General features: G+C 37.3%; 6 protein-coding genes across 8 annotated transcripts; 1 reads left to right on the top strand and 5 right to left on the bottom strand.

Moving 5' to 3' along the window:
* The first annotated feature begins 12,031 nt into the window (after positions 1-12,031).
* Positions 12,032-36,028, top strand: LOC144360551 (uncharacterized). Of its 2 annotated transcripts, none has more exons than XM_078013224.2 (6): positions 12,032-12,060; positions 20,599-20,729; positions 25,531-25,653; positions 28,755-28,843; positions 29,229-29,394; positions 30,672-36,028. In XM_078013224.2, the coding sequence occupies exons 1-6, from the start codon at positions 12,034-12,036 to the stop codon at positions 33,505-33,507; spliced, it is 3,372 nt and encodes a 1,123-aa protein (XP_077869350.2). In that variant the 5' UTR covers positions 12,032-12,033; the 3' UTR covers positions 33,508-36,028. The 2 variants fall into 2 exon arrangements, with proteins under 2 accessions (XP_077869350.2, XP_085359307.1); XM_085503181.1 differs by lacking the exon at positions 12,032-12,060 and adding an exon at positions 19,958-20,031.
* Positions 36,029-36,704: 676 nt separating this feature from the next.
* Positions 36,705-40,178, bottom strand: LOC102802943 (thioredoxin-like). The gene is made up of 5 exons (XM_078013222.2): positions 40,024-40,178; positions 38,012-38,116; positions 37,849-37,908; positions 37,671-37,736; positions 36,705-36,878 (listed from the first exon to the last, which is right to left on the bottom strand). Exons 1-5 carry the CDS (start codon positions 40,075-40,077, stop codon positions 36,816-36,818), a joined length of 348 nt encoding a protein of 115 aa, XP_077869348.1. The 5' UTR covers positions 40,078-40,178; the 3' UTR covers positions 36,705-36,815.
* Positions 40,179-44,359: 4,181 nt separating this feature from the next.
* LOC144360553 (thioredoxin-like) lies at positions 44,360-47,197 on the bottom strand. Of its 2 annotated transcripts, XM_078013227.2 has the most exons (5): positions 47,159-47,197; positions 45,685-45,728; positions 45,043-45,102; positions 44,861-44,926; positions 44,360-44,624 (listed from the first exon to the last, which is right to left on the bottom strand). In XM_078013227.2, the coding sequence occupies exons 2-5, from the start codon at positions 45,703-45,705 to the stop codon at positions 44,562-44,564; spliced, it is 210 nt and encodes a 69-aa protein (XP_077869353.1). In that variant the 5' UTR covers positions 45,706-45,728; positions 47,159-47,197; the 3' UTR covers positions 44,360-44,561. The 2 variants fall into 2 exon arrangements, with proteins under 2 accessions (XP_077869353.1, XP_077869352.1); XM_078013226.2 differs by lacking the exon at positions 47,159-47,197 and having other exon boundaries at positions 45,685-45,893.
* Positions 47,198-51,672: 4,475 nt separating this feature from the next.
* On the bottom strand, positions 51,673-54,542 carry LOC146738346 (thioredoxin-like). Its single transcript, XM_085503738.1, has 6 exons — positions 54,483-54,542; positions 53,775-54,041; positions 52,980-53,084; positions 52,346-52,405; positions 52,166-52,231; positions 51,673-51,926 (listed from the first exon to the last, which is right to left on the bottom strand). The coding sequence occupies exons 2-6, from the start codon at positions 53,802-53,804 to the stop codon at positions 51,864-51,866; spliced, it is 324 nt and encodes a 107-aa protein (XP_085359864.1). The 5' UTR covers positions 53,805-54,041; positions 54,483-54,542; the 3' UTR covers positions 51,673-51,863.
* A 3,449-nt stretch (positions 54,543-57,991) lies between these two features.
* LOC102802241 (thioredoxin-like) lies at positions 57,992-60,856 on the bottom strand. Its single transcript, XM_006822314.2, has 6 exons — positions 60,802-60,856; positions 60,094-60,360; positions 59,299-59,403; positions 58,665-58,724; positions 58,485-58,550; positions 57,992-58,245 (listed from the first exon to the last, which is right to left on the bottom strand). Exons 2-6 carry the CDS (start codon positions 60,121-60,123, stop codon positions 58,183-58,185), a joined length of 324 nt encoding a protein of 107 aa, XP_006822377.1. The 5' UTR covers positions 60,124-60,360; positions 60,802-60,856; the 3' UTR covers positions 57,992-58,182.
* A 3,453-nt stretch (positions 60,857-64,309) lies between these two features.
* On the bottom strand, positions 64,310-67,174 carry LOC146738345 (thioredoxin-like). Its single transcript, XM_085503737.1, has 6 exons — positions 67,120-67,174; positions 66,412-66,678; positions 65,617-65,721; positions 64,983-65,042; positions 64,803-64,868; positions 64,310-64,563 (listed from the first exon to the last, which is right to left on the bottom strand). Exons 2-6 carry the CDS (start codon positions 66,439-66,441, stop codon positions 64,501-64,503), a joined length of 324 nt encoding a protein of 107 aa, XP_085359863.1. The 5' UTR covers positions 66,442-66,678; positions 67,120-67,174; the 3' UTR covers positions 64,310-64,500.
* Between the last annotated feature and the right edge of the window lie 4,915 nt (positions 67,175-72,089).

Raw genomic sequence — 72,089 nt, 5'->3', positions numbered from 1 at the left:
ACATGGGTCTCCACATTTCATGACGACGATTACAGCGACATCATATTTTCAAATCGAATGGCTGGCGTCAATAGTATGTTCATTGAGATCTTCAAACAATCATTCTTCCTGTGTCGTTTAGAGTAATTCTCGTCGGTTGAATTTGAATAGTCTTATTATAATAGGAAATACAAACAGTTAATGATGTAGGGAGTTTAGATTGAGATTCATCAGTACGCAGTAAACGAACTGTGTCGCCGGAAATAGACTGGCGATAAGGTGAAGTCGGTAATAGCGTTAACCAACGGCTGGGATAATAGCAATGTCGTGTTCTACAATCCATAATTCAACATTATGTTGCTCATTCCACGTATTACAGTAGCATTCCTATTTTGGTGGCACAGTTTCCCAGTCTACGAACACTTTTCACAGCGTTTTTTTTTTTTTTTCGTTCCTCGGAGGAATAATTGACACCCACGTAGCGGCGTGTGATTGAGGGTGGATCGGCATTTGTCCGTCGGTAATCCCACCAAATCTATTAGACAGATTAGCCCTTGAAAAAAAAGTCGAGCAATAGCGTCTGATTAGATTGCTTGCTCGATTCAAATTAGGCTTAACGAGTAATGATTCTGATTTCAATTTGAAAGACGCGGTCGTATGTAAGTGTGCTGACATGCTATCCATTGCAAGGGAATTTGATTCCGTACTCCCTCGCCCACGCGTATTTGGTATTTTTCTGTCACTTATTTTTTTAAACAGTTTGACGGTATTTATCCATCGTTGTGTGTATTTACGCCATGTGTTAATTCCATCTACGTTATTTATAATATTTGCAAATGTAAAACGAATGGCATTCACACAGGAATTAATTTAAAAATACCAGTCTGAGAATTTAGTCATTTTGCCATACAAGGCAATACAAGGATATTGACCTAAAAAATCGGGGGTCCACCAGCCTTTGTTTTCGAGAATTTTGACACTATTATAACACTTTTACCATAGGTTCCTTTGGCATGGATATAATGCAATATCTCAAAATCTAGCCTGGTGACATAGGCTGAAAAAAAACATATATTGTTAAGGACGGAGTACGTTTTGTTGTTTTGAATTATTTAAAAAATCTGAGTTTTAAAAAGTTTCAACAAATACATTTTTTCTTTAACACTGTGTTCTATGGAATTGTTCTAAAAATAGCAAATTTTCAAGAAATATAAGGACACGTTTCTCATAAAGCTTAACTGCCTAACACACAAAATAATGATATTTCATTGTACCATGGGACATTAGCTTATTGATTGTACATACTAAATCAGTGAACATTGTCATGCGATTTATGACAAACTTTGTCAACAATTATGACATTTAAACACGTTGTAACTATTGTATTTGGAACAGTGGGCGTGATGGCGGGAAAGAGTGGAACAATAGTTAAATGTCAGACAGAAATCCGGTCACGGTTGATATCTCGCTTTTAACGAGATCTCCGTCGGCAGCCATTTTCGTCTAAAACAAATAGTACAATATGCCTTCACGATGAAAGTTCTATTCAAATATCCTGCTTGTATTGGATATATTAGCGAAGTGGACACAACTCAAGCTGTCATTCTGAAAACACGTTGTTCTTTGCTTAAATTTCCAGTCTCAAATACAATAGAATAGGCCATCGCTTTCAATTAATTATTTGTTGTTTTGTTTTTGTTTGTTTTTCTCAAAATAGAAGCGATTACATTCAGGCTTTCACGTGACCCTGCGATTGGAAAATAAATTTAAATTGTGGCGTTCATCGTCGTAAAACCCTACACTTGATTGCGGCACCAGATAGTTACCGCAAGAAAGCCATGATAAATGCGTCTACATTGTAGTGCTAGTATTGTGTAGCTCCTTCCCATTACAGAGAGCCAATCCGAATCTACTTGTAAAAGAAGACGATTCCAGCGTTAATTGGCCATTTACTTAATATGAGTGTCCAAATCATAGTTATAGGCATTTTCGGTGTATTATGGCAGGAGTATGCTAGATATGTAGCAACAAATTCTACGGATGGCGGACGAGAACGTGGAAGTTCTGCGTATGAACAGATACCCCCCCCCCCCCCATCGATATAGTCGTCGCGTGCATCGCAAGTTAATTCATCTAACTCCGTATTATATTTATAATTGTCTCCATCAGTTCTCACCTTTCTTGCCATAATTAACAGACACACTCAGGAAATTGAAACGTGACTAAAAATGATAAATTTCGAAAGTGAACGTGATCAGCCTAAGGGGTGGTCATTATGAGTTCCAACACTCGCTGCTGACATGCGCAGTCTAATGAGTTATAGTTCTGATCACAAATTTTCTCAAAATAGCCTCATTTTTCTTCCATTTTAGACACCTTTCTGGTTGATAATCACTTTTCTTTTAATATGATAATTGCAATGCGATGCGATACATTTAAATGGGAGAAATTGGGATCAACAGTTGCGCCCTCTAGTGTTGAAACATTTTTGTGACGTCAAAAGACGTGGATGGGTGTAGGCGATGTATGTTTAGTTGTTGTGTCGCAAATATAGGATCTCAAATACAGTGTAGTTTGAATTAATTGGCAGAGCAAAATAATATCGAGGATGTGAACGACTTTACTGATACCCACAAGCACACAACGAGGCTTATAACACGACTAATAACACGACTTTCTGAAAGCGTTCAGGCTAAACAAAATTAGTGAAACTGCGGTGGTCGTCGCGCCACGCATGCGCGAGATATGGGAAGAGATATGAACAAAGATGGCGACTTTGACTGTTGCGCGGACCAAGGAGTAAACACTGAGATGTTACTAAGCATTAACTATGTAATATCTTTGGTGATTGGAAGGTATCGAGGGAGTCACCGGCCATAATTAGTGTACGTTGCGTCCAGGCCAAAACTCATACTCGTGACTTCCATTAAAAGAGCGCATTGGATTGTGGGAAAACACAAATGTCGCACATGCGAGGCGCGACGACTACCGTCCTTAAAACTTGTTTTCCACTGCTTATATCTTTTTCTCAACTTTTTGAAGAGTTGGCATAGTATGGAGGTTGATCGACACTCGGCGTTGAACATGATTACAGTGATGTTTGCGCCTCCTATCTTGACAGCATCAGAAAATACACGAATGATGGAATACCTACGTAGTCGCAACGGCGTTAAAGACGTCTTCACCGTCAATACATCATCGCCTCCTGCCATCCTACACATGATGGTATCATCTGAACTTATGGGATCTATCTGATTATGATCTCAAGTTCATGATATGGGAGATGTAATGGGTCTTATAAAAGCTAATACTGCATGCCACAGACGTGTGCGAGTGTCTATATACTGCTGTTGCTACACGCCCCCAACTTTTGACGCCGCCATATTACGTGGCTCGGTATGGGAATATGAACCCCTAACCCGCTATTGATTGATGTCTCGCACGTTTTTTTGTTGTTGATTCTCTCACACTAGTATACATTTTTGTATGCTTCATCATTCATGCTATGTCATCTAAACAGCGATGAAATACTCAAAAAGTTGACAGGGCTTAGAAGATTAAATGTATACTTCTGTCCTGAAGGGAATCTAGTAGCCATACTTTGGATATATAATCAATTATTAAACATGGAAACAAACTACAACAGTTAGTGAGAAAATTACGCCACGTCCATATGCATCTTCAAAGCTTCCTATACTGTTTTAAAATGCTCTACACCTAATGTTATATATCTCTTACAGGTGGAAAATAACAACTGATACGTTTTAAGGCTGAACATATAACGTCGAATTCTCGCGAGATGACACCAATCACGTGGATTAACCTCTGTTTTACCATTGGTGGATATTAACGCAATCTATCATTACGTCACCGAGAACCCCAAGATGGCTGCCTTTAGAGTATCATTTATTTTTTATTTGCAATGAGGTAAGTTACTGTGCGTATTTTTTTCGTTCATTTCCAACATGGTGTTTTCTTTCAACGTGGTCGGTACAATAACCCGTCGCACTGTAACGTCATTTGTTTATATGTTTGCCAGCCAGCATGCCGATAACAAATGTGATCAGCTCGTACAGCAACGTTCAACGCCGTTGTGTTATCTTCGACTGATTCTTGCCAACTAGCTACTGCACAAGCGCGCGCGCAAAACGCAAACAAGTGCGACGGCCTATACATCAATGTCTGCATGCAACACGACCACGTCATAAAATGTTTTCGTTTTTTTCTATCGATTAGTTCTGTGACTGTTCTTGTAAACAAGGCTCAATTATATTATCACTTGGTTGCCATGGCTACATCATCGATTGGCAAAAAATGACCTCTCGACTTATAACAAAACAAGAGCGATGGGGAAACTTTGTATTTACATATTTTTTATAATAAAGTGTAGTAAAATATGACCATAGTTTCCTGCAGTTCTTAACTTTGAAAAGGCATCATATTTCTTAGAACCCGTCCACGGTTTCGAAGTTTTTTTCAGACAATGTCGCGTGGTTTAATAACCAGGAGCACAGTTCCTAATATTAAATTTCGGTTTTTTCAACTAGTATATCTTTAATAGCTCCGTAGGATTATTTACTGGTCGATTTTGATTTTTGTTGTGCCGTACTTACATTTACGACTTTTTCGAATAGATAGTTTGTGTTACATCATATCGAGAACTTGAATAATTCAGAATATTTTAGACAGGACAGTTATACAAATTAACGTCTGTTTATTATCATCTGACAGCAAGCCGAGTTTGAGCGCGTGCATTGAATGTCTGAACCTACCACACGTGTGTTATCTTGATCTAGGAAAGTAGAATTTGTTCGTTCGCCACGTTCACGATCATCCGGCATCGTGTCAGGTCGCAAACCGATCACCCGTCTTAGTTGGTACATCATACATGAACATTTCAAGATACAATTTATCCCGCTACGCCATGCGATACACTGGAATGAATTCATGATCACATAATATATACATGCAGCTAGAAGTTAGAAGTTCAACAAATATATTCCCAGATTCTGCGATGTAATTCAAACTCTGTGATTTTACCAGATTGTGTGATCGTACAGCCAGACACCATGTGTTTTAACCGTCAATTCTGTCATCATAACACGTACATACATCTTCTCAGTGACGATCATTATATATTTAATAGATTATTGTGACGACATATGTGCATCAACGGTTTCTATGGTAACGGAGAATTTAATTTTAATTTAACTTATAGTTATGCTCATTTGTTTAAAAAAAATCGTACACACTGCCCAAACGTCGGTAAATAGATACATACATAAACAGTATGTTAAAACAGACGTGTTTTCTCCTGATTGAAACTAAGGCAAGTAGCTTCCGTGATTCCAATTCAATTATTTATCTTATTGCAATTACTCCGAATATAATAAATCATATCAAAGGTAGTTAACAGATTCAAGTTGGCTGATACATGAGACGACCAGCAAAATCCAGATGTGTTTTTTTAAAAGAAAGAGTTAATTGAAAAAAAAAATCCTATCGATATATTTGAACTGAAATAGCAATTGCTCTATGCCCACGTGTACAATGTCACGGTGTCTTGTGTGTTTATAGGGAATTTCCTCTCGTCCTTGTCTTGCTAGATATATAGTGTGTGATTAGATCTCATATTTCAGAGTTCAATTAAGTATCATTTGATGGATTTGTGTAGTAATTGTGCATTGAATTGTGCAATGACATTTCACCATGCCAACCGCCAATCGTATCTCATTAAGGCGTATAAGCCATCACGACATACCCCGGGCCGTCTTATTGAAGTCGGTTCCTAGAAAAGTCATGCGTACGAAATCTCACTTTCAAGAACAACTCTCCGCCCTCTTCCCGCTGACGTCCCATCCGCGGGGTACGTATGTACGCCGCATTGTTTATATAATACTTCCAACTACGTGATCTTTTCCCTTTCATAGTGTGCCAGAGATTTTGAAATAAATAACAGTCGACTGCGACACCCCCTCGCTGCCCATGAGATGTGCCCGGGAGGATAATAGCGGAAGTCGATTTAGTAATATCATTAAAAGATAATATTAAGCATTTACTCAAAGCTTTACCAAGCTTGACCTTCTAACACGTGTTGCGTTTATCAGGTGGCTTTGCATTATATGCATTAAATGCAAATACGACTGTTGACCGTTTTTATACATTGCGCCCTCTACGTCTGCGGTAATGTCAACGCAATTTCAATGTGCGCTCATACATGACATTTCTCGTCCTCGGCTAATGGAACACCTATGGGCCAGTGCACATCAACACCTGGGAGTGTACTCAATGAATATTGACCTGACTCAAATAATTGACTTTTTTTTGTTTTTTTGGAAAACCTGATTGACTAAGTTCAATACGCCACATATGTCTGTAAATTGGTGTAAGGCTGCATGCATCGTTTCGTATCTACTGCGTTATCATCAGGGATCCCAATTTAATAAATTGAGATTTCGCCCTCTTTACAAACATTATTATCCAGCGTATAAATATAAAACCAACAGATGCCGGCCACAAATCGTTATATCTGATAGTTATGGAAATTAACCATGACGTCACGCCAAACAGATTGTACGTGACTTTTCTGTACAGCTGGAGGGGCGGGGTATCGTGTATATCCCTTCAGCGTTGTTTGTCGTTGGCATTTACCTGTCAGTGTCTTATCTGCCTAGACGACGTTATCGACTACTCGATTTCTCTTCTCGTTACAGTCTATATCGCTCAGTTCCGATCGCCCTTATTTAAAAAGGTAGAAACTAGAAATAGACAAAACAAGATATTGATGTTCTCCCGTGGGCATACTTAGTTCTCTCATGATATCGAGATGAGCTCCAAGCAAATCCGACTTTCCCGGTCACGCATGAGACGTTACGAGGCACCCTAAGCAGGTGTTTTAAACACTCGTGATGTAATTGATGAATAATTGAATGTTTCTATATAGTCCACGAAATTAATCGCCGATACCGACAAAAATATATCTTTATCATTTTGGTTTTATGAATCATTCAGTTTATTAATAGAAATGAAGAAAATTCAAATTTTCAAAACCGTGGGGGATTATAAATAAAGAGCAAATATTATTATTGTTCTTTACACATGTAAATGTTACGAAACGAGTTCAAGTAACGTTCACGTACGCGTGTAAGAGATTTATTTATGTAGTTAGAGGTGCTCGTCTTCAGTGCGGCGCGTACGTATAGCTGCAAGAATGTTTGCTTCACCCGTGGCGCCCTTTCCGTACGCCCACCTTAACTTCTGAACATTATGGCTCCACTCTACACAGAGGATTCGTCATCGTCGTTCACCACATCGCCCTGGACGATCACCATGGTAAATATACTATCACCGTCAATTTCTTTTGCATTTCTTCACTCAGCCACATCCGACAGAGCCGATGTATTGTGTTTATCGGCGTGTCACAACTACGTGCGTAAAATCAAAATGAACCGGGCCCATTATACAATTTCATGAATGGTAAATTACGTACGTACGAGCGCAACAATATCGATGATCCGACAAATGTGTCACACGCAACATCCCCGGGACTGTCTCGACAGAGGGTTACACAAACCACACACAGGATAGTATTACATTATCTCGGGGTCAATTTCCCGATTATACGTGTTATAATTAATATAATTAATATCCAACGTCGTCGTATTGTGAAGTAGAGACGAGTCAGCGACAGAGACGTTATAGTTGGCCTGTGAACACTTGATGACGTCATAATTTTAAAACGCAGTAGCTATACTTTTATATTTTTTTTAAGTTACACGACCGATAACAATCGAGTGTTCCAGTCATGCCGTCAGTGGGTGTGCTTTCGTTTCGCCGTGCCAGCTTTCTTCGCCGTCATCGTGACAGAGGCCGGCGAAAGGCATTTCTGTGTTACCTACACCTTATAGATATACCTGCGTAGTTCGTCACGCATTATCGAGTTGCCACCTTTTACGTTGCTTCCGTTGTGGATTGTATATAGTCTTGGAAAATAAACAACACAAAACAGATCTATTATATTTTACGGCCAGGACATCAATTATGTTTTAAAAGGTACAGTGAACGTAGCAATTGTAAATTTACTATACGTTAAATAAAATATCGAGTGCCGACTACAGCTGTACACCAATATTTTTTTTTAATTTAATTTTCAATACCGTATAATTTGACTTAATATGAACGGAAGATGCTCATTTCAAACAGAGCATAACTATTTACCAGTCATAGTACAGTCTTCGCGAAATTAAAAATCACACTGTTGATAAACTTCCGACTTACACAATTTCACAGACAGTTCAATCTCTTGTCATTATGCTGACGTCACGTGCATATTCCAAAGACGTCATGTTCCTAGTGAGATTGCAAGACGATGGGCGGTCTGCATATGTCGTAATCATGCAGTTACATGTTTGTCGTGGCTGGCAAGACCTGGGCGCTAGCCTACCCCCTTCTCTTCCAAGTTCTCCTCGGTATACAGAGGACGGCCCGGATGTCTCCCATGCATCTAACTTTACTCTTTTTTTTTCTCGCCTTCAGCAATAGTCACGTCAAAAAAGTAAACTAAACACTTTTGTGAATGTGCGCTAGATGGGGCCAAAAAAATATATTTTATGTTACACTAACAGTTTGTTTATTCTTCATAAAACTGTGAAACCGTTTTATCCCTCTCGTCACGTTCTTGTGTTGCCGATTTATTTCTTAAAGCGGAGGGGTCGTCACCTGCGCACGCGCGGGAATTGAGTCCCAAGCGACGATAACAACGCACGCTAAAACGCAAAAGTTCATGTGTAGACGCGTGTTTGTAAACAACGACACGCTATGGCCGTCTGTCGCATGCGCAAGTGACGACACTTTTTAACTCGAACAGATTTTAGATGATTTTCAGGCTGTTGTCTGACTAATGCCACTGAATAACGAGTCCCGGCTCTGACAGAAAGAAGGGTCGGACCTCGCTTTCCATGACGTCATCAATAGGGGAATCACAGCGGCGGTATACAACCCGGATGTTGATTTGTTCTGTTTGGGTGGTTTGATTTGCCGCGTTACCAGGGGGGCAGACTACCTGTTCCTACTGAATTATTCAATGCGCGGATGATTCTTATCGGTCCAGGAAGTAGTTATCATTCGTTTCCAAGGCAACCAGGAAGTTATGTGATTGAATTGTGTCGTGTACATGATTGGCACAAATACGCTTCTCTTGGGGCTATTTCGGTACCTTTTGTTCGTTCATTTTGTGCTATTTGTAAGTGTGACGTCACGATTTATTAACACTTGCAATGTACTATAAACACAGACAATCTTATCGTGTTGAGGTTTTGTCACGTGATACGTACACAATGGAGCGAAAGATTTGGTTATCATCGTCCTTACCAGTTCAGAACAACAGACGAGTTCCGGAATATTCACGAGTAAACTAACCATGCATTCAAATAATCTTTTTGAAGTTCTTAAGAGCGACATTTCATCAATTTTACCCCTATATTGATATTATTGTGTAATGTTTATTTGAATGCTAAGTACATTTTACTCCCTAAGTAGATTGTAATATTTATTGAATCTTGGCAATCACTGATTACTCTTTGTTTTATTTCAATGTATTATCGATATCAGCTCGTTGAACAGTTTATGACACTAATGTTAACTTGAACTTTGACCTGTGATTGAAGAGTTTCAGATGTGCGTAATACTAGTACATCATCATTCGAAATGGCGTTCCACACAACGTTGTGTGTAGTTTGTTGTCCTAATTTCCACGCTTGTGATCCGTTTGTGTTATCGTTTTTTTTTACGTTTATATGAGCTCAAGAGCCTTGTAAATTTGGTGTTTCAACATTGAATTCTACACCCCTTGTAGTGGCTGGTATGAGGTCTAGATGTGGCGATGTCGGACAATTTCCTCCGATAAAGTGCAGCGAACACACGTACACGCCCATGCTCGGCTAAGCGCCCATCCCCTTCAAAATGCCTATAATCTCACTGTCTAATCATAAAGCTTATCGAATCGAATACTGGTAATCGTTGTTGCCGATGAAAATCACTAGGTGCTGTATAATCTATTTAATTATATTATATATATTTGCGCAAATATCTAATTGTTTCACCACTGCCAAATCCTTATATTAAAAACCCAATGGATTTGCTAAAAAATTTCGTAAAATAGTGACATTAAATGCCAGTGAAAATGAATGATTTTACGGTAAGTCTGAGTAGTATATTTATCAGTTATTGAAGTTTAGAGAGCATTCTAAACACAGAAAACCATTGTATGTCGTGTATTTAACCACGGCTTGCTTAATTAAAATCACGCTCCCATAATCATAATTAAAATCTCGACTAATTAAAACGACTTATTCGGGCAATTGGAATGTGAAACAGCTGAAAAATCGTGCATGTGATAAAGAGGATATCGTGATCGTGTAATACGGTCTTGGCCAAAGGCTCTGAACACTCGTTTAATAAATACGATATTACATTGATCACTCATTGGATTTTCTCTATAAATGATTCAAATTTTTGATTATCATGTCATATTTCGGAAAGTGTTGAAAACAAATTAGCAGCAGCTGCTTCCGTCATGGTTTGTGGCCGCTAACACAATTAGAACATGCACCCTCACCATTACATTCAACTTCACGTGGTCCGTCTTTCTATGAATACACCTCGTTACGTTCCTAAAAGGCGATATTACGTTTCGTAACCTTCCCTTAATCACCGTCCCTGTTGGGGGACTGTGCCTTAATCAACAATTTAAAGCTTCCTCTCCGGAGGTAGTTATATCGCCCACTTTCCGATTCTGAACTAGGTACTCACGCATGCACTTCACGCATGTGCAGTCAACGAAACTGCTCATACACCGTGCAATACACATTTCGGGCGAAATTTATTGAGGTCAGGGTAATATTTCCCCGAAAAAAATAGTGTGGCGGCTGGGTACTAGGTTTTTAAATTCTTGGTGTTAGGTAAACTTGTTTTTATTATTTTAGGAGACTTTTTACCTGCCCAAATATCCAACGTATGAGAAATTTTGAAGGTGCCTTCAGTGAAATGAAACCTAGAGCATATATCTTTTATTCCCACTCCTGGACTTTAAATTTAACACTGGGAAAACGAAGTTTTAGTATGATTCGCACGTGCCCCTCCCCCTCAAACACCGACAGCCGACAATTTATTGTGGTTACTTGGGGCTGTGTTCGTACCAGCGTTTGAATTTCAAGTGTTGTATGTAACGTTGTAAGCGTCGTATTGGACCCCTCGTCGAACACAATGCGGCGCGACTAACAGTTCCGCTTCAATAATAGTGTTTCAGTCGCCTGATCGATGTGCAGTCTATTAATGTCAATAGTGAAGAGTACTCACATCTACGCCAACACACACAACACACTCTTTTACTACTAATAAAGCATGTCATTTCACCTGTATACGGGTGCGAGCCGCGCCACATATTCAAATTATAAACAAAAGTACATGTAATAATAATTCCAATCAACTGATATTATACACTCTCTTACGCCCATACACGCACGTACCTGCCTTACAGAATAACACGCATCTCCGAGAAAATACCTGCACCGAAGTTCCGTTCACACTATGAAAACTAAAGCGCAAAATATTTAGTTCGTCCGTCGCATTTCCAATGTAGCCACTAGTATGTTTCACTAGTCGGTAAATGTGTGCAATCTATAATAACATTCACTTTGTGTGAATGATGATAATATTGGAGACCTCTTAAAAAATCGTGAAACAAAAATAAAAATTGACTCAAGTTTGTTTAAGAGAAAAATTAGTTCAAGCTGTGACTATTTTCAGATTCAAAATGGCCGCCAGAATCGGGTACATGGCCGTGAGGAAATCACAAAATCACTGTTTTTAGATTCAAAATGGCCGTCAGAGTCAGGTATATGGCCGTGAGGAAATCACAAAATTACTGTTTTTAATGGGAGTCTAGATAACAGCAGACTTTGAATTTTTCTAAATAAGCATATGCCGATTGTTTCGATACTGACATACATGTCTTTATGTGTTTTTTTCCAGGATTATAACATTACTACGCAACCTATGGCCAATGGAAACGGACAAGCTGTGGTAGGTCTTTTTTATTTCTAAAATCGCTACAGTGGTCGCACCGCGTTGTTTTCGAAGTATACAACGCGTGTAAAACACACTGTTCGTTTACGCGAAATTCGAACACACGCTGCGCGACGACTGTAGCGCTTTAAGGAGAACTCTGCTATGCTTTGTTTATAGTTCATGTGTGTGGGTGTGATATAATTTAAAGTGGGAGGGTCGTCACCTGCACACGCGCGGGAATTGAGTCCCAAGCGACGGTAACAACGCTTGTTTGTAAACAATGACACGCTATGGCCATCTGACGCATGCGCAGGTGACGACTCCCCGCTTTAAATCACAACAACTTCAGAATTCATCGCGACAAGATGATGACAGCATCAACTGTTTTGAAACACAAAGAATGGTGACATCACTTACACTAAAGGCAAAGAATGATGACATCACTTGTGCATTGAAAATGCATAACGACAGTTGATAACAAGCAGGTAATCGATCGCGTGCCTGACATGCACCACGAAAATACCGCAATATACATATGCACAGTCACATTAATCTTATATAGGTTTCACACCACAATTATGATTTGTATCAAGGCATATGCTTACATGGACACGAATGTAATCTAAAGTTGTCGTAAGATTTGAAATACTTGTATTTAAAGTGAATTATTGAATATACACCGGCTAGCTGATTGACAGCGCGAGTGGCCATTTGGCGTTAGCGTCATATGTAGTGATTTTATGCAGTAGTAAAAGATAAGCCACAATGATACATATCACAATTCCCCGCTGTAATCAGTGAGTTATTTTAACCAGTGAAGTCGTAAAGCCGGCGTGTGTCTGGCTTCTGCGTGGTCAGTGTCGATGTAGGGTGGGAATTGGAGAACACGTAGATAACAACAGGACGAGATGTCTCACATTATCCCCTCTGTCCTGCTGTATTACCTGTACATACATTACCAGACCAATAGAGATTGGCGAGTTGATTCATTAGCGAAAACGAGGTGGTTTGGTGATGGCGTACTGACGCATTGAAATATTGGCTGGGTGAATTTGAACTTGAACTTTTCCAAAATTCACTGGCGGGAGGAGCTCGACGGATCACTCTGTCTTATATCAGTGACGGGTAACTTGACTCACATGGTACATGTGTAAATAACACTGCTTTTCAAGTGAAATAGCAAAATTTCATGAAAAGAACAACAACATTCGAGTGAACCGATAATCATCTTACCGTTACCAAAAAAAAAGTTAGTCTTCTTCTCGGAATAGCGAGAGGTCGTCTTTCGTTATTAGGGTTACTTGTCATTTAAGTAGTCAACATACGTTCTCAATAAAGTTATATTTAATATTATATACTGGAAATAAATTGAATTTGTTATTGAAGTTGGAGAATAGGCGTACAATCTCACCACGAATGGCAACATCGTCATCTCTGTCTGCACTACCTTCACGCTGGTGTCATTGAAAATAGACTGTCTATCAGTCCCAGTGAAAAACACTTCAGGGGTGAGTCATTATTTCTACTGGGGTGGTAAGACGTGAGTAGAAACACAACAAAAAAAGAAAATGAGTAATAATGTCCGTAAAGATAATTCAGAGCCTACCTATATATGTCCGTTTAAGGAAAGACAAAATAATTAGCCAAACATTCACGTTTTAAGGCCCCCCCATTTGAAAATGGTACATCCTTTATATGCGTAGTTGCACAGCGAGGATCAGTGTTATATTTAACGAACTACATGTGTTGTATCAAGTTACCAACATCAATTTACGAACCTCGCAACATCCATTGTCATTGAGACTACGACCAATTAATTAGAAAAGTTAAAAGTTGTAATAGAAACCGACTTTAAAAATATTTAATTTGTTAACCGTGACGGCAATAATGCAACTGACGTTTCAAAACGGGGGGGGGGGGTCCCAAGCGATGATAACAACGCACGCTAAAAACGCAAAATATCATGGGTAGACGCGTGTTTGTAAACAACAACGCGCTATGGCAGAGTGCCGCATGCGCATGTGACGACTCCCGCTTTAAGGAAAACAAAATATTTCCTAGACAATGCTAGTTTAAAAATGATATTCCATGTTGAAGATACACAGACCAACAAAAGCAAATACTACTATTAGAGTTAATGATGTCAGATGTCAAAATTATACATATAACAGCGGTCCCCAGGGTAAACATCCCTTTTTTGATTTTTGTATTTCAAAACAGTGATGCGTCAAAATCGTGACCGAGACATGTACCAAATTGGATGATGTAATTTAATTTTAATAATTTTAAGAACGAACATTTAATCAATATTTTCATTCGACCGATTATAGGCACCCCCCCCCCCGCTAAATATCGCTTAATACATTCCAGTGTTTATATCATGTGACACATTGCCATGAAATCCAGAGAGAGTGAAAAAAAAGCATGATTCGGCGGGGATATTTGAAATTCTGACAACTCGGCTTGCAATAAGCCAGGCAGGTCACGCAACTTTTATTCTCCCCTTGTCAATAAACATTAGCGATGACGACATAAAACCAGCCTCTGCGCGTTTCATCCAGCAGTGAGCATTGTAGCCAGTTCGCTTTACGCAGTCGTCACTTTAAGTTGTTGCTACGAGGTGTTCCAGGTCCCGAACGTTAACAATATACCGCTTTGTGGCTTTTTAACCCGGTAAGTGTTTTTTTTCCTTCCCTTTTCTTCTTCTTCGATCTGACTGACGTAACAGCGCTTCGCTTTCGTCACAGTGTGTTGTAAGGGAAATCGCATACACAGTCGCGATATACTGCGTATATCTATGGGGCCCTATCACGTTGCAACCGAACTTATAAAAATTGTCGTCGCTAATACCATGATACGTCGTTCAAGTTCAAGTTCATGTCGCCTATTCTTACTCGGTTTTTAGAAGAATTAACGCCGATCCAAAGTCACTCCAGTGGTACACGCTGCGTTCAAGATCCTTGATGTATTTAACGTAATTTCGCCCATGTTCGATCATTCATAGCGACTGAATATTAACATTCAGGAATGTAAATTAAATTATGTTGAACTTGTCGATCATTGCATGTTTTTGTCTGAATAATTGTGTAAATGTAACCCCTCTAGTCCTCTTAACACGGACAAGATTTATCGCTTGATGTCGTGAAAAAGTCAAAAGGTTATTTATACGGGAATGTACAGTCATCAAGATAGTTTCAAATCTAGAAAGACAATCCACTTAGACAAATTCTGATACTGGTGCGTTAAGTGTTAAGTTCTCAAATAGTCTGACTATTTGCACTCGCATTCCAAAGAACCTTAAAGGGCCCGTCTAATGATAAAGCACATACAGCGATGCGTAGATAGTTATCATTCTAGCTGCGTCTCCGACTATGACGTCACGGGTCCATACGGCGGCGCCTCACTCACGTCGGCCTCATTGTCAGCACTTTGTCGCATTTATGTATGTGTTTCTTCAAATAGTCACAATTTTAATATTTCAAATCACGATGAATGACATTTTTTTTTATTTTTATTATTCTGCGGTTGAATCATGTGTCACACTGACAGCGGAATGTGTCTCCGTTATAACACGTATCCCCGCGTAGAAAACGATAACATGAACCCAACATCTCATTTTTAAACGCCCCTCCCCCTGAAGGCGGGCTCGTATATTACTGAATATTATATGTAATTAAGAAATACGGTTCAAAGCGTATCCTAGAATTTAATTATCTCAACACCTCGTTATCACCTTTCGAATAAGTACACTCTTTTATTTCTTTTTTCCGTTCTTTTTATTTCGTAAATTTAGTGGCAGAATTGGAATTTATGAAAGGTGCGTTATCCCATTTTAGAGAAAAGTATTTATAGCTCAACGACGTCATTTTCGTGACTGCTATATAATATAACCTTTAACCCCTACTGTATTGTTTGACACATTTCTGTTTTATAGCAGATAACGCGCCCATCTTGAACAGAATGGCCATTATCAAACTCCGCGGTGATTATCCTCTTTGTCATACCACCCTCCTGCTTTCGTCTCCTTCCTTTAGTATCTAAGTGACGCTATATAGTGAGTTCATTACGAATGAGCAGTAGGAAACAAACCATCGCTTGCCCCCAAGTGCGTGCGTTGAATTTTAATAGACTGACGAGGTGTGTTAATATTCCTCTCCATTCGTGTCTAAAAATAGCCAAGCGACCGCGTCGATCGTAGATCCCCGGTGGCCCCCAGTAGCGAACACTGTGTTACTTATGAACGTATGTATTTAGCTGCACGTCCACGAAGGGAATTCCGGCGAGCGTCTATACAAATGGTTTATATTTGTAGAAAAAAAAAATGCGCCATATTGAGCTGTATGCCCCAACCCCCTTCTCCCACGTTGTGCAAAGCAAAGTCATAGTGACGTGATCTGATTTCTAATTATCTAATTTGCACTAAGATTGGTTATGTCAGGCAAATTGTGTAACTGATTGGTTTAGCTGAGTTGACGACGCCCTATATGTGACCAATCAAAATGACGCATCAGTTTGATTGTAGCGACGTTCGCTTTCCAATTAACTCAGTAATTCAATTGAACGTTGGCGTATTCTGAATCGTGTCTGTCTGACTCGGCAGGTACTGGGCATTACAATTACTGTCATTCTTCCAGCGCTTGCGTGTTGATACGGAATCTCTCTTACCGAAAAAGGATGACTGAGTTGCCAAAGACGCTCTTATCACGTTCCACGTCGGCGCCTGGAAATATGCAGGAAATCATATTTGTCAATAATGTACGAACAGTCAATTATCTTGTAGGAAATTAAAAACAATCGCATTTTGTAACAAATCATATTCAACATTTGAAACTACGTGACATAACTGTACGACAACTTTCCTGTCACGTAAACGCGCTAAATCGGGGGCCACAGGTCCAGGGCGACACACGAGCACCTGTGGACTTTAACTAAGGTTATCCGAAAGTCCAACCCGTGAGTGAATGAATCTAAGCCAGTGAATTTACCACCCAACCTTCTCACAGTGTCTCCAAAATAAAAGTTACGCAAGTTGTCGGCGAGTGCCTAAAAAAATTCAAAGATGAACACGCGATCTTTCAAAAAATCATGTTTCATGAACGGTTGTGAGCGCGGGGTGAACAATAAATCAGTCCTTCAATCTCACGGTGCGTTGGCATGACGTCCCAGTCAACATAGTAATTGCTTGTAGATCGTAATTAATAATGAAATGCAGTTCAAGTTCGATTGTAGATCTCATAGTGATTTCCTATTACAATAGAGAGAAAACACGCATTGAACACTGTGACTAATTTACTGGGACATTTTAATCTCATCATCATTATTTAATAAATAAGTTACGTAGACTTGCCATTATTATACTACTATACAAGTAACATTCAACACAAACCTAAAAATAATGATAAATTAAACAAATGCACTACGTTCTCTAATTTCGCCTTGTTACTAAATATATTCACATTAGTATGATTGTCACGGGACTTTTCAATGAATGTTATCGATTATATTTTAACGTCGTCGACTTTTCGAACACCATTACCTAAATCATCTTTCCAGTTAACTGTTTTTTATGAAATTCAATAAACTTGAGAAAGTTTTCCACGACAGGATTTTTAATATAAATCTCCCAGCTTATGGTTCTTGTTTGGAATTTTGTTTGTGCCCGAATCAAACGCCCACGTGAACAATCATTAATTTATTACGATATACGTTATTATTTGTGACGTCATTAGTAGTATGTTGCCTAGATAGCCCATGTGATTGGCTTTTCGAAAGTCCGGAAACAAAATTAAACTAGTTTTTTTTTAATTACCACTAAAGTAGGGCCTAATGATGTTATGAGGAAATTTCATTGTCAATGTTTTCATGAAAACAAGTTCGAACACGTCACGGTCCATATTTTATATTTGCTTCTTTCATTTAATTAATGACACATTTCTTCAAAAACAATATCAAAACTTAACGCCAAAATGGGTTGAAAATATTAGTTCAAGTATTATAACGACCATCATTAAAAATAAGCCGACACTAACCCACATGTTATTTTCTCAGTTATTTTTTTCCGAAAAATTAGACATTGTTTGATGATTTTTACAACATTTTACAGTAATGTTTGTTTGTTGTGGTGCAATGCAGTTTATTGCAGTTATCGAATATATATTTTTGTCATAGAACGCCTACGAAGAGTGGTTTTCCAAGAACCCCCAGAATAAAAATAAATTCTTCATGAATGTGCCCCTTGGTTATCCAAACTACCACACTACTCGAAATAAAACTATATACAGATGTGACATTTTGCATGTTACTAAACACTTGAACTGGAGCGGGGGCGCTGTTCGGTGCTATAACACATCACCGGCTCTGAAGGTGGTGCATGTCGGGGATAATTGTCAGACTCGCTCAGTACATTACGCTCCAAGTGCAACCTGATATTATCGGTTCGTTGACTGGGTAATTGCGTACTAATTTATTTCTCATTAAAGCTCTAAATGCATTAGAGAAGTGCAATCATACGATTGTCACGCAAGCTTATACTTCTCAACTTTCAAGGTGTATTCGTTGAATTTATTTACGGTATAGCGATTTTATATGTCATTTTTTTTTAACATTTTGACCGATTTAATTTATTTATTATGTCCACTCTGTCGAAAATTTCAATATTTGACTTAATCATCATAATACCCAAAACAACATGTTGAATTCAACTTCGCAACAAAGAAATCCGATAGCGCATTTCCAATAACGAGAAATCTACGTAAACATTAGGCAACTTGATATTGTATGTTATCAACTCTAAAACTAAAACTACACACAAGATAAGATTAAACAATAAAAAAAAAACTGTAGTCACAGCCACGCACGTAAGATCACGAGCGACCTTGAACACAGCCTCGTACGAGTGAGTGTGCTTCTATTCTAGGATATACATATATCACGTGGACGTATGCCCCTTGCATCTCCCTACAGAGATAAGCGTACGAGTTTAGTTTAGGGCCAGTCTTAAATATTTTCCGCGTCCAGGGAAAGTAAGAGAGTTGTCATTGTAGAGTAGTGTGATATTTTAACTATTCTGAAGCCACACATTTATTGTTGACTCTTAGTCGCGGAAATTAAATATGAAACTCGTTGTATCCTTTGTATGGACGATGTGAATTCAACGCTTTACGTAATTGCTTCTTATGCTTTTCTAAAAACTGTTGACCCAGAAAATTGTGTGGAAGTCGAGGGTTGCTGCGGTAGTGAAGACGAACATGGATGATCTCTTGGCAGATCGGCATCGTACTCATTCAATTATTCAATATTGACGTCATCGATGTATTGTAGTGTGAACAGGAAAATGAGAATTACCTGGGCTACCTAGGCTTCTTGGAAATATCACATTATGTTAACGCCGGAAAAATGGTAGAATGAGAACATTGTTAGCGTTCGACACGTATGCCCCTCGTTGTAGGACTGGGTGTGTCTAGTTTACCATGCGTACTTTGCCGTCGCTTGCTGATTATACACGTTGGGAATGGACCAACAACGTGTTGGCCGTCGGTTTTGTCGTGATGTTTTCATAATGACGGAAAGTGTAACTGGGCATGTTTCTCGTGCACAGAGAACACGTGACAGGAGGGAAAATAGGAAGATTTAACAATGTGCTTTCACTCGTCATCGGAGATGGACGGTAGTTACCATGGAAACCAGCGATTCATCCTTTGAGCCGCATTTCCATGAATTATGTTCGTGGAGAAATCAAACACCAGTTCTCCGACACTCTATAGTCTGATTGGGATATCGGATATAGCAGCAGGGAGCTCCGGGCAAGGAACTAAAAAAACGACACTAGGCGGCGGGACGTATGAACGTACCCCCTCGATTCCACCCACGATCCGTGTTAGACATAATCCGGCTATGTAAGCTGGCGAAAGTCAGTCATGATGTCGATTGTATAGCGTGTGCTATGCCAATTATTGTGCCGGGGAGCTATTGTAATAATTTCTCATGGTATGTAGCCTTATCCCTGTCAGCGGCGTTACGAGATATACACACAGTTTTTGCTTTGTCTTGGACTGGTTTCTTTTTACTATTAACTAGTCACCCATGCTACGTTTTATTGTTACATTATCTTTTATTTTAACATACGCCTATCACATAATTAATCGATTCGTGTGGTTTACTCTATTGTATATATACATAACACAATTCACGTTATTACTTTAATAGGTATCACGGTTGTGATGTGCGTGGCAGGTCACAATCATTTTTAAGCAAAAATGTAAAACACATTCTCGGTTTGAGGTATTTTGATCGTAATTATCATGTCGAATTACAGATACTACGACACTTATTTGAACGTTCATTAGTCAGTTCAAGACAGCCATTGTACAATGTATGGCATCTTTCCAACAGGTGTTGAGGTTGTTGTTGTTTTTTTGTTTGTTTTTTTGTGGTCAAGTTTTCTTGGCGTTCTCGATGTTTTTCTCTGCTTTCGTTAATCATGGAATAAAATATATATATATCATCATTTTGAAATCGTTCCGGGAACAATTATTTTTTTTTTCTTATTTTCAGGAAAATTCCTCGATACCAAAGTATCTTCCAATTGTCATCCTCGTTACTGGGGTGGTGGGAGGTCTTATTCTTGTCATCTGCGTCATCGTCTTTTGCAAGTACTGTATCAAAAAGAAAAAGCCACTTCGAAGGTAAGTGACGTGGTCGTATTCCCGAGTAGCGCTGTCTCGACGGACCTCGCGTCTGTTCACGTGACGATTAAATTTATCTGACATTAAAATTGTATGATAATAATTACTCATATTGAAAAAAATGTTCGACCTCCGGACTGTGTTTCGTGCGATTAAGAAAAATATATCCCGTTACGGCTATAATTATATAAAAAAGTGACGATGAAACTATAGGTTTTCGCATAGACGTTTACCCTATTGAAAAAATATAAATATATATATATAATTTTCTTCTCCCTTCTTGAATAATTTAAATATCCGCCAGTTAGTCGGTCTTCTTCAGGTTTTTTATGTAAAGAAAAAAAAATTCTGTAATATTCATTATGTTAGTATGCCAAGTACAGGATGTAATGCTTATTCTTTTTAATTTCATAGTAATTAACGTAACGGAGCGCAGAACAGAACGGTTATAATATATTTTTTTAATTATCCATCCTTTATATGGATGTGGGTGAATTTAAAAAAAAAGAACGTTTATTTTTTACCAAATAAATCTCCAGTAAGTGAATTTCAGGTGTATTTAGGTTATAGATATGATAGCAATATACTTGAACGGGAATGAATTGTGTACACGTTTTGGAGAAATAACACAAAACGACCTCATTAGGTTTTTACACGGGAGGTAATTTAAACCTCTGCCTGTAGGTACTGTTGTATTCATGATTACTAGAAAATGGTCGCTGTTCATTTCATTGTGCTCTTCTTTGATTGGGTGATACCACATGATATTCAGCAATATAAGAGGTAGCTGAAATAAGGCTCCGGGTTGTCTTCCCGACATGCACCATTCACAGTGGATGATGCGTCGGAGAACATCACTGGCGGATCTAGGAATTTGTTAACGCGCTACTTCTTGACGTCCCCCAGCAGACCTCCGATGGCCTAGGTTTTTCAATTGATCAATTTGTTTGATTTGTTACCTCGGTGGATATAAACAGGATCATTATTGCAAGTCGTCGTGTTCACTGTTTACCTGTTCTCGCTAACCCTATATCGAACGCAGGTAGTCGCGTCGACCACCGCCAAAAAAACATTACACTTTATTCAGCGGCAGCGTTAACACTCGCGAGAAAAAAAAAACATCATTAAAAGCCTATTTCCCCCTGGCGGCGGCTAATTCTACCGGAGTATGATACTTAAGTAAAGTCAGATTAAGCTTATCGTTCTTGTATATGCCGAAAATTTGGCTAATTTTAAGGTGGATTTATTCGGGCTGAAATTTTATATTTTAGATACAAAGTTACTTGAAAAGTTACGCTGTGCGTATATGATGTTTTTATACAATGCCCTGATTAAAGGACACGGCGCGTTGTGTATGATATGTGGGTCCTATGTGATGACTTATACAACGAGTGCAAACGAGTTCGACCGCGGGCTGCGTGACGGCCACCGCTGGGTTGGTGGTCGTCGCGCGACGTCCTGTTCGATTATACACTAATAGCGAGCGTACATAACGCCTGTATAATACATTGTTTGTTTGCATGAAATTCGAACACGTGCTGCCCTTTAAGTTACTATCAGTTCAACATATGCAAACATCAAAACTATTTTTAATGCTTGCACGTGATTTTTGTTGTTGTTTTATCGTGTTATTACACGTAAGGGTAATCGAACACGGTAGCCGATTTACACACTTAAATGGTAAGCTGAGCTTCACATCACGGGGTGATACTCTGACATTTAGGTACGTATCCTACCGTTAAAGGCCATTAAGGTCTGAAAGATTGCACACAAATAATGACTCTTTCCGGCTTTTGAACTCACCGGGAACCTAACTTTACTGCACCTTTCCCCGGTAAAAAACACGTTGATGTTATAGTTTGTTGAACAAATAGTTACTTGATAATATTTATAACACAGGGACCATATTCGCATTGCATTCTGGGGCTTACACTGGGAATGATAATGCTTGTTCATTTGTTTCTGAGATTCTGTAAATATCCAAATCCTGATCCAAATTATGTTTATAAAAAAATACTAAATGTTTGTGGAAGTTCAACACTTAAAGTAGAGTAAAGAGTACAGAAAGCATACCCACATGTTTGACTAATATATACGCAAAAAAATGAATCCATACCCCTGTTCTAGTTCAAATGCCTGAAAATACCTGTCCGAAGGGCGACACGTCCCCATATCTGTTTTTAAGTGTCCCACTCGGGGGGGGGGGGCGTCACGCAGACCGCATACGAATTACGCTTAAAAACAAATGTATTTTATTTGCGCGGTATACGCCACATATGGCCCGTATTGATCACGATGCATCGCGATGACCGCTGATATTAAGCACCTTCCATACCCAATCGCCAATTAAATCACGTAGTTGGAGATAAAGTAGAAGCACGCCAATATATCGCAAAAACCAAACTCTTTTGAATATTCACTTAGTTTGGCATTAGATAAAAATCCACGCTTCGGCTTGACTACCGGTAACAGTAAATATTCTGAGTCGCATAACGGGATGCAATAAAAATGCCTTAAACTAAAATATTATAAATCAATACTTAATATTGTCTAGAGAATCACGAGGAGCGTAATTGGATGCGCAGTACGACACAGTTAGCATGATCAGAACTGATGGTTGTCATGGAAACCATCGATTAAGATATACGAGTGTCAACATGTTTATACAGTTAATTTTATTTTTTGAATGTATGCCGAAAAGATGATTTGGGAGTGAGAATGACTGTTGTTGTGGAATCATTATATCGCCAACTTGAATCTTCGGAATTCACATCAACAATCTAAAAATAATATTCCAAGACAATATAATATTTATTTTTTTCGCTATGGCATGGTTTGGTTCACGCATTTCCGTGGAATTACACACAACTTAACTAAATTTATTACGTAAACTTGGATTATTTAACGTTTTTAGTCCGCCCCGTCTCGCCGTCCTGTCGAAACTAGTTGACAAACAGTGGCCACCCTTTCAAAAGAGCAAATCTTTAGCCTGCTTAAAGGCCTGATATAAGCGGAAATGTCATCGTCGGCTTCCCTCCCAGAAGACTATTTTTTTCCGCCTACGACGTTGATTCGCTAAGCGGGAAAACAATCTTTAGTAGAATGGCACGCCGGTAAATGGAGATAGTGCCATTAAATGTCAATTTTGGTAAGGATGATTCACGACACATGCACTCAGGAAATCTCTGACAATCAATTAAGTAATAGATCCTTATCGTTGATGTTTCCAAAACACACACTGTCACTGAAATACTACTCCTAGAATTGCCCAAAACATTACGCGAGTGGGCGACGTAATTTCCAAATGTTATCGTCCACGTTCACTCATTTTAATCAACTGCAATAATGCTTTGTTGTGATGTACCGACTTGCTGAAAGTCGGTTAGTGTTTTCAACAACAAAATAGCGTTGTCCCGTTCCTGTTTAAAAACTCCTCGTGGATAGAGACGATCTGGTCGTACGAACTAATTTAAGCATTTGACATATATAGTAATATATTTAACGTGGCAGATGTCAAGGTTTATATGCATCACTTTTGTTTGTATGAATTTTAGAGCTATTGAAGCCTGAGCATACTGACAACACACCTAGAAAAAAAGGCACATTTGTTATTTTTAGTTACATGGTTTCCATCTTGGAGCGCGTGGTAATAATTATAACATCCATCCAACTGTTTAATATGGTGCTGGCATTAGTACTGGTTTCAATACATAAACCTTCAAATGAGAATATGGTCATCTTCATAATGTGTAAATGGAATAGTCCAAATCGAAATCACTGAATATACGAAATTTAATCATATTTAGTGTGAAAGACCGCGACCTTGCAAAGTAGTTAGATGCATTTATCTCTAATAATGTAGATTTCGAATTGGCTAATTTTGTAATTCGTATCATAGCTTTTTTTCACATGGTAACGACGATGGAAGTTTTCATTTCACTTGAAATTCATGTAGTATATCTTTCCTCCCAATTTGTGAGTGATCGAGGAATACAATCAAAGCGTGTTTCAAACGTTTGCTTCGTTATTATTCAGTTCCCATCATTACATTATACACAATGATACTTATTTAACTTGATCAAATTTGGCGCGTGCAATTTTAACAGTAGCGGTGTTTGTTAGTATGGCGTGAAATGGTACATGATAAGTTCGATAACATGCCAGGAACCTCTCTTATTTTGAATGAAATCAAACAAATTGTACGATCTTGAAAATAAAACGTCGATGAAATTGAAGTCATAAGCTGGTCTGTGACGGTAATGAATGTCGTGCACAACAATATTGTTTTCAATAAAAATAATATTTTGACGTATTTGCAATATAATTGACTACACAATCAAACGCAGTTGTCGCTTTTACCGACAAAGCTTTCATCCATCTACGTCATTTTATTTCACGTAGTGCTCTGTCGCTAGCGGGCGCGATTACAACCCGGTGACTGACTAATCTTGGTCCGAGTCACGCCGCGGCGTTTGTATCAATTTCCTCGTGTAAACCGGCTTTTATAGTGAATTGTTACAGTCAAAGGACGAACAACGAAATAATCAGGTGTCCACAGATAACTCAATAATAAGAATCGTATCAGTACAATGCCAAAATGACACGGGGCCTTTAGTGGTGTGCCATTTGTTACTCCCCATCCGTCCCCGCAACCCCTCTTCTCTCCGTGCACGTGACAAAAAAAATGACTAATTACACCATACGGTTCGTTATCTGCCAAGGTAATCCTGATTGCTTCTAAATCCGTGTCGTGTTACTCTCGATTTTTGTTTTAAATTACGTCTTTCATTTCCACCCACAGACAACAGGCTTTTTTTAAGAAATTTCCCGCCGATTATCAGAGGCCGCAATATAGGCCAGCACCCAAGGAAGCAGACGATCTCCAGTTGGGAAGGCAGCTACTGAATGATGGACTGTGTGGCAGGTGAGACCAACTACGCAGCGTGAACATTTAAAAAAAAATGTTTGTTTTTTTTACTATTTTCAGATTAAATAATGCTGTATACGTGTTTGTAACTTCCTGTCTGAAAAAATAGATTTTGTGTCGAAATTGGCGCTATATGGTTGTTTTCTTGAAAATTACAATTGTTGCATCTCAATTCAAAGAAATTCGCAGTAATCCGAGAACGCCACCCGACTATGCACAGGAAATGAGCATGTCTGAAACGCGAAACCATTGTGTAAACATCTCACCGTTATCCGACGTTTCTGTCAAACATGCAATTCTTTAAAGGTCAGCGCATACTTTAGTAGTTGCTACGTTTACGGACAAGAAGTGGCGTAGGATGAGCTAAAATTTGCTTAAAATTAAATACAAATTATAATATACGATAATCCACATTTGAATCCACATTGTGTGACGTCTCTTGTTCACTTTCTCGGGCGATCGGAAGTTACGTAACCTGAAAAGTGTGATTACGCACTCGCTAACGAATAAACGATACATACAACTAAGCAGGTTTCAGTAAAACGTGGACTGTTTGAAGAACAGTGGTGGTCGTCGTAACACGCCGCTGTTTAGGCCAGATGGGTTGAAACAAAATTCGGCAATCACTCATGCCTGCTGTCAACCTAAAGAAAATAATATCGTGGGTTTATATATAAATATGATGTATGTGTTAAAATTGTGGCTTAAGATACAAGACGTTGAGAATCAAATTGGGGTATAATTTATCATAAACTAAAAAAAAAGATTTGGAGCATACTAAACAGTGTTCGTACGATGGTAAAGGAGACACACGTATGAGCATGTGCAGTGGTTGTTACGAGTACTGTACAAACCAAACAATCAGCGCATATAGGTATTAGAGAAGGGTATTCAGTTAATTATTCATAAAGTATCCATTAATTCGTGATAAATAATATGTGTAATGTATAGAACATTATACAGGGCCGAACAGTCATATTAAAATAACCCAAAGTGAATTCGAAGTTACGCTACATAGTTCACTTTCTCGTATAATCAACTCCCCGTCTAATAGGGCGCTATGGGAAATTCGTTATTCTTGCAACAACAGCATTTACAACCGTTTTACTCGAGGGACATGATTATTGTCCAACTATCTTTAGTGCTAGGCACTCCTTAGAGACAGAAAAAAAGGTATGCAGTCTCTGAATGACTTCGATTTACGTTTGTCAAAAAAAAAGATAATCATTTATATAACGGGGTCACATGGCATATTATAATTTAGTGATATGTCGAGCCTGAAACTTTGCCGAAATAATTATATTAGTAAAATGATTTCTCAAAATGTCGTCCTCTAAACCGATTTAGACAAACTGAAAAAATACTCATAATGGATTTTATTACATTTAATAATATCTAACATCGAGCCACTATCCGCTACTTTACTAGTTTAGTGTATCGTGGTACATACTATATCTATATACCACTGCATTCATTTTCTGGCGTTGGTGGCGCACCGCACCATAAAATGTTTTTAAATCTCTTGCATACATTTTTGCTCCGATTATTGATATTCTGCATTTAATCAGTTATGAAATCCCCTTCGATACAAAATTGAATTAACTAATATTAAATTAAACCGGTATTTATTTAATACATCGCTATAAGTCGGCCCTCTAGTGGGGACGACCTTCTGTGACGTAATTTGGGATAGTAGTCGATACTGTCAATAAAGTATTATTTTTTTTAGATGCGTTCTAAATTACAAATAAATACACAACCAAATAAAGTGTTCTATTTGAACGACATTGCTAACGTACATCTCCGGGACGTATCTACGTCGTGTTGACGTCGGGGACTCGATTCACCGCGTGACGTATCGGGAAGATTCAATGCAAATAGTGAACCCATCGTAGAACTGTTTTCCCTGTTGTTATTCCAGTCAATATTGAGTTGGATTCATGACCGCGTTGACAAAACGTTCGCCCCTTCTTCACAAATAATAATACATCACTGATTAGCGAACTAGAGATGGGTCAACTATTGAACCATTGAGCAATCAGTCAGTTTATGCAACACCTATATTACGACTCGGCCATTGACGTGTCAGCGTGTCGTGCTCGATATGGCGCCCATGTGACCTTAAAGGGCGACAGTCGTCGCGCCGCGTCCTGTTCGATATGGGACTCATGGCGACGTATACAACGCGTGTAATATACATTGTTTATTTACATGAAATTCGAACACGCGCTGCGCGACGACCACCACGCTTATAAATCGCGTCTAAAACACAACAAGACTTATTTCTGAGATAGCTAATAATATGTTAATAATGTTTATGAATGAATTCATCAGTTAAATATGAGATATGCATTTCATTTGATGCATGTTCAATCACCATCTTGAAAGCCGCCACGCCGTCCTTTCATAATCAAATTATTGACGAGTTATGCTAGATTTTTTTGCTGGCGTCAATACTGTTTATCAAGGCTGGTTTATCAATACTGTAAAATGACTAATTTTCACTGGGTTTTAATTTCGCGGATTTACCTTTACAGGCATATTCAGTGGGTTTTAAATTCACGTTTTTATCATTTAGATAATGTGTTCTATGCTAAATTTTACATATTCACTGAGTTTTAATTTAGCACATTTTCCAGTCAGCGATATAAGCAAAATTAAAACCCAGTGAATAATTAATTCTTTTCACAGTATACAGGGAATAACGAATTCTTGTAATTTACACGTTATTGCGTGCTTTTAGTTGTGGTTGGTTGCCCCGATGTTCAGTTTCAGCCGCGTGATACTGGCATTACACAATATTTATGGCTCTACTTCAAAACAAGTGGAGTAATTGTATCTACATTGCCCGAAAACGACGCCAGGTTATATTGAATAATTACGATTACCTAATACCCTTATATATATTATAGTTATCGGTCTATTAACTTTCTCAATGTTATTTGTTTGTGTTTACGACCTCGCGTCCGTGGAAATACAATGACTGATTAAAGCGTAAATTGTAACTGCTAGGCAGTATATTCTTGGTTTTATAGTTTCGAACGCTGAACACAATACGTGAATTGTTGATGTATAATTTATTACCCTTTCTCCCACAGTGAGAAGGCCGTTCGCGAGAGCCTTGCTGATAATGGAGTTGATCGTTATGCACGGAATCTGAACGGCAATTCATATTCACATTTACAAGGTGGGCATATACTAATAATACATCACTGATTAGCGAACTAGAGAAATGAAATTGACGAATACAACGTCAAATGCTATTTCAATTACTGCGCTTATTGTTATAAAATTGAATTTAACAATTTTTATAATTTTACTATTATACACTTTTCATAGATTACAAAGCTTGATAGACGCCTCCAATGATGAGTCAGTAACATTATCGGTACAGCAGTGTACACTCCCCGTTTCGCTTTTGGTTCCGCCTGGGCTTCCGACCGGGGTTCCGCCTGGGGCATCCAACGTCATTCCCCCGGCGTGCGTAAGCCAATTAGTAGTCCCTCGTTTTTTATGTTATTAAATCACAAGAAATACCCGAAACAAAACAGTCTCTATTGTTTTTTAAACAGAACCTGTCGAAGAAGACATTGGTTTGCCCACGACACATTTCGGACTGACTGAACAAGACATTGACATTGGTGTACAGGACATTGACGCCTCACCATCAACGCCACGCAGAGTCTCATTTCAAGTGAAGTTAACGGCAAAAGATCCGCACTATTCTTCCTCAAGCAGGTACGTGTCTGGTACGACGGACGTACGTGTGCACGCATATCTCCTATGTGAGAATGTATAAATAGAACCACCATCGTAAAGTAAAGGGTAATTCAAGACCATGAAAATTAAGTTTTCTCAATTTATACAAGACATACAGCATGCATTGTACATCAATTCATATTTATCTGACGTCTGAACAACCACCATTTCATAGGCTAACATTGTGGTATGCAAATGAGAGATGATGCACGCTAATCAGCCTGACACGAGTGACGTACCGGTAATTAAAATAGGGCCTACAATTTCAAAGAGCTTCATCGCTGCAAAGTGGAAATAACATTCGGCTTAAGAGAAGTCGAATATTTACAAACGCTTGATAGGCATTCATGGTTGTGTAACCGGTCGTAGTTCGGAGTCGGGGAATAGTTTCAGTTTTGGGGGAAAGGAAAGTAATATATCGATTAGGTTCGGATCATAAGTTGGGGGAATTTCTCGCTTGGCAAATGTGAGAAGTAAACTTGGGGATCAACTGCTTACTCGAAGACAAAGATCAGATCAATAAGTAGAGTTAGTTCGTTTTAGTTCATAATTGTAAAACGCCAAAACAGAACAGTTCCGTCATAAAGACAGAGGTAAGATCTCGGGGACGTCCTTCGTGCGTGGGGATCCTCGGGTCGGTCGATTGGTTTCCCGATTCCTCCTTTTAAGGGTATCTTGACCAATGGCTCGCTGCCATTTTAATCTTAATCACGTGATATTGCAACAGCCATTCGAAATTTAATATTTTGTTATGTGACATAGTAATCGAAGAAAAGAATGAATCGTCCACGATTCTAATCATGGAAGTAGAACCATTATATTATGCAAAAGATACATTAACATAGGGATGATAAAAATAATACATAGGGTACAATTTATACAAAGAAATCTTGTCTGTAGACAGTACAGATATGAAATCAAATAAATTCTTCGAAAGTACGTAACAATTGGAAATTATTATCTTTCCTTTCGCCAAAAACTGAAGCTATTCCCCGACTCCGAACTACGACCGGTTACACTGAATCAATGAGCGAAGGATATATTGACGTCAGGATAGATGTCACGCGTGCTTCATCCACCATGATATATCAATCTCAGTCGTAATCACATAACAGGGTCAAATATTATACTCATTTGGTCAGCATAAAACCATATCATATATAAAGGAATGTATATACTGTTCAGAGGCTTGATGACGAAGACATTTACCTTGAACTTCCTTGGATTAATCTGTTCTGTTATCATTTCTTTGCCAGGTACATTGAAGGCGACTTCCACCATTTGAAGAATGCTCGCATAAGTAAAACGCCTAGCAACGCTCTGATAACAGCCTCAATGGAAACAGATCACGGCAGCTTAGGGAATCTTGAAGAACTTGCTTATGTGTCGGTATCTGAATTATCAGAATCTGAACAAACGGATAACTTAAAACCTTCAGAAGCAGAGGACGTGGAAATCGCAAGCACACCTTCCCCAACACGGCAATTGCCTCCACATACGACTGAAGTGGCTGTGCAGGTACATCACAGTGCTGACGAAGATGACATTGGAAATAAACTGAAAAGCTGTGCATTAGGTCTATTTCCTGTGAAGTTATCCAAACATGCGAGTTTCGACGTTTCTTCTAGCAAGAGGAACAGAAAGTGGGATATTCCACAACAAGCAGTCAGTTTGGATGAACATGATACCAATCAGACTGGTAAACCTTCATTGTCTTATAAACTGAAAACATTAAGCAATTTGGCTTCCAAGAAAGAACATTTGCCGTCTGAGGATAAATGGGCAACACTGGAGAAAACAAATGATTTAACAGGTATTCCCAATGATGCAAATGAGTATAAGAAACAAATTCCTGGCCCACCACCGGAAATTGCTATTGAAGAAGGTACAAGTCCAGAGAAAGTAGAAAGAAAAATGATCAGTGCAAATGATTACCGAGAATTATGGCATTTACGAACAACATTGGAACAAGAGGATTCAAATGGATCTCCCGTGACATCAGAGCCAGACACTGTAGTACCAGCAAGCATGAGTAGGGAAGACCTGAAATTGTCAGAAAATAACCAATCAAATCACACAGGAATAGAGTCTGAATTCACATACTATGAATCAACAGAGATGGGAAAGGCAAAGAAAAAGATGGAAAAATCACAAGAGCCTGAAGATAAAAATAGACTTACAGTACAAAGACCACGCCTATCGAGAACAAAAGATGACAGCTTGGACTATGCTTTCAGCTCAATTAGTACAGAAGAGTCTGATACATCAGAACGAAGTCGTGGTGGCGACAGTTCATATGAGAAAGATGGAGGTAGTAAACTAAAACAAATGCAGGCCGACAGTGGGTATACATCAATAGAACAACAACAACGACCTCCAACATTAAGTATTCTGCAGAAAAGATCCATATATGCTTCTAGTGATAGAGATAGTACAAGTATAGAGAGTACAACATGTCCAAGTTACACATCTACAGATATAAGTCCTGTAAAAGAAACCCCACCAATGACACTTAAAGAGAAAGCAGCATGCCCGAAACGGCGATATTTTAACAAAGATGGGCGCTCAGAAGTTGTTTTTCGGGCAAGAGATGATCCTCGCACAGCATCAAAAAAGCGTAGGGAATTTACAGCTGAGGGTAAATCAGGAGCACTCTATGATAGTTTCAGTTTTCCCGAGGATGAGAGTGAAATAGACTCACAGACCTCAGCATACGAGTCACCAAACGACCAAAGGCCAAAATTGAAAAGGTCAGATTCATTTGGGGATCGAGTGGCTGGTAGGATTGGGAGGTTCTTCAAGAAAGAACGTGAAGATAGATATGAAACACAGTACAACTTATCAAAGCGAGATTACAGTATAGATGAGAAGACAGATGCTCTTTTTAAAGAGTTCCTTCGACAAGACACAATGTTTGATGATCCCCCACAGATTCGTGTGCATGGAAGGGCCTCTATTTCAAAAGGAAGATTGCACCTCCAGCGTAAGCAATACAGTGACCCACTGATAGAAAAGAAAATGTTGAATATACCTACAACTGAGCGAAGTGCTAGTTTTGAGCACAGAAGACCCTCTCTAGATAGAGATTCATCAAGAGAAGACGATTACCCTCCTCGACCTCCCAGATATTCAGAGAGACCAAGGAAACTTGTGCCACAAGACAGCATTGAAGAGGAATATTTACGCCAAGAAAGTAGTCGCATCTGGGAAGGAAAAGCACATTTGCGAGGTCAAGCTGAATTAAGGGATGCCAAAACGTATTATTCTGAAAAACGTAAAGAGATTGTTGTTAGGCCAAAACGATTGTTGCCACAAGAGAGCACAAGTGATGAAGATTACAGTAAAGGGCAACCTCCTCCCAGGCCACGATACTTTAAATACTCATCTAAGGGAATGTCACTTCCTGAAGCTGCAAGGAGATCAGGAGTTCGTTCTCATCCACGAAAGCAGCTTTCTGTGCCAGAGATAAGAGAGCAAAGACCATACAGGCAGGATTCGATTAGTGAAGAAGAAACACCACCACCATCATCTAGATCAAGGTTTGATTTTGAGCGTGCATGGGCCAAAGAATATATGAAACAAGAGTCCATTAGTGAAGAGGATGTACCATCTGCAAAATCAAGCCTGGAGTTTAGAAGGCGTCCTCTACGGGACCAGTCCAGACAGGAGTCCATTAGTGAAGAAGATGTACCTGGTTCAGTAAAGTCTCGACTGGACGTACCACCTATGTTAGAACGCCCTCACAGTGCTTCATCACTCCATAGATTGCAGCGCCAAATGACGTCCCCAGAAACCTTCAGCGTGTTGGATGTGCCATCATTAAAATCACTTCCAAAATCTCCGAGATCAGCATTCCGAATACCTGATAGGACGAGAAGTGAAGATCACTCGCGGCATGTGTCACCATCAAGAGAAAATATTCATCATAGTGGGCATCATTTGAACACCGAGCCATCCCAGAGTGGATTGGACGAATTCGCTGCTAAATCACCATATAAAGACACATACCATACAACATCCCCGGCACCTAAAAGACATGCCCGCTTAGAAAGATATGGAACTCGCAATACTGAAGATGAGGAAAAAGTGTGAGCAACATGAGACAACTGCCACCAAACCTACTTTGAGAAGGGACCTTGTTGCAGTACAGATTCCAAATAATGGCAAATATTTTATGTTTGTTATAAATCGTGTACTTTTATAAACTCTCTTTGCCATTTTGTCTAATATAAGTAACAGTAACATGTGGTATGTTTGATGACGTCATCAAACTGGAATACTGTCTTGCACAAAATAACTATAAACATCAGAACATATCTAGATGACAGATACAGTATATTTTAGGGGCTGTGTCATCGAACAAGAAGTGGTCCCAGTCAGTGTGTGCATATTATTAAACATGATATGATATCTATACGCAGAAATAGTGGTAACGAGAGTGTGCGCGATGCACAAGGCAGATCTTCAGACTATCAAATAGAGACAGACAATGGGACACAGACTGCACGCCACGAAAGTACAATGAATCGAATATTGGGGCAGAACATAAACAAACTAGTATTTCATTTGTATCATTACTCAATTTATGACTATGACAGTCGATGACTAATATCGAAGTGCCTTCACATCTACTTTAGTGGTTGTATATCATACCATAATGGCACAGAAGTTACTTCGAATATAAATAAGGGATATGTTATTACAGCATATATCTACATATTTGGAGCAATATCCGACACGCGAAAATAACATAACTTCTGTCACTGAGGAAGTGTTCATCGACTTGCCATAGGTCGAACTCACTGATGCAAAAACATATATCATACAAACGATATATCTGTGTTTTTTCAAAACATGTTGCCAATGAAGTTCGTTATTATGTATTAATAATGTTCAATGACTGGACCAATAGTGGCGTATGTCCATTGTAATCTACCTAATTTTTAAGAGGAGGGGGGGGGGGGTAAAATCGTAAAAGTGTTTCCCTTCTTCGGGTCTCACCTTCATGGTGGCTAATCTATCACAAAACTCACAAAACTTACATTTTATATAAATGTTATATATTATTTAGCATAGGATCGAATAGTATGCAATTAACGGATAGAGATATATAGGTTAAAATCCAATTAAATTAAATTTGTTGTATTTGTCTGGATATAATTATACGTTTGTAACGTTATCTTGTGGTGGCGCTGTCCCCGCCTAATCGTTCTTTCCGGGACAGCGCCAACATAAGTACATGTATATCAAATATACTTAACATGTTTTGTGTTTATGCATTCCGTAGTAACTATCGATACACTTGAAATGTATAGAGCAACGTAGATGAGCACCTTTTCATCCGCCACAATAACAGAAATGAGTGGATGCAACTGAGTGTGCGTTGTGATACATTGTTGATACATATTTCATACGGCTTTTTTGTGTGATTGGGAGGGGTGCTATTTCAACTCAATTTGATTGCGTGCGATTTCATTTCTAGATATAACTTTGCACATATCATATAAAAATCCCGTCCAATATACATTTTAATATTGTACGAAATAAGTTGATCCCGTTCTTAGATTTAGTCAGTTGGCAAGTAGGCGACGTTGGTGTAATCGCTCCATGTTGGAGCCAGGATACTGGGTGATAATCTGCTTGTGCGTATGTGTGTACTGCATGGACGCGTGCCTTGGTCAGTCGTTCAGAGCGCCTTCCATAAAGTAAATACATAACTAATTGTATATTTTCTATTCTCACTAACCACTTTCCCCAGTTGGTTGTTTTAACACCTATTTTCAATTTAACTTCACTTTAATATAGTATTTTACATTAACACGTGTCAAGCAAAGGCAGTATATATGTACAATCTGGTGATATCTTCGTCCACGCAATATTAATTGTTTTGGTTTTTTTTAAATAATAATAATGCTTGCTCCTCTTTTACCTATCATTGTATGAAGACTTCGGTTCATCTCATGTCTTTCATCTCTTAGTCATAAATAGTGTTCGAATCATGTAGTATAATTTATAGAAATACCGATTCATTAAAAGGTTTCCTAGCTTTCACGTGGCAATTGACCACTTCTCAAGGGTAGTATGTAGAGTTCAGCCTAGCATATGATACAATAGAACTAATCTTGTCTCAATATTTTTTTTTCGATTAAGCACAAGAGTAACAATCTTGATGAATATCTCGGGTCATTTACATTTTTAACAGAGTCCAGTTTATATGAATTCTCCCATGCATAATAGATATGTGTAGCCTAATATGTTTAATGCCTAATGCCGTTGCGTAATTTGAATAATTTTACAATTATACATATATATATATATTCTGCGACACAGCCGGCTGTACAGTTTTTCACCTTTATACGTTACGTTAGCTAGGTTTAAAGCAATACCCGTAGATATATACGGCCGAGCATAGGTGGCGTAGTTCGAATTACATTTTGAGTTGATCTTCTGTATAAAGCGACAGGGAGTGTTGGAAAAGAAAGACTTGGTAATCGGAGGGTTATGCTGCATATTTTTCTTAACTGTATTTCTAGTGAGTTTTTTTTTTATTTTTTCGCACAAATTTTGACCAATTTACTGAATAAAATTGCATTCGATTTTCAGCAATAATTCACTAATATACTATTATATTCTGTTTGTCTCGTATCACTCTAAGGTAAGTTACCAGTATGTGTGCCTGTTGTATACACGAAGTGCTGCGCTCCGTTATTGTGTTCGCGAACGTCCAGTTTAATAACCAAAGTCATCAGTACGCTACCGTGAATATAATCACCCTTATAATCAGTAAAATAGTCTACACTATACTTGCGATTTCTTGAAGTTTGTTGCTTAACTTTAATGCAATTTAAAACTCGTTTTCTATTGTTTAATTTAATGATCATACATTAAAAACAAATTCAAAACATGAGTTATTTGCAATTTATAGTTTACAAATTCCGTTTGCGTTTTCAGGCAAGATTTTAATTGCTGACAGTGCATTGACCCGTCGCCTTTGCTGGCCATTAATTTCCATAATAAAATATGCAATGTGATAATGTACATTTGTTATGTTAATTGCATATCCTGGTAAATGTTGTTAAAGACCAGGCTGACAAACATTGATAAAGTCTTTGAAACAAGCCGTAAAACGTCAGTGACTATAGCAGATACAGGAAATACTACATTCAACATAATACAGGAAATACAACATTCAACATAATACAGGAAATACAACATTCAACATAATACAGGAAATACAACATTCAACATAATACAGAACATACTACATTCAAAATAATTATAAGGCAAAATTACAATCTGTACATTCTTCTGCGTTTATTAATATTGAATCTGTATCAATCATATCAGCGTAAAGCTGAAACCGTATATATCGCCCTCTGGTCACGTGGGCAGCCATAGTGTTACATCCATTTCATCACGGCATTGCGTATGCTGCTTTCGTCCGTACCAACTATGGTCAACACCTGAAACATAATTGGTTTATTATAGACATGAGAACAATTCTCCAATTCACGAATGTTTGTTTTCGTTTACCAGCTGTGCATAACCTGAATGTTTCGTTATACTCAGCTCAACACCGAGGAGTGCCTCGGTAATTCTAAAGCCAGAAGCTTCGAGTTGTAGCTCTATATCTTACAATATCTTACTATATTCACAATATTACTTGAAATATTCTATTGCCGTATGTTTAACAGAATTAATGTAATATAACGTTGTAATACAATTTCAGTTACAGGTTGAAATATATTTCAGATAATATATTTATTCTTGCTTATTGATTTTAAATGAAATAGACTATAGTTCTAGAAATCCCTGATCCATTGCATTACCAGCTGCTATTTAAATTTACATATTGTCTGGAAGAACAATGGTGTATGTGTGTGTTATGTCAGACCGGTCAGATAGGAGCAGCTTTTTTTTTGTTTTCGACGTGTCTAATTCTGCTTTGTATACTGGGACTCAGTTATGTCTGTCGGCTAACCTTCAAATGTGGAGGTTTTAATTCAGCAAACACTACCCAGTTACTAACTGTTGTTTTTGTTTTTTTGTTCACAAGAATACACGTTTAGTGGGAAACTGTTTTTCAGAACTAGAACACCCTAGTTTCGAAGAGACGATTTACGGATCGACGACATGTGTCACGTGCAAGGGTGCACTAAAGGCGTGCGATGTTATTGTGAAATAGTCGGGTATGATTTTTATAATTGTTTTTTTTTTGCGTCTAAGAATAATTTCATAATATTTATAACGCTTACCTCTTCCATGTGCTTGTAGAATTTAAAAGTCGGCACTCTGTTAATATGAGCAGCTTCAGTGGTTTCCTGTGAAACGATCAGAAATTCCTTTAATAACATTCACATGTATGCTCAGCAAACATTTTCGACCACTGTCTGGAACAATGTGAGATTAATACATGTACATATATAAACTTACGGAATCTTTATCAACGTCGATTTCCAAAAAGACCACCTGTTGAAATTCTTCTTCCATGACCTGTTGAACATTAATGAATAGGACATACTATTACCAAATACCGTTTACTGTAAAAACGCCTGATGGTCAAAGAGACTGGGAAATCGAACGCTTCTGAGTTTACCTTGATCTTAGGCTCGATGCCTTGGCAAGGCCCGCACCAATCAGCAGCAAACTCAGCTATCACCAGTTTATCACCAGCACCGCTCAATGCAGTGACAAATTCTTCCTGGAGAAACATAATAAAACAAATAAGACATGTCCCAAAAATATATGATCATATGCAAATTTGTTTGGCATGCGCATCATTACGCACACTGAGGGTTTAACATGCTGTTTATGCAACTGTTTATGACGACAGATCGACAACTGAAAAGAATGCGTGTACTTCATTTACTGCTTGGTATTTCGTTTCACGCGACCAACTGAGCATGTAAACTCAAACAGAAAATACACCAGTTTGCGGAGGTAGATAATTGAACAACGCGAATTACGCGAATGTTAGGAAATGATCGGTTCTATGGCGGGGGTGGTGGCAAAAGGGGTATCATAAAAAAAGTAAAAGGGTAGTCATAAAAAGAGGACCATTTGGGTTGTACGTAGTGTCACGCATTGTCAAAATGTCATTCGCGTGGCTGCACAACTCGTCATAAATCCATACCCCAACGACTGTCTTTTTAAGAGAACATCGGTGACATGTGCTATATATGTGTCTACCAGACAATCTAGACCTACACTTTTGGGGTTTTATAGTGTAACTGTAAACACACAAAAATCATTACCAATCCCAACCCAGATGGACGACGGACTTCAAAATGTGACGAGGCCAAGTCGGTCCATCGCTAGGACAGTGCATTAAACTTGAAAGACGGGGAAGTGGACCTAAAAGTAAGCGAAATGTTAAACCTTAGGAGGACATTAGTTCACTTTCTGACCGAAGTTCACAAGAAGAAGTTCTAGTCCGATACGACAACCGTTGTGGTAGTCTAAATAGAAAAGACATGCATACTCAATTAGCATTGGCGAGTAGACCAGCAATGGTAGCCAAATGATACAGGGCTAGTCTAAAGACCGATAGTGCATAGAAGTATGAATTCATCCACATTGTTCAAATTCTACTAAAAACAACAACCAAACAAGCATCCCCATGGAGGGCCAATAGATGAGAGCATCATTCTCGTACTCGACTCAACACTCGAACATTTGACGTGCAAGACAGTTGTCATGTTCATCTTGGCCTCTGGGATAAAAAAGCAGGTTTTGTCGCCATCCTTGCTGTCGTAGTTGTAGGTAGCAAGAATCAGGGGAAATTGCAGCTTTTTCCAGTCAGAATTATCAGTATTATTTTAGAGCACTCTATATCAGAGGTGATGGAGACACAACATACAAATACATCCATTATTAATTGGGTAAATCACACTATTACCCAAGTGTACAAGGTACACCCAGGAATGGTTTTCCCGATCATCACATTCACGAGACCAGGGTACCTGATAGCAGCATGGGAAAGATGAAGATGATTTGATATCATTAGGAGCCAAAAAAGACGAGACAAAGAGAAAAAAAGTGTAACTAGTATATAAATTGTACATGCAAACAGATATATATTACAACAAAAAATGCAGGATTCGCCTCTGCCGAGCCATGCGGTTAAAATGACTTGTAGTGATCACCGTCCCGTCCGACTAGATGGTATTGTATAAGTCAAATCGCGGACATAAAAAAATGTATGTGGTCAAGACTCGAACGAACTTCTGGGAAAATGTTGCCCACCGACAAAGACAACCAATCAGTCAAAATAATAAAATTGACGTTTGGTAGCCAATCAATTTTGTGAGTAGTTTGGCATTGACCGTGGAACCCCAGTTTGTCTGTGTGTATTTTGCTCTTTGCTCACATACGACTGCAATAACTAGGACAAAGTTGCACAATAAATGAATACAAAACAAAATACATAAATAATGTTCAGGTCTGTCGAATATTTGAAATAGAATGTATTGAACAGTCGTGCACACACTTACATGTGACTCCAGTTCTCTGAAATGTTTTTAATGTTTTAGTTAACGACACCGTAATTGTAACGGAAACATATTCATACAAAAAAGGATTATCCAAGGATTACTTTGATTAACTTACCTTTGTGCCACTGACGACTGTAGCGAGAAAAAGTACAACTACGAACCACTTCATTTGTACTGTGATTAATGCGAATACACGTATACGTACGTCTGAACAGCAGTCACAATACGGCGAATGTATTTGTCCACAGACTCCAGCTCACGTGTGCTCATCAATCTCATCACTAAGAATATAGTCCCGTGTGATAGTTGTCATAAAGCACAGCTGTGCGAAGCAACATACCACATTGTTTTTCGGAGGACTCGTTGATGTAAAGTTGAAATTTTTAAAATCACCAAACTCATTTATTTGATTAAATACCGTAATGATAGATAATTCTAAATCTAATTGTAAATCGCCAACTAGCAAACTGGGTCAGACATTTCGATAAGAGCAAAGTGCATTCTTACAGCCTTGCCTGGCATATTCAACATTCGAAACTCGATATATATCCCATCAATCTGAATGAAATCTGTGATGGTGACGTCACCCATCAGAAACAGGTGACAACACACTCAAATAAAATAATAGTTCTACGGGTGTTAGCGATGAAAACGATAAAGAAAAGCACGGTTTTTCGGTAGGTGTGTAATTGTTAAATTCAACGAACATTAATTTGTGATTTGCAAATATATAAAAGACTTGATGATCAAACCATCCACATTAATTCAACTAATAGATTTCGATTTAGTAAATTTCAACCAAAACCTTTTCAGGGCTGGCATTATTTTTACACAGTTATATATAATTTGATTAGCGTTTCTTGAGATATCGGTAGTTAACAGCCATAAATTCATGCTTCTCAAAACTAGGTGAAGGGAAAAATTAATTTTCTCAGAGTTATTATAGATTTATCCATTACTAAAACAGTCTAATAGTTTAAATAGCTCAATTGTCTTTGTAGAGTGACTTATTCAAAACAAAGTAAAAAATGTTCTATATGGGGATATATTAGTGATATGCGATGGTCATTGTTACCACAAAGTTCTGAATCACAATCATAGTAATAATATGGCTGTTGCTATGGCAAATGCAATTGTTTTCAACTTGATACGAATTGAGCTAGTATTTTTTTAAAAAGGTTGAAAATAGCATTTCTTACTAAAAAGTGACAACAATATTCGATAAAACTAGAGAATGTAAAATATCGCCATGAAATGAACGCATCTGACCAGACGTCCACCCATGTATCAAAGAAAATGAAGTTGGAAATGGTATTTTTTATCAAAAATTACAAAATATTCTCTCAGAATATAGAATAGAAGATACTGTCACGAAATGTGTCTAAACAATGACTCAACAAACAAATAAACAAATATTCCACCCACCACAAAAATTGTAGTCACAATTGAACATCCAAGAAAGCAACAAATATCAGGCTGCATTCTGAAAACAACGAGATAGCACATTACAACCAGTCAGTGCAAACATGAAATCCTCCACCCCTCCCAACACAACCTACAGCATTAATAGTTCCTATACTCATTTGCATCTATGTACAACAAGCTTAGCCAATAGATGCACCTGACTCATCAAACTTTTAACCAACCACTCATTCTAATTATTGTTGAGTGAGGGCGCTATTTACTAATAAACGGAATCTTTTAAAAAAATTAAACAGATACATGTAAAATCCGATATATATCCCCTGGTCACAGTGTTCCAGAACAAAACACAATACTTGCCATACTTGCCAATGCAGTGGAATGGATAGTGGGAAATTTGGAAAACGTTTTTTTCGTAACTATTTCATAAACGAGACAGTGACAGAAACAGTAGTTCCGGCATTTTTTTAGATGGGGGGTCCAATGTTTTCGCACGAGACCGTGAATTGTATCGTGTGCAAGAATGTGGTATACATGTACTCTGTTCTCGTTCACGTTCGGTGGACAAAATATTTCCTTTAATACAAATACCAACTCGTACAAAAAATAAAATACAATACAATATTGGGATGGATGGATGGATGGGCGGATGAATGGAAGAAAGATGTATGCAATATATTCGATTAATGAATAACATGTCCATCGAATTTGAAGAAAGTTCAACTAATGCATAAGGGAAATAAATAAAACTTGTGATATGCCCACTCATCAAATGCGAGCGCTCCTATTGGTTTGAGTCTGTTGTGTTATCAGTTGTAAAGCATTCTCTCCGAGACCAGGTGCTTTAACTCCCTCACTGGCTAAACATATGTAGACCAATTACGTATGGTTTGGGGTAATACGCCTGGATAAATATTCCACAGTTACGAGATAGACGTTAACAGTGGGAGGTAAATGCTATGCATTTATACCGATATATTGGAAGGTTGCTGCATTGTAAGCTGCGTGTTATGTATGGGATTTGTGGAGGTTATATATCTGCTCATTCTATTAGTACAAACAAAGTTGATTAAAAAAAATGGTTGAATATATTTTCAATAACTTATTTTAATTTTCATCATGTCTGGCCATATTCACACGGATCAACAGTTCTTAAAATGTGTTTCATTTTGAAGATTACGTCAATGTATTACACATCAATATATATCCCACTATGTTAGATTATGTCAAGTAATTATAAATTATTATAAATACAACATTTGCTGTACTCGCAAGATATTCAAATCATGGATTAGTTGCAAATGACCAAACATCCCCGAGCCGCTCCGTGGAAATTTTGTTTTTGAGTTTTCAGCATCATCAAGACACCGAGCCGCGTTCAAAGACAGACTTATACTGTAAAAGCAATATTTGTTGTAAAACATTTTTCATTAAAGTTCTTTCAAGATACACATTAGTCATATAGTCATTATGCCTCCTCTCCCATTCAAATTTATAAGAAAGATATTTCACTCATATTACCTCTGCGAACGAGTGAACGTCAAACATTGCGTACCCCCTAGGTTAGTTGTGTTTAGCGCGAAACGGCATTCAAACAGCAGTGCATGACGGGATTTATTGCAGAGAAGAAAAATCATTAATTTTTAGTATTACTTGCAAACGCAGTAACGTTCAGGTTTTATTGTTGGCCAAGTTACTCAAAATTTAAGGGACTCTAAACTCAGTTTACTTTTTGCAGGCAATACAAACTCAAAGTAGTTTTTTTTTGAAAAAGTTGTTAAAGAGTGCATAACGATGTCATTGATTTATTGTGTATAGACACGAGGCTGCAGATCTATGGTGGCAACATACACCATTCTGTTGGGTATTATATAACATAATTGATTTTTTTTTTATTTAATGTAAAAAAAATGCAAAATAAACCCAGATTTTCCCCAAATAATTCAGGTGACCAGAAAGTGCCCCACGGTACAGTCACGTTATTCAATCTTACCAGGCTTCTATGAACATAATGGACATTATTCACCAAATTACAGACATAATGTTTTTTGAAAAAAAAGTCTTTTTTGTTTCATCAGTATTGGCCAATTCCAAGTATTCCAATTATGAAAAGCTCCCGCTGTAAAAGCTGCTGAAGTTAAATGTAACGTGTTAGTGTCACAGTATATTGTTATTAAAAATACGCAAGTAGTCCATATGTTACAGAGCCACATATTAATTTCCACAGCCAGGGCTTAGATCGACTGCCAGTAATCTAAAGTATTCAGTGAGCCGAATTTACCTACAACCTGGATTATTTATATACAATACAAGCTTTAGGGCCGTCGGCAATATCTTACCTGAAGACGAAAGGGTTTTCCCATTTGAAAAAAGAAGGGAGACTTTTTATTCACAAATTAGACTTTTTTCAATTATTGTAATATGTGCTGTCATCACGAATTTGATTTTTGGTTTACTGCACCCAATATGAATTTAGTTTTCACGGAATCCTCCAGCCAGTATTTGAGATCTATTGCATTGTCTGGGTGCATATTATTGAATTTGTCTGCGCCCCCCCCCCCACGGTACAAACGTGAGATATTTTTACCCGAACTGGCTTACTGTTGCAACAACTGAAAATACGTATATTAATTCATTCGAGGTGAAAGAAGAGAAGCCGGTAGCTAGTTACTTTAGGTCACTCACACGTAGTTTCCCAGATCAGACAAGGAGTCATTTTCATAAATGTTGCATACAATCAATCTTCTAATAGAAAGAGAGCTGTTTCAATCAAATACCATTATAATATTTAATAGTGAATGACTTTTCTACCCACACACAGTTAAAAATATTGGTTCTTATTTGTGTTATAAATAAATTGGGCATATCATTTCCAAATAGGATTCCTAGAAAATTACATCAGAAAGGATTCTGATGTTAAATTAAAGCGGAGCGGTCGTAGCCTGAGAACACGCGCAATTGTGTCCCCCTCGCTATGGTCGTCTGCTTCGTGCGCTGATGACGACTGTAACTAAACACGAGAGTGAAAGTTTAACTTCAATATTTCGTAATTTATTGATTACGCATTCAATAACTGTGTTACATAATCATTACATAATCAATCAACGTTCTGTCTCATTTTGGGATATATGTATATCTAGGTGTAGGGTACAACATTATTGATATGTCTTGTCTGCACTGTAAAGCCACCATAAAGCCCTCTGAATCCATCGCTGCTAATTGCTATCACTTTCACATCAGTTTCTTCAAGGTCTCGCGTAACTTCGCTTCACTTGCTCCAGAAAATTCATCAATCTGTGAAATAATATTATCCATAATTAAAATTGTTTACAACAAGATAAGTAGTCAAGAGAAGAAATTGAATCTAGCGCTGATGGGTAAGAAACACAACACCAAAATACAGCGTTTTATTGTGCATATGTATCTTTCACATTCACGTAATCTTAATAAATTGGGAACAATAGTTTTAAAAACTGATATGATAAATAGATGCACTATGCTCTTCATCAATCGGGTTTCCGTGATCTCACCTTTTTCCCGTTCTTGTAGAATTGAAAAGTTGGCATAGATTTAACACCACACGACTGTGCTGTTTCCTGTAGTGAGAGAGAGAGACCCACATCAATGTCAAATATGTTGCCGTGAATGATTAGATACACTTTTTGATAGATAAGTGACTTCCAGTTTGTTAATTCACAATTGTAAAACTTACCGAGTTCTCATCAACGTCAATGTTTAGGAAGACCACGTTCTGGAATGTTTCTGACATTTCCTGATGAGATGAAAGCATAATATTTTAAAATAATAAAATTATATTTTATTGTGTTAATATTATTATGGAGTAAGTGAATGTAATAATTCGATCATTTTCGCCTTGATGACAAGTTCACACTTTGAGGCACGTGTGTCAGCTGTGATGCTTAAACATGTGAAAAGAATAGGAAATGTTCTTCAACTAATGTTAGTCACACATTGAGAATTATGTACTATCGCAGGGCATAATATTAAAACATCCTTATATTTATAAATAGATCGGTTACCGCCTTTTTTTTCATTTTAGATTTATATCTAGTTCCCGACACATAGTTTTATTGTCTCGTGTTTAAGAACGGATTGTTTTTTTATCTTTTGTCCCTGGAGTCTAACTTGTTAGCTGCAATCAGTTCAAAGTAATAACATATTTATCTCGAAAACTAGTATGTGGTTTGTGACAACAATTATTTGCGTATATGATCTAGTAGACAAATAAGCAATCTGTTCACAAAACTTTATTGATCAAGCTAAGTAAGGTGATAATACTTAGAGCCTGATTTATATGCTGACATTCCGAGATCGTTAAGAAATGATTTAGTACCTTGAACTTTGGCCCAATCATTATACATGGTCCACACCACTCAGCTGAAAAATCGACCACAACAAGTTTGTTACCAGCAGCTTTCAGCCCTATACGTGGGATACCGTACGTAGTGGGGTTAGGTGGTACTATATAAGTATTACTTGAAAACGCCAGTAATGCAACCATTTGATGTAGGTATGTAGACCCGGATTTGAACCTGTAACGCAACCCCGCAACTAAATATAGAATTTAAATAAACGATTGTTATAGTTTGTTGATAAGTGTAATTGACGATTAACCATAAAATTCCAGTATAAATGAGCACTCCGGTAAAAAACAGATCTACTTAACCCGTTCTTATCTCTTAGATAATAGTAATGTCAATGTTGGTCCCAGTAAACTTCGATTATCGTTCTTAAGTTCTACTATGTGGTTCTGATTCGAAATCTGGGCACGTAAGCTAATTTATTTACAAATGACATAATGTTTTATAGACACATGTATCCATAGCAACTTGCCTTATTTTCATTTCATTACATAAAGCTTTGGACAGAATGGTACTAAATGAGTATTTACCTGGCAAGGTCAATAATGCAACCCGGTTGTAAACTATAGTAATTAAGTATAACATTTAAACAATTGTTTTGTTGTTAGTTGATAAGGTGTACATGATGACTAACCACAATGTTCTGATGTAATTTACGAGTCTGGTCACGGGACGACATGTGGGCAAAATGTCTGGGATAGGGTTAGATGCATAGTATCATCGTCATTTATATAGTAATTTCCGCTCATTGCTCGGTCATATCGTGTTCGATATCACAGGTATTAATAATGTGTCATGCAGCGTTGTCACAAGACAGACCTAGGTCACGATACGCTAAACGTTACCAGGGTCAATCATTTTCAAACGTTTTCAGGTTAACACTTTGCTATACACCACCTCCAACACTGCCTGATTCACGATCCGCCAAACGTCAGTCCGCCAATCATAAACAAGAACAAACAATGAGTTTTCTAATTAACACCATCTTAATGCGTTTACTATAACCAACTTTACCCCATATTAACATGAGTATGATATGTAGTCTTCTGACTTTCGGTTCAGGCCTGTCTACTAACGGGGATTAATAATTACATTTTGCTCACGGTCATACTGTGCCTATAACAGTGGCGTAATAAGGGTTAGGTAGGTCGACCACAACCTCAGAGTCCGTAGTTATGTCTGTGTTCAACGATATAATTACATGTAACGGTTAATCCGAACACGGGAGAGAATGTCATTATCAACACACTCTATGATGACGGTTTCGAGATAGAACGGGCTACGCTTGAAAATAATTTCTACTGAATGCATGTTGTTTACAGACTGTATAGTTCTGGGAGATAACTATTGTTTCGATAATGTCGTTGTGTGTTGTGTGTTACATCATAGACCTTAGAATGAGATTTCTAAGGTCTATGATATCATGCAGTACATGCCTCTACCTACCTGGTTCCGGTCCCTTTACAAACACATGGGTCACTCACGGTCACACAGGGCCTAATACGGGTTAGGCATGTGGAACACGCCCTCTGTAGTTATGATCGTGTTCGACAATGATGGCGATTCGAACAGTTGGAAACTTTTAATTATTTTTAATAAATGAACGGTTATTGACATAACGATAACTGATCATGTGTAACTGCCATGGTCTAATAAAGTTGAATAAAGAAGAAGGACGAATATTTTAGAAAGGTAGATGAAACTGTAAATGAGAATTGACTGATAGCTGAATGATTCACATCAACAACCGTATGTCCCAATCACACAATTACAGCTAATAGCAGCGACACAACAGCTGACGATACAAGTTCTCGAATGCTGGTAAATCCCGGAAAGTCTACTCCATGGAATCATAGTGGTGCGAGTTCAGTTTGGTATAGTCCTACTAAGGATACAATCAGCGTTTGCGTCTAATATGTTGGCCACGGACTATTATTGTCAGCGTTGGACTCACTGCTGTTGGTTCGGTGGTGTAGAACTGCACTTAGACCTGTAGTGTGCGAATTCGGCCTGAGTTAATGTTACATTATTTGAAATGGTATGCATTTAATTAGCTAATAGTTTTCTTTTCTTCTTATGTGATGAATAAGATGCTGTGTCTATACAACTCCCGCGTGAACCCTTAAAACTTCAAGTTTACGCATTACGGTGTCAAGTTTGAAGAACGATTATCTACTGTTTTAACACTTGATATTTAGGTGATGTTCAAGTTAGATCACTGGACATCAAGTAAATGTGTGAAGTGAAAATATGTAGAATGTACTGATAGACATTTATGACTTATAATTATTGACAAAAAGTCCTAAAATGCACTTCTGGAATCAAAATTGCTCTGAGTAGATGTGATTCACCTAGTAATATATGTCGTCCATTTCCCAGAATGCACTTGATAAAACCGCTCGCTACAAATTATGTTGTTTTCTTTAGAGCTCGGCATACAAAACGCATCATAGAAGTCATTGCATCTTAGACCCTTCGTAAACTATGAAAACCGTGCTTCTGAGTGCTCATTTATAATTTTGCCCGTCATGATTACGTTTATTTTCAGTACATCAGGATATGTATTTCAGTTGTTTAGAATTTTGTTATATGTTGGCCATTCAAATGCAATATACTATTAAATTCCCAATTTTCGAGTTCCCAATGGCAGCTAATTTACATATGCATTACAAGGTTTCGCCATGAGGGGGTGTACTCCCAGTGGGATTGTTTTTTGCTGTTCACAGAAGCGTAACAATGGAAAATTTGCATTCGAAAAAAGTTTCTGAATTACGTCAGTTTCTACAAGAACGAGGAATAATTTGTAATACACAAAAGGCCAAGCTGATTGAACTCGTGGAACTTGCAAATGAGTTAAAAGTTCACCCTCTAGAGCCTGACGATCGCGAAACCTCGAGCAAGCGTCGCCGTACAGTTCAGGACAAGGAATCTACCCTGACATTAGAAAATCCGTATAATATCAAAACCTGGGAGAAAAACCTACATCACATGCCATCATTCGAAACTGCAGATATATTTGCTTACTTAATACATCGATGTGACTGGACACCGTCCAGGTTAAAAGAATATCGACTTGACAATGTTTTTTTTTCTTATGTACAAAGTAGGACATATTGTTTCCGTCAACCTTCACCATGTTTAACTTAAAGAAACTGAATTTATTTACATCATGGCTGAATGTGTTTGAGAAACATCTCAAAAAGAAAACCTTACCAATTCTGGTTTCTGGTTAAAACAAGTTCAGAAATAATTTCTGGTGGCTGTAATTGCGTTGCATAAGTCATTCTCTTTAAGAACTAGACGCAACTACAAGCGTCACTGAACATATGTTACACTTCCGCTCCTTGTCGACGTGACTTGAAATTAATTTTATTAAAAACATCGCTTTAATGATTGTAACTAAAAATAATTTCCATTAAAAATATAATAGAGAACATGGTTCATGTAAACACAGAGCTCGGCATACAAAACGCATTATAGAACTTATTGCACCTTAGACCCTTCATAAACTATGAAAACCGTGCTTCTGAGTGCTCAATTATTATTATGCCCGTCATGATTACGTTTATTTTCAGTACATCAGGATATGTATTTCAGTTGTTTAGCTTTCTGTAATAAACCTCTTGGTCATTCAAATGCAATATACTATTAAATTGGAGGAACATATTTTGAAGTAGTAAAAACAAATTCATGTCAATAAGCTCTTGTGGTGGCGCTCTAATAAATGAACAGAAATGGAGATGTGTTCTATATTCATATTGATCGTTACTCCATATCTACATAGCCTTGGCTTTGCTGGGACTGGCTGTTAGATATTGAGAGGAAATATGCATATATTGTATATAACAAACATTCTTCAGATAGTGTAGTAGTTTGTAGAAACCATATAATTACTACCTTTTATATAACACTACTTATATGCATTTTAACAATACATAATGAAACTAATTATTTCAAGTAATCACAATTCCTTGGCAGTAATAACAAAGATATGGTGCTACAAGTATTCTTGCCCTTCGGTTCATGTCATTATTTATTTTATTTTTAATGCAGAGCCTCAGGACCAGCGTAGACATATAGATATATTTATAGAAATAAAAGAAGAAAAAAGTGAAAGACTTATGGAACTGTGTCCGATACTAAATATTCAGACACTATTATTATAAATAATTTGTAGAAGTTATATATACCAGTCCCAGTACCAGTTATGGTATTCAAGGCCACCGGCCCGTAAAAATATTTACATGTACAAGAAGAATATTTAATTAAAATGTCAATGCATGAAAGATGTTTGCAGCCAGTGGTTGTCAGAATTTTGAGAAATAACAAGTCCTATAAATTTATCAAAAGATGGGGTATTACAAAATGTATTGTGTAAGTATGAGGTTCACAATTCATGGTAATAAGGGCAAACACGGAGAAAGTGAAACTCATTTTCAATTTCATCTATGTCACAAAGAGAGCAAATACGTTCGTCTCTCTCAATTACACCATGATCTCTTTCAATGCGAAGGCAGTGAGAAGAACATCGAAACCGTGCAAGAGCTACTACATCTATGGAAATAAATTCCAAAAGATTTTAAGTATTTTTTCAGCTGCAATGTAACTTTAAATTTCCGATATGTAACCAGTTTGTCTAAGGAAAAAATATCAGTAAGCCACTCAAGATGTATTTCTTAAAACGACATGAAAATACGCTTACAAATTCCTGAATATTGCCAAGGTTTTGTGAATACCAAACATGTTCTAATTTAAACAATAGTTTTCTTATGTCTGCCACCCAGGTAGGTTTCGCCCTCGCCCCCGATGTATCTATGTTAAATAAAATATTGTAGCATTTACGTGGGTATCTGTTACTTGGCATATTGATGATTTTAGCCCAATATTTTATGCATCGTTTTGCGGTGTAAAAGAAAATAGGGTATCTTCCACACTCGCCCAGTACACAATTGTCAGATGATAGTGTGGAAACACCAAGGAAATATCTGCAAGCCAGATATTGAATACGTTCCAGGCACTCATATTTTTTTAAACCCCCAGACCTCCGAACCATAGATTAAAATAGGTAAAATCATGGAATCAAAAATGTTAAAGAATGAATCATAATTTAAAGGGCCAATTTTTCTAGTATTTTTCATAATAGCCATAAATGCTTTTTTAGCTTGTTGTGCTAAATACTTCTTTGCAGATGTCCACTGTAACCGACATGATAATAAAATTACCAAATATTTGTAATGTGAAACTACCACCAGATTTGGATAGGCGACCCCCCGCTTTGAAAACGATTACTTTTGTTTTAGTCCAAGTTCACTGTCATTTTTCATTTATCACAATACCCCTCAAGCTTACGAATTAATCTTTGTAGGCCAATGACAGTGTTCGAAAAAATCGCAATATCGTCAGTGAATAATACACAAAAGGATTCAATGAGGTCAGGAAAAAGTTGAATACCAAGGTGAGGGGACTGTTGTAGTTCAATAGCTGAAGGAGGAAATTTGGAAGGGAGTTAACATACAACCTTGGCGGACACCAACTGGACAGTCAAAATATTCCGTATACTTATTTGATGTTCTAATACACGATCTGACATTAAATTTTAATCTAACATTTTCATAAATGTTGCATAAAATCTTCTAATAGAAAGAGTGCTGTTTTAATCAAATACCATTATAATATTTAATAGTGAATGACTTTTCTACCCATGCACAATTAAAAATATTGGACTTTATTTGTGGTATAGACATTGGGCATATCATTTCCTAGAAAGGCAAAAATTACATTAGAAAGGATTCTGATGTTATATTAAAGCGGAGCGGTCGTAGCCTGAGAACACGCGTAATTGTGTCCCCAAGTGCCGATAAACGCAAAGGTTCATGGTTCGTTTGTTTTTAAGAAACGACTCGCTATGGTCGTCTGCTTCATGCGCTGACGAAGACTGTAAATAAACACATGAGTGAAAGTTTAACTTCAGTATTTCGTAATTTATTGATTACGCATTCAATAACTGTGTTACATATTCATTACATAATCAATCAACGTGCTGTCTCATTTTGGGATAGGGTGTAGGGTACAACATTATTGATATGTCTTGTCTGCACTGTAAAGCCACCATAAAGCCCTCTGAACCCATCGCTGCTAATTGCTATCACTTTCACATCAGTTTCTTCAAGGTCTCGCGTAACTTCGCTTCACTTGCTCCAGAAAATTCATCAATCTGTGAAATAATACTATCCGTAATTAAAATCGTGTACAACAAGATAAGTAGTCAAAAGATGAAATTGAATCTAACACAGATGGGTAAGAAACACAAGACCAAGATACAGCGTTTTATTGCGCATATGTATCTTTCTTATTCACGTAATCTTAATAAATTGGGAACAACAATAGTTTTAAAAACTGATATGATAAATAGATGCACTATGCTCTTCATCAATCGGGTTTCCGTGATCTCACCTTTTTCCCGTTCTTGTAGAATTGAAAAGTTGGCATAGATTTAACACCACACGACTGTGCTGTTTCCTGTAGTGAGAGAGAGACCCACATCGATGTCAAATCTGTTGCCGTGAATGATTAGATACACTTTTTGATAGATAAGTGACTTCCAGTTTGTTAATTCACAATTGTAATACTTACCGAGTTCTCATCAACGTCAATGTTTAGGAAGACCACGTTCTGGAATGTTTCTGACATTTCCTGATGAGATGAAAGCATAATATTTTAAAATAATAAAATTATATTTTATTGTGTTAATATTATTATGGAGTAAGTGAATGTAATAATTCGATCATTTTCGCCTTGATGACAAGTTCACACTTTGAGGCACGTGTGGCAGCTGTGATGCTTAAACATGTGAAAAGAATAGGAAATGTTCTTCAACTAATGTTGGTCACACATTGAGAATTATGTACTATCGCAGGGCATAATATTAAAACATCCTTATAAATAGATCGGTTACCGCCTTTTTTATTTTAGATTTATATCTAGTTTCCGACACATGGTTTTATTGTCTTGAGTTTAAGAACGGATCGTTTTTTTTTTCTTTTGTCCCTGGAGTCTAACGTGTTAGCTGCAATCAGTTCAAAGTAATAACATATTTATCTCGAATACTAGTATAAGGTTTGTGACCCCAATTATTTGCATATATGATCTAGTAGACAAATAAGCAATCTGTTCACAAAACTTTATTGATCAAGCTAAGTAAGGTGGTAATACTTAGAGCCTGATTTATATGCTGACATTCCGAGATCGTTAAGAAATGATTTAGTACCTTGAACTTTGGCCCAATCATTTTACATGGTCCACACCACTCAGCTGAGAAATCGACCACAACCAGTTTGTTACCAGCAGCTTTCAGCTCAGCGTCAAATCCTGCCTGAAAATATGAAATAGTTGGTCAGCGAACACTTAAAATATTATAATATAAACCTATACGTGGGATACCGTACGCAGTGGGGTTAATTACGACATAATTTAAAGCTGCTTGTGACGGAAGAACTTTAAAAACTTTGGAAGTCACCAACATTGAGCGTGTTCCAGAATGTTTACACTATTACAAGCTCGATTAAGAAACGTCACGTTGGCGCCTTCAAAGGTGAATGTTGCAATTGAATGATAATATTACATCGGGGGGGTGTTGAGTTTTATATTAATTAATTAATTAAGTAAGTAACATACATTTTGTGTGGGATTTATTACATATTTTAAATTACCTTAAGACAAAGTCATTGACAGGCATTGTTGTTAATTTAAATATGGCACGTTTGAACGTGTTGATTAGATATAAATTGAAGATGCTCTTTTTGACTATAAGCATGTTTGATTGTTCAGTTCGGCTGAGTAGATCTGAGAATTTTACCATTAAATAAAAAACTTTGAAAGCAATGTTTGTAAATAAAAAATATCTTAGAAAGAACTAAAGAAGCTAGTTAACTTGAGATGTAAGGTCACTTTCTCGCGAACACTCTATAACATGGTGGACAATGACACATTCCTTACTGCGACACGCGTCAGTTTGACAGTACTGAATATTGTTTCAAATCATTCTACTTTGCACAATTATTACCTTGTCGGCGATCTTCTTAACCCGTGACATGTCTTTTTTTTCTTGGCACTACTCAGCTACACTCGTAATGTCTCGGACAGGTTGGTACAGCTCGCACTGAAGGTTCAGCAGTTAACGACGGTTGCGATTTAATGCAACGAGTGGATGGTCTGGCGTAGAGCCTCGGACAGGGTGGTACTATATAAGTATTACTTGACAACGCCAGTAATGCAACCATTTGATGTAGGTATGTAGACCCGGATTTGAACCCGCAACGCAACCCCGCAACTAAATATAGAATTTAAATAGACGATTGTTATCGTTTGTTGATAAGTGTAATTGATGATTAACCATAAAGTTCCAGTGTCTAGATTCTTCTGACTTCCGATTCAGGCCTGTCTACTAACGGGGAATAATAATTACATTTTGCTCACGGTCATAATGTGCCTATAACAGTGGCGTAATAAGGGTTAGGTAGGTCGACCACAACCTCAGAGTCCGTAGTTATGTCTGTGTTCAACGATATAATTACATTTAATGGTTAATCCGAACACGGGAGAGAATGTCATTATCAACACACGCCATGATGACGGTTTCGAGGTAGAACGGGCTACGCTTGAAAATAATTTCTACTGAATGCATGTTGTTTACAGACTGTATAGTTCTGGGAGATAACTATTGTTTCGATAATGTCGTTGTGTGTGACATGCAGTACATGCCTCTACCTACCTTGTTCCGGTCCCCTTACAAACACTTGGGTCACTCACGGTCACACAGGGCCTAATACGGGTTAGGCATGTGGAACACACCCTCTGTAGTTATGATTGTGTTCGACGATGTATGCACATATAACACATTCCATGGCGATTCGAACAGTTGGAAAATTGTAATTATTTTTAATAAATGAACGGTTATTGACATAACGATAACTGATCATGTGTAACTGCCATGGTCTAATAAAGTTGAATAAAGAAGAAGGACGAATATTTTGGAAAGGTAGATGAAACTGTAAATGTGAATTGACTGATAGCTGAATGATTCACATCAACAACGGTATGTCCCAATCACACAATTACAGCTAATAGCAGCGACACAACAGCTGACGATACAAGTTCTCGAATGCTGGTAAATCCAGGAAAGTCTACTTCATGGAATCTTAGTGGTGCGAGTTCAGTTTGGTTTAGTCCTACTTAGGATAGTTTGCGCCTAGTATCATGTTGGCCACGGACTACAATTGTCAGCGTTGGACTCACTGCTGTTGGTTCGGTGGTGTAGACCTGCACTTAGACCTGTAGTGTGCGAATTCGGCCTGAGTTAATGTTACATGCACATTATTTGAAATGGTATGCATGTAATTAGCTAATCGTTTTCTTTTCTTCTTACGTGATGAATAAGATGCTGTGTCTATACAACTCCCGCGTGAACCCTTAAAACTTCAAGTTTACGCATTACGGTGTCAAGTTTGAAGAACGATTATCTACTGTTTTAACACTTGATATTTAGGTGATGTTCAAGTTAGATCACTGAACACCAAGTAAATGTGTGAAGGGAAAATATGTGGAATGTACTGATAGACATTTATGACTTATAATTATTGACAAAAAGTCCTAAAATGCACTTCCGGAATCAAAATTACTCTGAGTAGATGTGTTCCACCTAGTAATATATGTCGTCCATATTCCTGAATACACTGTAAAACCGCTCGCTAGAAATTATATGTTGTTTTCTTTAGAACCCGGCATACAAAACACATCATAGAAGTCATTGCATCTTAGACCCTTCATAAACTATGAAAACCGTGCTTCTGAGTGCTCAATTATAATTATGCCCGTCATGATTACGTTTATTTTCAGTACATCAGGATATGTATTTCAGTTGTTTAGCTTTCTGTAATACATCTGTTGGTCATTCAAATGCAATATACTATTAAATTAGGAAACGTATTTTGAAGTAGTAAAAACAAAGTCATGTCAATAGGCTCTTGTGGTGGCGCTCTAATACATGAACAGAAATGGAGACGTGTTCTCTATTCATATTGATCGTTACTCCATATCTACATAACCTTGGCTTTGCTGGGACTGGCTGTTAGATAATGAGAGAAAATATGCATATATTGTATATAACAAGCATTCTTCAGATAGTGTAGTAGTTTGTAGAAACCATATAATTACCACCTTTTATATAACACTACTTATATGCATTTTAACAATACATAATGAAACTAATTATTTCAAGTAATCACAATTCCTTGGCAGTAATAACAAAGATATGGTGCTACAAGTATTCTTGCCCTTCGGTTCATGTCATTATTTATTTTATTTTTAATGCAGAGCCTCAGGACCAGCGTAGACATATAGATATATTTATAGAAATAAAAGGAAAAAAAGTGAAAGACTTATGGAACTGTGTCCGATACTAAATATTCAGACACTGTTATTATAAATAATTTGTAGAAGTTATATATACCAGTCCCAGTACCAGTTATGGTATTCAAGGCCACCGGCCCGTAAAAATATTTACATGTACAAGAAGAATATTTAATTAAAATGTCAATGCATGAAAGATGTTTGCAGCCAGTGGTTGTCAGAATTTTGAGAAGTAACAAGTCCTATAAATTTATCAAAAGATGGGGTATTATAAATTGTATTGTGTAAGTATGAGGTTCACAATTCATGGTAATAAGGGCAAACAAGGAGAAAGTGAAACTCATTTTCAATTTCATCTATGTCACAAAGAGAGCAAATACGTTCGTCTCTCTCAATTACACCATGATCTCTTTCAATGCGAAGGCAGTGAGAAGAACATCGAAACCGTGCAAGAGCTACTACATCTATGGAAATAAATTCCAAAAGATTTTAAGTATTTTTTTCAGCTGCAATGTAACTTTAAATTTCCGATATGTAACCAGTTTGTCTAAGGAAAAAATATCAGTAAGCCACTCAAGATGTATTTCTTAAAACGACATGAAAATACGCTTACAAATTCCTGAATATTGCCAAGGTTTTGTGAATACCAAACATGTTCTAATTTAAACAATAGTTTTCTTATGTCTGCCACCCAGGTAGGTTTCGCCCTCGCCCCCGATGTATCTATGTTAAATAAAATATTGTAGCATTTACGTGGGTATCTGTTACTTGGCATATTGATGATTTTAGCCCAATATTTTATGCATCGTTTTGCGGTGTAAAAGAAAATAGGGTATCTTCCACACTCGCCCAGTACACAATTGTCAGATGATAGTGTGGAAACACCAAGGAAATATCTGCAAGCCAGATATTGAATACGTTCCAGGCACTCATATTTTGTTTAAACCCCCAGACCTCCGAACCATAGATTAAAATAGGTAAAATTATGGAATCAAAAATGTTAAAGAATGAATCATAATTTAAAGGGCCAATTTTTCTAGTATTTTTCATAATAGCCATAAATGCTTTTTTAGCTTGTTGTGCTAAATACTTCTTTGCAGATGTCCACTGTAACCGACATGATAATAAAATTCCCAAATATTTGTAATGTGAAACTACCACCAGATTTGGCTAGGCGACCCCCCGCTTTGAAAACGATTACTTTTGTTTTAGTCCAAGTTCACTGTCATTTTTCATTTATCACAATACCCCTCAAGCTTACGAATTAATCTTTGTAGGCCAATGACAGTGTTCGAAAAAATCGCAATATCGTCAGTGAATAATACACAAAAGGATTCAATGAGGTCAGGAAAAAGTTGAATACCAAGGTGAGGGGACTGTTGTAGTTCAATAGCTGAAGGAGGAAATTTGGAAGGGAGTTAACATACAACCTTGGCGGACACCAACTGGACAGTCAAAATATTCCGTATACTTATTTGATGTTCTAATACACGATCTGACATTAAATTTTAATCTAACATTTTCATAAATGTTGCATAAAATCTTCTAATAGAAAGAGTGCTGTTTTAATCAAATACCATTATAATATTTAATAGTGAATGACTTTTCTACCCACGCACAATTAAAAATATTGGACTTTATTTGTGGTATAGACATTGGGCATATCATTTCCTAGAAAGGCAAAAATTACATTAGAAAGGATTCTGATGTTATATTAAAGCGGAGCGGTCGTAGCCTGAGAACACGCGTAATTGTGTCCCCAAGTGCCGATAAACGCAAAGGTTCATGGTTCGTTTGTTTTTAAGAAACGACTCGCTATGGTCGTCTGCTTCATGCGCTGACGAAGACTGTAAATAAACACATGAGTGAAAGTTTAACTTCAGTATTTCGTAATTTATTGATTACGCATTCAATAACTGTGTTACATATTCATTACATAATCAATCAACGTGCTGTCTCATTTTGGGATAGGGTGTAGGGTACAACATTATTGATATGTCTTGTCTGCACTGTAAAGCCACCATAAAGCCCTCTGAACCCATCGCTGCTAATTGCTATCACTTTCACATCAGTTTCTTCAAGGTCTCGCGTAACTTCGCTTCACTTGCTCCAGAAAATTCATCAATCTGTGAAATAATACTATCCGTAATTAAAATCGTGTACAACAAGATAAGTAGTCAAAAGATGAAATTGAATCTAACACAGATGGGTAAGAAACACAAGACCAAGATACAGCGTTTTATTGCGCATATGTATCTTTCTTATTCACGTAATCTTAATAAATTGGGAACAACAATAGTTTTAAAAACTGATATGATAAATAGATGCACTATGCTCTTCATCAATCGGGTTTCCGTGATCTCACCTTTGTCCCGTTCTTGTAGAATTGAAAAGTTGGCATAGATTTAACACCACACGACTGTGCTGTTTCCTGTAGTGAGAGAGAGACCCACATCGATGTCAAATCTGTTGCCGTGAATGATTAGATACACTTTTTGATAGATAAGTGACTTCCAGTTTGTTAATTCACAATTGTAATACTTACCGAGTTCTCATCAACGTCAATGTTTAGGAAGACCACGTTCTGGAATGTTTCTGACATTTCCTGATGAGATGAAAGCATAATATTTTAAAATAATAAAATTATATTTTATTGTGTTAATATTATTATGGAGTAAGTGAATGTAATAATTCGATCATTTTCGCCTTGATGACAAGTTCACACTTTGAGGCACGTGTGGCAGCTGTGATGCTTAAACATGTGAAAAGAATAGGAAATGTTCTTCAACTAATGTTGGTCACACATTGAGAATTATGTACTATCGCAGGGCATAATATTAAAACATCCTTATAAATAGATCGGTTACCGCCTTTTTTATTTTAGATTTATATCTAGTTTCCGACACATGGTTTTATTGTCTTGAGTTTAAGAACGGATCGTTTTTTTTTTCTTTTGTCCCTGGAGTCTAACGTGTTAGCTGCAATCAGTTCAAAGTAATAACATATTTATCTCGAATACTAGTATAAGGTTTGTGACCCCAATTATTTGCATATATGATCTAGTAGACAAATAAGCAATCTGTTCACAAAACTTTATTGATCAAGCTAAGTAAGGTGGTAATACTTAGAGCCTGATTTATATGCTGACATTCCGAGATCGTTAAGAAATGATTTAGTACCTTGAACTTTGGCCCAATCATTTTACATGGTCCACACCACTCAGCTGAGAAATCGACCACAACCAGTTTGTTACCAGCAGCTTTCAGCTCAGCGTCAAATCCTGCCTGAAAATATGAAATAGTTGGTCAGCGAACACTTAAAATATTATAATATAAACCTATACGTGGGATACCGTACGCAGTGGGGTTAATTACGACATAATTTAAAGCTGCTTGTGACGGAAGAACTTTAAAAACTTTGGAAGTCACCAACATTGAGCGTGTTCCAGAATGTTTACACTATTACAAGCTCGATTAAGAAACGTCACGTTGGCGCCTTCAAAGGTGAATGTTGCAATTGAATGATAATATTACATCGGGGGGGTGTTGAGTTTTATATTAATTAATTAATTAAGTAAGTAACATACATTTTGTGTGGGATTTATTACATATTTTAAATTACCTTAAGACAAAGTCATTGACAGGCATTGTTGTTAATTTAAATATGGCACGTTTGAACGTGTTGATTAGATATAAATTGAAGATGCTCTTTTTGACTATAAGCATGTTTGATTGTTCAGTTCGGCTGAGTAGATCTGAGAATTTTACCATTAAATAAAAAACTTTGAAAGCAATGTTTGTAAATAAAAAATATCTTAGAAAGAACTAAAGAAGCTAGTTAACTTTAGATGTAAGGTCACTTTCTCGCGAACACTCTATAACATGGTGGACAATGACACATTCCTTACTGCGACACGCGTCAGTTTGACAGTACTGAATATTGTTTCAAATCATTCTACTTTGCACAATTATTACCTTGTCGGCGATCTTCTTAACCCGTGACATGTCTTTTTTTTCTTGGCACTACTCAGCTACACTCGTAATGTCTCGGACAGGTTGGTACAGCTCGCACTGAAGGTTCAGCAGTTAACGACGGTTGCGATTTAATGCAACGAGTGGATGGTCTGGCGTAGAGCCTCGGACAGGGTGGTACTATATAAGTATTACTTGACAACGCCAGTAATGCAACCATTTGATGTAGGTATGTAGACCCGGATTTGAACCCGCAACGCAACCCCGCAACTAAATATAGAATTTAAATAGACGATTGTTATCGTTTGTTGATAAGTGTAATTGATGATTAACCATAAAGTTCCAGTGTCTAGATTCTTCTGACTTCCGATTCAGGCCTGTCTACTAACGGGGAATAATAATTACATTTTGCTCACGGTCATAATGTGCCTATAACAGTGGCGTAATAAGGGTTAGGTAGGTCGACCACAACCTCAGAGTCCGTAGTTATGTCTGTGTTCAACGATATAATTACATTTAATGGTTAATCCGAACACGGGAGAGAATGTCATTATCAACACACGCCATGATGACGGTTTCGAGGTAGAACGGGCTACGCTTGAAAATAATTTCTACTGAATGCATGTTGTTTACAGACTGTATAGTTCTGGGAGATAACTATTGTTTCGATAATGTCGTTGTGTGTGACATGCAGTACATGCCTCTACCTACCTTGTTCCGGTCCCCTTACAAACACTTGGGTCACTCACGGTCACACAGGGCCTAATACGGGTTAGGCATGTGGAACACACCCTCTGTAGTTATGATTGTGTTCGACGATGTATGCACATATAACACATTCCATGGCGATTCGAACAGTTGGAAAATTGTAATTATTTTTAATAAATGAACGGTTATTGACATAACGATAACTGATCATGTGTAACTGCCATGGTCTAATAAAGTTGAATAAAGAAGAAGGACGAATATTTTGGAAAGGTAGATGAAACTGTAAATGTGAATTGACTGATAGCTGAATGATTCACATCAACAACGGTATGTCCCAATCACACAATTACAGCTAATAGCAGCGACACAACAGCTGACGATACAAGTTCTCGAATGCTGGTAAATCCAGGAAAGTCTACTTCATGGAATCTTAGTGGTGCGAGTTCAGTTTGGTTTAGTCCTACTTAGGATAGTTTGCGCCTAGTATCATGTTGGCCACGGACTACAATTGTCAGCGTTGGACTCACTGCTGTTGGTTCGGTGGTGTAGACCTGCACTTAGACCTGTAGTGTGCGAATTCGGCCTGAGTTAATGTTACATGCACATTATTTGAAATGGTATGCATGTAATTAGCTAATCGTTTTCTTTTCTTCTTACGTGATGAATAAGATGCTGTGTCTATACAACTCCCGCGTGAACCCTTAAAACTTCAAGTTTACGCATTACGGTGTCAAGTTTGAAGAACGATTATCTACTGTTTTAACACTTGATATTTAGGTGATGTTCAAGTTAGATCACTGAACACCAAGTAAATGTGTGAAGGGAAAATATGTGGAATGTACTGATAGACATTTATGACTTATAATTATTGACAAAAAGTCCTAAAATGCACTTCCGGAATCAAAATTACTCTGAGTAGATGTGTTCCACCTAGTAATATATGTCGTCCATATTCCTGAATACACTGTAAAACCGCTCGCTAGAAATTATATGTTGTTTTCTTTAGAACCCGGCATACAAAACACATCATAGAAGTCATTGCATCTTAGACCCTTCATAAACTATGAAAACCGTGCTTCTGAGTGCTCAATTATAATTATGCCCGTCATGATTACGTTTATTTTCAGTACATCAGGATATGTATTTCAGTTGTTTAGCTTTCTGTAATACATCTGTTGGTCATTCAAATGCAATATACTATTAAATTAGGAAACGTATTTTGAAGTAGTAAAAACAAAGTCATGTCAATAGGCTCTTGTGGTGGCGCTCTAATACATGAACAGAAATGGAGACGTGTTCTCTATTCATATTGATCGTTACTCCATATCTACATAACCTTGGCTTTGCTGGGACTGGCTGTTAGATAATGAGAGAAAATATGCATATATTGTATATAACAAGCATTCTTCAGATAGTGTAGTAGTTTGTAGAAACCATATAATTACCACCTTTTATATAACACTACTTATATGCATTTTAACAATACATAATGAAACTAATTATTTCAAGTAATCACAATTCCTTGGCAGTAATAACAAAGATATGGTGCTACAAGTATTCTTGCCCTTCGGTTCATGTCATTATTTATTTTATTTTTAATGCAGAGCCTCAGGACCAGCGTAGACATATAGATATATTTATAGAAATAAAAGGAAAAAAAGTGAAAGACTTATGGAACTGTGTCCGATACTAAATATTCAGACACTGTTATTATAAATAATTTGTAGAAGTTATATATACCAGTCCCAGTACCAGTTATGGTATTCAAGGCCACCGGCCCGTAAAAATATTTACATGTACAAGAAGAATATTTAATTAAAATGTCAATGCATGAAAGATGTTTGCAGCCAGTGGTTGTCAGAATTTTGAGAAGTAACAAGTCCTATAAATTTATCAAAAGATGGGGTATTATAAATTGTATTGTGTAAGTATGAGGTTCACAATTCATGGTAATAAGGGCAAACAAGGAGAAAGTGAAACTCATTTTCAATTTCATCTATGTCACAAAGAGAGCAAATACGTTCGTCTCTCTCAATTACACCATGATCTCTTTCAATGCGAAGGCAGTGAGAAGAACATCGAAACCGTGCAAGAGCTACTACATCTATGGAAATAAATTCCAAAAGATTTTAAGTATTTTTTCAGCTGCAATGTAACTTTAAATTTCCGATATGTAACCAGTTTGTCTAAGGAAAAAATATCAGTAAGCCACTCAAGATGTATTTCTTAAAACGACATGAAAATACGCTTACAAATTCCTGAATATTGCCAAGGTTTTGTGAATACCAAACATGTTCTAATTTAAACAATAGTTTTCTTATGTCTGCCACCCAGGTAGGTTTCGCCCTCGCCCCCGATGTATCTATGTTAAATAAAATATTGTAGCATTTACGTGGGTATCTGTTACTTGGCATATTGATGATTTTAGCCCAATATTTTATGCATCGTTTTGCGGTGTAAAAGAAAATAGGGTATCTTCCACACTCGCCCAGTACACAATTGTCAGATGATAGTGTGGAAACACCAAGGAAATATCTGCAAGCCAGATATTGAATACGTTCCAGGCACTCATATTTTTTTTAAACCCCCAGACCTCCGAACCATAGATTAAAATAGGTAAAATTATGGAATCAAAAATGTTAAAGAATGAATCATAATTTAAAGGGCCAATTTTTCTAGTATTTTTCATAATAGCCATAAATGCTTTTTTAGCTTGTTGTGCTAAATACTTCTTTGCAGATGTCCACTGTAACCGACATGATAATAAAATTCCCAAATATTTGTAATGTGAAACTACCACCAGATTTGGCTAGGCGACCCCCCGCTTTGAAAACGATTACTTTTGTTTTAGTCCAAGTTCACTGTCATTTTTCATTTATCACAATACCCCTCAAGCTTACGAATTAATCTTTGTAGGCCAATGACAGTGTTCGAAAAAATCGCAATATCGTCAGTGAATAATACACAAAAGGATTCAATGAGGTCAGGAAAAAGTTGAATACCAAGGTGAGGGGACTGTTGTAGTTCAATAGCTGAAGGAGGAAATTTGGAAGGGAGTTAACATACAACCTTGGCGGACACCAACTGGACAGTCAAAATATTCCGTATACTTATTTGATGTTCTAATACACGATCTGACATTAAATTTTAATCTAACATTTTCATAAATGTTGCATAAAATCTTCTAATAGAAAGAGTGCTGTTTTAATCAAATACCATTATAATATTTAATAGTGAATGACTTTTCTACCCACGCACAATTAAAAATATTGGACTTTATTTGTGGTATAGACATTGGGCATATCATTTCCTAGAAAGGCAAAAATTACATTAGAAAGGATTCTGATGTTATATTAAAGCGGAGCGGTCGTAGCCTGAGAACACGCGTAATTGTGTCCCCAAGTGCCGATAAACGCAAAGGTTCATGGTTCGTTTGTTTTTAAGAAACGACTCGCTATGGTCGTCTGCTTCATGCGCTGACGAAGACTGTAAATAAACACATGAGTGAAAGTTTAACTTCAGTATTTCGTAATTTATTGATTACGCATTCAATAACTGTGTTACATATTCATTACATAATCAATCAACGTGCTGTCTCATTTTGGGATAGGGTGTAGGGTACAACATTATTGATATGTCTTGTCTGCACTGTAAAGCCACCATAAAGCCCTCTGAACCCATCGCTGCTAATTGCTATCACTTTCACATCAGTTTCTTCAAGGTCTCGCGTAACTTCGCTTCACTTGCTCCAGAAAATTCATCAATCTGTGAAATAATACTATCCGTAATTAAAATCGTGTACAACAAGATAAGTAGTCAAAAGATGAAATTGAATCTAACACAGATGGGTAAGAAACACAAGACCAAGATACAGCGTTTTATTGCGCATATGTATCTTTCTTATTCACGTAATCTTAATAAATTGGGAACAACAATAGTTTTAAAAACTGATATGATAAATAGATGCACTATGCTCTTCATCAATCGGGTTTCCGTGATCTCACCTTTGTCCCGTTCTTGTAGAATTGAAAAGTTGGCATAGATTTAACACCACACGACTGTGCTGTTTCCTGTAGTGAGAGAGAGACCCACATCGATGTCAAATCTGTTGCCGTGAATGATTAGATACACTTTTTGATAGATAAGTGACTTCCAGTTTGTTAATTCACAATTGTAATACTTACCGAGTTCTCATCAACGTCAATGTTTAGGAAGACCACGTTCTGGAATGTTTCTGACATTTCCTGATGAGATGAAAGCATAATATTTTAAAATAATAAAATTATATTTTATTGTGTTAATATTATTATGGAGTAAGTGAATGTAATAATTCGATCATTTTCGCCTTGATGACAAGTTCACACTTTGAGGCACGTGTGGCAGCTGTGATGCTTAAACATGTGAAAAGAATAGGAAATGTTCTTCAACTAATGTTGGTCACACATTGAGAATTATGTACTATCGCAGGGCATAATATTAAAACATCCTTATAAATAGATCGGTTACCGCCTTTTTTATTTTAGATTTATATCTAGTTTCCGACACATGGTTTTATTGTCTTGAGTTTAAGAACGGATCGTTTTTTTTTTCTTTTGTCCCTGGAGTCTAACGTGTTAGCTGCAATCAGTTCAAAGTAATAACATATTTATCTCGAATACTAGTATAAGGTTTGTGACCCCAATTATTTGCATATATGATCTAGTAGACAAATAAGCAATCTGTTCACAAAACTTTATTGATCAAGCTAAGTAAGGTGGTAATACTTAGAGCCTGATTTATATGCTGACATTCCGAGATCGTTAAGAAATGATTTAGTACCTTGAACTTTGGCCCAATCATTTTACATGGTCCACACCACTCAGCTGAGAAATCGACCACAACCAGTTTGTTACCAGCAGCTTTCAGCTCAGCGTCAAATCCTGCCTGAAAATATGAAATAGTTGGTCAGCGAACACTTAAAATATTATAATATAAACCTATACGTGGGATACCGTACGCAGTGGGGTTAATTACGACATAATTTAAAGCTGCTTGTGACGGAAGAACTTTAAAAACTTTGGAAGTCACCAACATTGAGCGTGTTCCAGAATGTTTACACTATTACAAGCTCGATTAAGAAACGTCACGTTGGCGCCTTCAAAGGTGAATGTTGCAATTGAATGATAATATTACATCGGGGGGGTGTTGAGTTTTATATTAATTAATTAATTAAGTAAGTAACATACATTTTGTGTGGGATTTATTACATATTTTAAATTACCTTAAGACAAAGTCATTGACAGGCATTGTTGTTAATTTAAATATGGCACGTTTGAACGTGTTGATTAGATATAAATTGAAGATGCTCTTTTTGACTATAAGCATGTTTGATTGTTCAGTTCGGCTGAGTAGATCTGAGAATTTTACCATTAAATAAAAAACTTTGAAAGCAATGTTTGTAAATAAAAAATATCTTAGAAAGAACTAAAGAAGCTAGTTAACTTTAGATGTAAGGTCACTTTCTCGCGAACACTCTATAACATGGTGGACAATGACACATTCCTTACTGCGACACGCGTCAGTTTGACAGTACTGAATATTGTTTCAAATCATTCTACTTTGCACAATTATTACCTTGTCGGCGATCTTCTTAACCCGTGACATGTCTTTTTTTTCTTGGCACTACTCAGCTACACTCGTAATGTCTCGGACAGGTTGGTACAGCTCGCACTGAAGGTTCAGCAGTTAACGACGGTTGCGATTTAATGCAACGAGTGGATGGTCTGGCGTAGAGCCTCGGACAGGGTGGTACTATATAAGTATTACTTGACAACGCCAGTAATGCAACCATTTGATGTAGGTATGTAGACCCGGATTTGAACCCGCAACGCAACCCCGCAACTAAATATAGAATTTAAATAGACGATTGTTATCGTTTGTTGATAAGTGTAATTGATGATTAACCATAAAGTTCCAGTGTCTAGATTCTTCTGACTTCCGATTCAGGCCTGTCTACTAACGGGGAATAATAATTACATTTTGCTCACGGTCATAATGTGCCTATAACAGTGGCGTAATAAGGGTTAGGTAGGTCGACCACAACCTCAGAGTCCGTAGTTATGTCTGTGTTCAACGATATAATTACATTTAATGGTTAATCCGAACACGGGAGAGAATGTCATTATCAACACACGCCATGATGACGGTTTCGAGGTAGAACGGGCTACGCTTGAAAATAATTTCTACTGAATGCATGTTGTTTACAGACTGTATAGTTCTGGGAGATAACTATTGTTTCGATAATGTCGTTGTGTGTGACATGCAGTACATGCCTCTACCTACCTTGTTCCGGTCCCCTTACAAACACTTGGGTCACTCACGGTCACACAGGGCCTAATACGGGTTAGGCATGTGGAACACACCCTCTGTAGTTATGATTGTGTTCGACGATGTATGCACATATAACACATTCCATGGCGATTCGAACAGTTGGAAAATTGTAATTATTTTTAATAAATGAACGGTTATTGACATAACGATAACTGATCATGTGTAACTGCCATGGTCTAATAAAGTTGAATAAAGAAGAAGGACGAATATTTTGGAAAGGTAGATGAAACTGTAAATGTGAATTGACTGATAGCTGAATGATTCACATCAACAACGGTATGTCCCAATCACACAATTACAGCTAATAGCAGCGACACAACAGCTGACGATACAAGTTCTCGAATGCTGGTAAATCCAGGAAAGTCTACTTCATGGAATCTTAGTGGTGCGAGTTCAGTTTGGTTTAGTCCTACTTAGGATAGTTTGCGCCTAGTATCATGTTGGCCACGGACTACAATTGTCAGAGTTGGACTCACTGCTGTTGGTTCGGTGGTGTAGACCTGCACTTAGACCTGTAGTGTGCGAATTCGGCCTGAGTTAATGTTACATGCACATTATTTGAAATGGTATGCATGTAATTAGCTAATCGTTTTCTTTTCTTCTTACGTGATGAATAAGATGCTGTGTCTATACAACTCCCGCGTGAACCCTTAAAACTTCAAGTTTACGCATTACGGTGTCAAGTTTGAAGAACGATTATCTACTGTTTTAACACTTGATATTTAGGTGATGTTCAAGTTAGATCACTGAACACCAAGTAAATGTGTGAAGGGAAAATATGTGGAATGTACTGATAGACATTTATGACTTATAATTATTGACAAAAAGTCCTAAAATGCACTTCCGGAATCAAAATTACTCTGAGTAGATGTGTTCCACCTAGTAATATATGTCGTCCATATTCCTGAATACACTGTAAAACCGCTCGCTAGAAATTATATGTTGTTTTCTTTAGAACCCGGCATACAAAACACATCATAGAAATCATTGCATCTTAGACCCTTCATAAACTATGAAAACCGTGCTTCTGAGTGCTCAATTATAATTATGCCCGTCATGATTACGTTTATTTTCAGTACATCAGGATATGTATTTCAGTTGTTTAGCTTTCTGTAATACATCTGTTGGTCATTCAAATGCAATATACTATTAAATTAGGAAACGTATTTTGAAGTAGTAAAAACAAAGTCATGTCAATAGGCTCTTGTGGTGGCGCTCTAATACATGAACAGAAATGGAGACGTGTTCTCTATTCATATTGATCGTTACTCCATATCTACATAACCTTGGCTTTGCTGGGACTGGCTGTTAGATAATGAGAGAAAATATGCATATATTGTATATAACAAGCATTCTTCAGATAGTGTAGTAGTTTGTAGAAACCATATAATTACCACCTTTTATATAACACTACTTATATGCATTTTAACAATACATAATGAAACTAATTATTTCAAGTAATCACAATTCCTTGGCAGTAATAACAAAGATATGGTGCTACAAGTATTCTTGCCCTTCGGTTCATGTCATTATTTATTTTATTTTTAATGCAGAGCCTCAGGACCAGCGTAGACATATAGATATATTTATAGAAATAAAAGGAAAAAAAGTGAAAGACTTATGGAACTGTGTCCGATACTAAATATTCAGACACTGTTATTATAAATAATTTGTAGAAGTTATATATACCAGTCCCAGTACCAGTTATGGTATTCAAGGCCACCGGCCCGTAAAAATATTTACATGTACAAGAAGAATATTTAATTAAAATGTCAATGCATGAAAGATGTTTGCAGCCAGTGGTTGTCAGAATTTTGAGAAGTAACAAGTCCTATAAATTTATCAAAAGATGGGGTATTATAAATTGTATTGTGTAAGTATGAGGTTCACAATTCATGGTAATAAGGGCAAACAAGGAGAAAGTGAAACTCATTTTCAATTTCATCTATGTCACAAAGAGAGCAAATACGTTCGTCTCTCTCAATTACACCATGATCTCTTTCAATGCGAAGGCAGTGAGAAGAACATCGAAACCGTGCAAGAGCTACTACATCTATGGAAATAAATTCCAAAAGATTTTAAGTATTTTTTCAGCTGCAATGTAACTTTAAATTTCCGATATGTAACCAGTTTGTCTAAGGAAAAAATATCAGTAAGCCACTCAAGATGTATTTCTTAAAACGACATGAAAATACGCTTACAAATTCCTGAATATTGCCAAGGTTTTGTGAATACCAAACATGTTCTAATTTAAACAATAGTTTTCTTATGTCTGCCACCCAGGTAGGTTTCGCCCTCGCCCCCGATGTATCTATGTTAAATAAAATATTGTAGCATTTACGTGGGTATCTGTTACTTGGCATATTGATGATTTTAGCCCAATATTTTATGCATCGTTTTGCGGTGTAAAAGAAAATAGGGTATCTTCCACACTCGCCCAGTACACAATTGTCAGATGATAGTGTGGAAACACCAAGGAAATATCTGCAAGCCAGATATTGAATACGTTCCAGGCACTCATATTTTTTTTAAACCCCCAGACCTCCGAACCATAGATTAAAATAGGTAAAATTATGGAATCAAAAATGTTAAAGAATGAATCATAATTTAAAGGGCCAATTTTTCTAGTATTTTTCATAATAGCCATAAATGCTTTTTTAGCTTGTTGTGCTAAATACTTCTTTGCAGATGTCCACTGTAACCGACATGATAATAAAATTCCCAAATATTTGTAATGTGAAACTACCACCAGATTTGGCTAGGTGACCCCCCGCTTTGAAAACGATTACTTTTGTTTTAGTCCAAGTTCACTGTCATTTTTCATTTATCACAATACCCCTCAAGCTTACGAATTAATCTTTGTAGGCCAATGACAGTGTTCGAAAAAATCGCAATATCGTCAGTGAATAATACACAAAAGGATTCAATGAGGTCAGGAAAAAGTTGAATACCAAGGTGAGGGGACTGTTGTAGTTCAATAGCTGAAGGAGGAAATTTGGAAGGGAGTTAACATACAACCTTGGCGGACACCAACTGGACAGTCAAAATATTCCGTATACTTATTTGATGTTCTAATACACGATCTGACATTAAATTTTAATCTAACATTAAATATTAAGTAAATACTAGCAAATATACAGAACATTTTTCCTGTCACCCAATCCTTTATCAAAATATACTATAGTCGTTGTCTCTCTACCATGTCAAAGACCTTGGAAAAATCTACAAAAACACAATAGAATTTCCATCTTTTACGTGTCATGTATTTTTGTACCAAACATTATATAATAAAGATATTATTAAAAGTTGAGTATCCGTGCCTAAAACATGCCTGTGCTTCATTTATTTTGCCTAGTGCCTCCGACCGATAGTAGAGTCTACGGTTCAAAATGGAGGTGCAAATTTTACCAAAAATACAAAGTAAAGAAATTGCCCTATAATTCCATCAACTGGGCCTTTTTTGTAAACTGGAACAATAGTCACTTTTGACCAGATACCTGGGAAAGTTCCGCTATAAAAAATTGAATTAAAAAGAATATTTAGATTGGGGATCACAGATGGTTCTGCATTTCTGAAAAAACATCGCCAATCAGATCTTCTGGACCTGCTGATTTACCGTTTCAGATTTTCACGTATCTCGTCATCTGAGATAGGACCATTCAAAATGTCCCAATCGATTTCCATTGTTGGATACATTATGTGAAAAAGGGTGCTGAAATACTCAAACCATTCCTGGGGATTTATAGATGACGCTGGTGACTCAGTCACATGACTTTAATGTAATTTATCTGTATAAGCGTTGACCAAAATGACTTATCTTGGGTACGAGTTAGATGTAAACTGAATTGTGTTTAGTAATGGCGTAATTTATCACGGCACATATTTTTTAACCTGTTACGGATTGTATGGTAGTTATGTAAATCTTGCATATTAGATGAGTTGCGAAATAAACGTAACAATCTGTATTTTTCTGCTTTAACTTTTTAAAACTCCAAATCAAACCATGGCGGTTGTTTTCAAGACTGACTGTATACCTTACGTAACATTCCGCTTGTATCAGCTGCAGAACGTACTACATTCATAGATACATCAAAAAAGACATCAATATTAAAACCCGGTGTTTCTATAAAACTATTTTGATAGTTACCACAAGAGTAATTTTCTAGATTTTGAACAAAAGAATTGGAATTTTCTGGCTTCCATACATATCCTCCACATTTTGGCATGCTTGAGTGGGGTCTATCTGACTAGGGTTTGCTTTTATGTCTTCCTATTCACAAATAAAACAAATAAGTTGTTCCATGTCAATATGTACTCTTTTAACTCGTTCCATACTCGTTGCATCAAACATTTTTTGGGATGGTTTTCTTTTCTGTGTATCAGCTTTCTCTTTAGCTCTCTCTCCAATTTAGTATATTTTAAACTTCATTCTACAGCTTTCATGATACTGTGCGGCATTGACTTGAGTTTTTTCTATTCCACCACCATCATCCAGTCTTGGGGGATTAATAGGAATAGGAGATGAATTGAGACTGTGAAAAATTTGTATATTCTTTGCACGCGTCTTGTAGCCCGATGTGTCCGAATCAAGTTGCTCTTTTTTTGGTTTCCTCAATGCTTCGCTTGACACTTCTTGACAGAGACAACATTTTGACCAGGCTGTTCTACAAATACTACTTGTGGAATTCCGCAAATATATGATTTCTTTACTCCATGCTCAACATCATACTGATAAAATTGATACTGTATGGCTCGACATTTTGAGTGTTCCAAACGATTTAAAGCCAAATTTCAAAGGATGTTACTCCCCACCATTATGCAAACTAGAAGGCGATCTTCAATGGAGAATTCTCCATGGAGCTTATACTACTGCCACGTATCTCTATAGTACATGACTCGCACAACACGATAAATGCCCTGTT

This window comes from Saccoglossus kowalevskii, chromosome 9 (genome assembly GCF_978046115.1).
Source record: "Saccoglossus kowalevskii chromosome 9, keSacKowa6.1, whole genome shotgun sequence".
Classification (NCBI taxonomy): Eukaryota; Metazoa; Hemichordata; class Enteropneusta; family Harrimaniidae; genus Saccoglossus; species Saccoglossus kowalevskii.
The sequence above is the reverse complement of the archived record's forward strand: the minus strand, read 5'-3'. Positions and strand labels throughout refer to the sequence as shown.

What these genes read in the sequence shown, in the direction of transcription:
- LOC146738345 (XM_085503737.1), bottom strand. Translation starts at nt 66,441, where the DNA reads ATGTCACGGGTTAAGAAGATCGCCGACAAG. An exon ending in TTAAGAAGATCGCCGACAAG is followed by an intron (nt 65,722 to 66,411) that starts GTAATAATTGTG and finishes TCATATTTTCAG; the next exon opens with GCAGGATTTGACGCTGAGCT. An exon ending in TTGACGTTGATGAGAACTCG is followed by an intron (nt 64,869 to 64,982) that starts GTAAGTATTACA and finishes CTCTCACTACAG; the next exon opens with GAAACAGCACAGTCGTGTGG.
- LOC102802943 (XM_078013222.2), bottom strand. Translation starts at nt 40,077, where the DNA reads ATGAAGTGGTTCGTAGTTGTACTTTTTCTCGCTACAGTCGTCAGTGGC. An exon ending in TCGACGTTGATAAAGATTCC is followed by an intron (nt 37,737 to 37,848) that starts GTAAGTTTATAT and finishes ATCGTTTCACAG; the next exon opens with GAAACCACTGAAGCTGCTCA. An exon ending in TCTACAAGCACATGGAAGAG is followed by an intron (nt 36,879 to 37,670) that starts GTAAGCGTTATA and finishes ATTATGTTTCAG; the next exon opens with GTGTTGACCATAGTTGGTAC.
- LOC102802241 (XM_006822314.2), bottom strand. Translation starts at nt 60,123, where the DNA reads ATGTCACGGGTTAAGAAGATCGCCGACAAG. An exon ending in TTAAGAAGATCGCCGACAAG is followed by an intron (nt 59,404 to 60,093) that starts GTAATAATTGTG and finishes TCATATTTTCAG; the next exon opens with GCAGGATTTGACGCTGAGCT. An exon ending in TCTACAAGAACGGGACAAAG is followed by an intron (nt 58,246 to 58,484) that starts GTGAGATCACGG and finishes ATTATTTCACAG; the next exon opens with ATTGATGAATTTTCTGGAGC.
- LOC144360553 (XM_078013226.2), bottom strand. Translation starts at nt 45,852, where the DNA reads ATGGTTGCATTACTGGCGTTTTCAAGTAATACTTATATAGTACCACCT. An exon ending in TGATTGGGCCAAAGTTCAAG is followed by an intron (nt 45,103 to 45,684) that starts GTACTAAATCAT and finishes TCATCTCATCAG; the next exon opens with GAAATGTCAGAAACATTCCA. An exon ending in TTGACGTTGATGAGAACTCG is followed by an intron (nt 44,927 to 45,042) that starts GTAAGTTTTACA and finishes CTCTCACTACAG; the next exon opens with GAAACAGCACAGTCGTGTGG.
- LOC144360551 (XM_078013224.2), top strand. Translation starts at nt 12,034, where the DNA reads ATGGCCAATGGAAACGGACAAGCTGTG. An exon ending in ATGGAAACGGACAAGCTGTG is followed by an intron (nt 12,061 to 20,598) that starts GTAGGTCTTTTT and finishes TCTTATTTTCAG; the next exon opens with GAAAATTCCTCGATACCAAA. An exon ending in TTCATATTCACATTTACAAG is followed by an intron (nt 28,844 to 29,228) that starts GTGGGCATATAC and finishes TTTTTTAAACAG; the next exon opens with AACCTGTCGAAGAAGACATT.
- LOC146738346 (XM_085503738.1), bottom strand. Translation starts at nt 53,804, where the DNA reads ATGTCACGGGTTAAGAAGATCGCCGACAAG. An exon ending in TTAAGAAGATCGCCGACAAG is followed by an intron (nt 53,085 to 53,774) that starts GTAATAATTGTG and finishes TCATATTTTCAG; the next exon opens with GCAGGATTTGACGCTGAGCT. An exon ending in TGATTGGGCCAAAGTTCAAG is followed by an intron (nt 52,406 to 52,979) that starts GTACTAAATCAT and finishes TCATCTCATCAG; the next exon opens with GAAATGTCAGAAACATTCCA.